General features: G+C 35.0%; 4 protein-coding genes and 1 long non-coding RNA gene across 5 annotated transcripts; 3 read left to right on the top strand and 2 right to left on the bottom strand.

Moving 5' to 3' along the window:
- The first annotated feature begins 23,287 nt into the window (after positions 1 to 23,287).
- LOC125664654 (uncharacterized) lies at positions 23,288 to 48,560 on the top strand. Its single transcript, XM_056152506.1, has 20 exons — positions 23,288 to 23,348; positions 27,434 to 27,685; positions 27,764 to 27,970; positions 32,921 to 33,121; positions 33,225 to 33,734; positions 33,820 to 33,990; positions 35,109 to 35,270; positions 35,345 to 35,540; positions 35,643 to 35,848; positions 35,943 to 36,113; positions 37,585 to 37,818; positions 38,069 to 38,242; positions 38,336 to 38,524; positions 38,699 to 38,863; positions 39,002 to 39,118; positions 41,175 to 41,360; positions 41,478 to 41,633; positions 44,933 to 44,980; positions 45,085 to 45,190; positions 48,401 to 48,560. Exons 1-20 carry the CDS (start codon positions 23,288 to 23,290, stop codon positions 48,522 to 48,524), a joined length of 3,636 nt encoding a protein of 1,211 aa, XP_056008481.1. The 3' UTR covers positions 48,525 to 48,560.
- On the top strand, positions 28,351 to 29,847 carry LOC125653337 (putative nuclease HARBI1). The gene is made up of 2 exons (XM_048882775.2): positions 28,351 to 29,222; positions 29,427 to 29,847. The coding sequence occupies exons 1-2, from the start codon at positions 28,498 to 28,500 to the stop codon at positions 29,722 to 29,724; spliced, it is 1,023 nt and encodes a 340-aa protein (XP_048738732.2). The 5' UTR covers positions 28,351 to 28,497; the 3' UTR covers positions 29,725 to 29,847.
- LOC125653349 (myb/SANT-like DNA-binding domain-containing protein 4) lies at positions 29,788 to 32,754 on the bottom strand. Its single transcript, XM_048882797.2, has 3 exons — positions 32,270 to 32,754; positions 31,125 to 31,269; positions 29,788 to 30,561 (listed from the first exon to the last, which is right to left on the bottom strand). The coding sequence occupies exons 1-3, from the start codon at positions 32,568 to 32,570 to the stop codon at positions 30,294 to 30,296; spliced, it is 714 nt and encodes a 237-aa protein (XP_048738754.2). The 5' UTR covers positions 32,571 to 32,754; the 3' UTR covers positions 29,788 to 30,293.
- Positions 48,561 to 54,349: 5,789 nt separating the features above from the next.
- On the bottom strand, positions 54,350 to 54,867 carry LOC130051141 (uncharacterized). The gene is made up of 2 exons (XR_008799513.1): positions 54,762 to 54,867; positions 54,350 to 54,672 (listed from the first exon to the last, which is right to left on the bottom strand). It is a non-coding gene; the product is annotated as an uncharacterized LOC130051141 (long non-coding RNA).
- Positions 54,868 to 56,369: 1,502 nt separating this feature from the next.
- Positions 56,370 to 58,748, top strand: LOC125664333 (uncharacterized). The gene is made up of 3 exons (XM_048897059.2): positions 56,370 to 56,918; positions 57,575 to 57,719; positions 57,985 to 58,748. The coding sequence occupies exons 1-3, from the start codon at positions 56,576 to 56,578 to the stop codon at positions 58,211 to 58,213; spliced, it is 717 nt and encodes a 238-aa protein (XP_048753016.2). The 5' UTR covers positions 56,370 to 56,575; the 3' UTR covers positions 58,214 to 58,748.
- The last annotated feature ends 13,341 nt before the right edge of the window (positions 58,749 to 72,089 follow it).

Genomic DNA, 72,089 nt, shown 5'->3' with positions numbered 1-72,089 from the left:
TTTGCCAGTTCTCTTCGATGTTTACAGTCCAACTATCATTACAGGAAACTCGTTCATCATAGCATGCTTTTAAGATACAATTATTTGATTGTTGTAATTTAAGCCAATACTTAGATAATAGGAGAAAACATTCGAAGTTTCATTTTGATTGCTAGAGAAACTCTACCAAGTTCGCAGTAAACTAAATTATTGCAAGTTTATCATTTACACCTAAAAAGCATTTAATAAAAGCCTATATGCACTTTTTCAACATCGAGCTTTGTGAAAACCCCATATTTCTGAACCGTATAATAAAACAGTATTGACATAGGTATCAAAAATGTAACATTGTGGTTCTGTATTACAAGAATGTTTTTTGTCTTCTTCAAATTATTGGAAATTGAAAATGATGCCTTTCTCCCTTGTTCTGCGGCATGTTTCTTTGTCTTGAGGAATTTACGATTATAATTAAACAGAATATCAAGGTAATTAAATTGATTGACAATATCTAAACATGAATTATCATAATACTATGTCTTATCTTCTCTAATGAAAGTATACTACTTTATTTACTGCACTTTTTCACTCCATTCTTGAAAACAACAATTTTAGTTTTTGTACATTAACATTTAGTTTCCACTCATTAGTATATTTATTCAGAGCGTCTAACAATTTTTGTAAACCCTACGGAGTTTCGGATATGATACCCATGTCATCTGCACACATTAAAAGGAACAGGTTTATCATTTTGAATATCGATACTTGGACAATGTTCCTTAATAAAGCTCATCTGAAAATCAATTACATATAAAGAAAATAAAATGGGTGACAAAGTTTCGGCTTGCATTAAACCTGTGTCATTACAAAAATAGTCACTCAAAAATCTGTCATATTTTACACAGTTTTTAACATTATTATACATTGACTTAATGATATTGAATAACTTCCCTTGTATACCTTCAATGGATATATTATACCATAATTGTGATCTATCAATTGAATCAAAAGCCTTCTGGAAGTCAACGAAACAAAAATACAACCTCTTTCTACTACCAAGGGTTTTGTTAAAAGTGACTGCAAAACAAACATTGCATCTACAGTAGAAAGTCCCGTTCCAAAACCAAACTGTGCATCGGTCAATATACTATATTTTTTCCCATTCTATAACTCTATTATTGATATACCCAATATATAAACAATTTTCCGAAGCAGCTCACCAGTGAAATACCTCTTTAATTATTAGTTCCATTGACATTGCTCTTTTCAATTGCTGAGTGAGCATGTGCCAGCAATCATTAGGACGGTAGTCAAGTCTTTCGATCAACGACACCTATCGACAAATTTATAAAGTATTCAGAACCAAAAAAAAAGTGTAAAGAAAAATAACTCTGGGTAGAGATTTAAAGTGTCGTTCTCATGCAATTGCGATTCTGTCCAATACCGACGCAGTATCTTTCTTTAAAGTACTTAGAATATTACTGTGCTGCAATAGCAAGCAAATGTTTTGCGACACGTTTTGATACGCGTAGCGTAGGATATAAAATCCGCATGGGTTGGTTTGGAAGTTTGTATACAATCATCAAGTGTTGCTAAAACGTGGAATGGAAAATGGAACGAAACGTAAAATAATATACATGTATCCATAGTTGGTAATATGGGGGTGATCAGCATTTTGTAAAATCAAAAGGCTTGCTGTATTATGAACAAGGGCAGCAGAAATTTCATTGAATTCGGGAAGTCATCCTTATGTTCCATCGTTTCATATAATTCACAAGATACACTTATGTACTTACATGGTGTATGATGTATACGTATTTTAAAATCGTAATAACTTACTATTTAAGCAAGTGCTTGTGTAACTACTCCTTTTCCAATGAAAAGAGAGGAAATTGCTGTATCCCACAGAGATGGTCCCAAAATGACTGATAAACCGAGACAAATAATTGCCAGGATTACAAATTATGAACTGGGCCATCGTATGCTCAAATCCATCAAAAATCTGAGAAAAATCACGGGGATGGAAAATGTACGGTAGCTGTGAACCAGGATTTTACGAAAACCCGGAACAAACTTTCATACGATGAACGGAAGTTAGTAAAATCAGGTAAAGCCAAATCTTCTTTTGTATGGGATGGGAAAATATTTGTGATCGATTACAGTGACAAAAAGCACAAAATTCATTGTCCAGCTGACATGATTGAACTCCTCACTCAACTGGGTGTCCAACCTGAATCTGTGGGTTATTCGTCCGTAATGGAAATGTGAAATGTGTTTTTCAAATAAAGACACTCTTAACACTGCTTAATGAGCTCCAAATCAACACTTTTTCTACATACATGAACACCTATGAATTACTCGTAAGTAACTGTCTTAAAATTCCAATATTGTTATAAGTCAACACGTGTAAAAACAATCTACGTCAATAATACGCTTGACTATGATGTGTAAATGTTTGATACCGATGTTTAATACCAGCTCTTCTTGTAAACGACCTATATTTCAAGAAGTCATTTTGTAAATTCATTAGATTTATTCATGAAATCTGAATGTTAGTTTATATATTTATTTAAGTCCCATACTCATAAACAATACATTTTCGAATATAAATTATTATAATTATTTTTCTTCAATTTCAGGCCCTCTCAAAATTATTTTTAGATATAATACCTAGTGAAATAGATCACACTCCTTTCACTATATAAAGATTGAATCATTTTTACAACGTATTTCATAATTATATGTTTTTCTCCCTAACAATCATGATTGCATTTGTTTTTCTGGGATACAACTCCCAATACAAAGCTGGAATTGAGCCCCTCCTAAGTGAGGAGATGTTTTACTTATTTGTTACAATTACTTGTGTCCTTGAACCTGATCCTTACTGTCTCTATTCTGCTTCTTATTTTCTTCCACAGACCTATTACATAATGCCAGCTAGTGGTACTATTCACAGGATCAGGACAGGTTTATACTATGATATGTCTCAAACCGTAAACCACAATTATACTCTTGATTTGTTGATAATATTGATGGTTAATTCGCTTGTGTCATATGGACCAAATGCTTTATCCATAGTGCATATATTCTTCTAAATCCCCCTTAATCTTGTGTAAAAAAAAAACTTATTGGTTGTCTGTTTAAGGATCTAATTAACGGTTTACAATAGTCTTGCAATCCAGCGTTGCCAGAGGTATTAGCGAGCAGCTACATACATAATGAGTTTTTTTTTTCACCCCATCCACCCTCCTTGAAAAAGAAAAGAACAAAAGTAAGAGAAAAAAAATCGATCGATCCATTAACGGGCTATTGGCATGTGTTAATACTAGTAATAAGGAGTGGTGCATGAACGTGAAATCCCATACATCTTACACAATTGAGCAATGGCATTTGCTTCAAAATTTCGCCCTTGATCAGAATGTAGACGATCCGGTACACCATACTTGTAAAACCACTCGTTGAGAAGTACGTTTGCAACGGTATCTGCTTTTTGGTCTTTAGTCGCAACGGCTTGGGTAAATTTCGTAAAGACATCCGTCATCACGAGAACGTTTTCCTTACCATGTGCTGGCTCCAGAACGGTAAAATCTATTGCCAGAATTTGTAACGGTCTGGAAGCGATGAGATGATTCATGGTAGTCCGAACAACTGGTTGAGGCATCTTAGAAATAACACAACGTTCACAATAATCCTTAACCGAATTAAATATTCCCGGCCAGTAATATCGTGATCGAATAGCGGATAATGTTCTCTCAATACCTTGGTGTCCTAGATTGCCATGACAACTGATCAACACTTTCTCGTGCAACGATCTGGGTAGAACAAGCTGTTTTAAATCCCTTAACGTAGGATCTGCTACCACTCTGTAAAGTACTCCCTTGACAAACATCAATTTATCCCACTGCTGAATCAAGGTAACCACAGCTCTCGGTAGTTTTCTCATTTCTTTTTTCGTTGGTTTCACTCCCTCATTGAATATATTAAGAAATGTTCCAATATTTGAGTCAACGGACTGTAGAGATAGGATTTCGTCCAATTTTAGAGACGGAAAAGTGTCATATTCTTCATTAATGAACTCACTAGGTGTATTTCTTTTCTGCAAGTCTGAGCATTCTGAAGGTACTTTTGTAGAATCAGATTACTTTTCCAGTAGAACCTCTAAATCATTCTGCCTCAATGCGTCATTTGGATCATTCATCCGTGAAAGGGCGTCTGCATTTACGTTATTGCGACCAGGTCTAAATTTCACATCAAAATTAAACATAGCCAATTTTGATAGCCAACGTTGTTCTGTTGCACTGAGTTTAGATGTTTGTAGGTGACACAGCGGATTGTTATCAGTAAACACAGTGAACTTTGATCCAATTAAGTAGTCCTTGAATTTTTCTGTACTTACCCACGTTAACGCTAAAAGTCCCAGCTTCCGTGAACTGTAGTTTTGCATGTTTCTTTCATTTGGTCTTAGCGATCTGCTGGCGTAGGCAATCTCATGTGGTTTTCCGTTGTTAAGTTGTGAGAGAACTGCTCCCAGACCACGCATACTGGCATCCGTTTCAAGAATGAAAGGGTTTTGAAAATTTGCGTACCCTAATATAGGAGAACACACCAGAAGTTCTTTCAGTTTACAAAATGCAGTGTCACACTTAGAATCCCATTTATTTCCAAATGGCTTCCTTGGATGAGGTGTAAATTGTTGGGATAACTTGTGCAATGGTGCTGTAATGTTACTAAATCCTTTAACAAAGCGTCTATAGTAAACCGTCAATCCAAGGAAAGATTTCAGTTTTTTCACTGTTGACGGTGTTCCAAAATTCTGTACAGCACTGATTTTTCCAGGGTCAGTTTTAATTCCTTTTGAAGATATAACATGTCCAAGATAGTGAACTTCACTCTGGAAACATTTACACTTAGACATTTTTAACTCTAATCCATGTTCACGTATTATTCTAAACACAGTTTCTAATCGTTTAACATGTTCTGGAATGTCCTCTGAATACACAATGATATTATCCAGAAATACTAATAACATGTTGAATATTTTATCCCGAAAGCAGTGCTGCATTAACCGCTGAAACGTAGCCGGCGCGTTGCATAAACCGAATGGCATACGAAGGTATTCATATAGGCCCATGGGTGTTATAAATCCAGTTTTCTCAATATTCTTCTCGTCTACAGCCACTTGATTATATCCACTGGTAAGATCCATAGTTGAAAAATATTTCGCACCACACAAAGCATCAAACGATTCCCCCAGTCTAGGTAATGGGTAAGCGTCGCGTTGAGGTTTGCTGTTAAGCTTACGGTAGTCCACACAAAACCGAAGCGAATTATCTTTCTTCCGTACCAAGACAATAGGTAATGCATATGGACTACTACTGTCCCTTATAATGCCATTGTTTAACAGTTTACGAATATGTGATTTCATCTCCTCGTACTGAGATGGCGCAATTCGTCTATAAGGTTGCGCTATTGGTTGATTGTCCATTGTTCGTATGATATGCTTGATTGTAGTCGTATAGCCAATGTTATCATCGTTCTGTGAAAATACATCACGATTTCTGTAGAACAGGGATCGAATCTCGTTCATCTGAGCTGAATTCAAATTCAGTTTATCAATCTCAGAGGGAATTTGAAAATCACTCTGCACTTTGTTAGTTAATTTAGTTTCACTGCACATCAGTTCTTCTTGAATGTAAATTTCTTCAGTGTTTCCATGCCTGGTAAATTCAATGTTAGAATAATTTTCAACTACCTCACCATGTACAAGAACTGCAACACTTGCTCTGGGTGCTAGCCACACGTCGTCACTGCCAATATTTGCTATGCGGAAACTCAAAAATGCCCGGTTCACTTTGGTTAAAGTACGAACGACAATAATATTTGACGACAAATGCTGATTAGATGCTAAAGGTTCCACCATTGCTTCATATAATCTTGGTAGCTTTGGTCCTGTACCATTGATAACAGTCACTGATTTTCCAGGAATGCGAACTGGAGATTTAGCACAGACTTTCACATATCCTATGACATCATGTTTTACATTTCTGTTACACGCTTTGAATTGTTCCTTTAACTTGTCGTTCACTGAAATCTCTTCTGCTTTTTCTGTGTAATCAGTGCCATGTTGTGTTTCCAGTAGCTTTCTACAAAGTGAAATAGTGTTCATTCCTAAAATAGCCGAAATTTTCTCTTTGTGTTGTCGAGTTTCATAGTCAACAGAGTCCTTCACTATTAATACTCCAACTTGCTCTAATAGCTGACCCATGACCTCTATGTCCACCTCTACGTATCCAATGAATGGAATAGAAAATCCATTTGTAGCTTTCAGTGAAACCACAATGTCAATATTCAGTTTGCTTGCTGCTTTTAAATGTTTTTGATAAAAAGATTCAGTCACTGTTGAAACTGATGAACCAGTATCTACTAAACAATTTACTTTAACACCGTTCATATTTACAAATGTAGTAGGACATTTACCGACTAATCGAGTGTTCATTCTCTAAGAGTCCGTTTGATTCCCTTCTATAACTGGACTCGGCATTACGAAGGGCTGTTGTTTTCCGGTGGAGCTTTTGTAGACTGACGTTTTGAATCTGCATTTGTAGACTCGGAGTTTGATGGACAGTCAGCTATTTTGTGGCCCTGCTTCTTGCATCCAAAACATACCAGTGGTCGTTCATAATGCCAGTCAGGTTCATACCTTTGCACTGAATTCACTGATTTTGTTAAACTGTCTATTTGTCGCGATTGTGTCTTCAACATTTCGGACAGTTCTTTGATTCTGCTTTCACTTCCGCTTTCCAATTGTTTTGTTGACATATCAAGTTTTGTTTCACTTGATTTCTCAATTTGTTTTTCACTTCAGTCTTTTACATCGGTGTTTTCGTCTTCCTTTGCCCAGAGTGTAACCTCCTCACGAAGTTCGAGAAATGTTATATCCGGCTGTGTCCGCAGAATACGCTTTAGATGTTTCCGTAGAAAGGTATCTCTGACGTTTCCTGAAAACTGGTCACGCATGGCTTTATCTTCATTCCTAAACACTGACAAATCCTTGCGCAATAACTTTTTCATGATATCCATAAGTGCGTATGAATATTGACGTAGAGTTTCACTTTCTCGCTGTTTTCTATCTAGAAATTTCTTTTGTAATTTCATAGCATTTTCTTTATCCCCAAATGCTTCTCTTAATATATTGATCATTTGCAACGGATTCTTTCTCACATTTCCATCCAGGAACTTGATTTATTCTCTCACATTTCCAGACAGGTGTTGGTAGATTAGATCCGCGCCCTCTTCTGTCGTTGTTCCGCGCGCTGCGTAATGGACATCCTCTATCCAGTCCTCGATGTCCATGTTGTAACCGTTAAATTTGGGAAGTGTTCGATCCCAGTGTACATACACTGTTTTCGTTTCAGTATTTTTCCAGCCCATTTCACTGATTTTATTCTACAATGCGGTAACCTCTTTTGCAATGACTTCACGGTCAGGTGAGCCGCCATTGTCGTTGTTGAGTAGGTGTGAAATCCAGCACGAAGTACTCACGGCGTCCACGATATTAATATGTAGAGAGATCTACCCATGAATTCCGCCCTCCGTTGTTACCACAAGCCATTGCCTTACATAGTTGATTCGGGGTAACCGGCGACGCCAAATATAACCAAGCGACGTAGGTTTTATTAAATTTATTATGAACTAAAGGCAATGGCAGATCTGAAATTAACAAATCACACACCACATTACACATGCAACAAAATATACAATTACATAAATTCATAGTCGTACTTCCCTTTAAAGAAGTCAAACTATTCCAATGAAATGTACATGATCGACTTTATTACTTTACTTCAAAAAGTAACAAAATTTATAGTCCTTGATCAAAAAACGGCCATTTTATGGTAAAGAAATATCTGATAAAAAATAGTTCAACGTACATAATTATCAATCAGTTAATAATAAACATTTTAAATCTATACCCTAAGGTCTGACACAACGGGCAGCTACATGTATAGGTCTACTCCCTCTAAAACAAATTTCCCGCACTGATGAAAATAGCCCGCGAAACTTATTTATAGAAGAAAAAGTGATTACACTGGTTTTAGCTAGAGTGAGTGAATTCCTACAAACAACCTGGCCAATAGAATGTTGTGAATAGATTTCACTCAATTAATATAGCACAGCTTAGTATTGAAAAATGTAGAAAATTCAATTAGATATAAAGATCACCCTGCCACACTAAGCAAACACATTTAGACCCTAACTTTTAATTTAGGAGATAACGTTATGTAATTTTCAAATTTGATACAATTATCCAACAAAACCAATATAAAATTTAGATTTCTTTTTTCTTTTTCTAGTAAATTGAGAAGAATGAAGTTTTATATGAAAATTAAAGAAAATCACAATATTGTTTTAGACTAATTTGAAAAGCATTCAAAATTATATAGATCTAAGCCTAATTTTCTTTCTTTTATTATCAAATACCCCATTTTAATCCTCGCCTAGAGTGCGGGGGGGGGGGGCTGGATTGGACATATCTATAGCACAGTAATTACAAAATCATATGCATGTGTCAATTATTATTAAAGAAAATAATAGTATATAGTACATTATTGTGTATAATCAGAAACAGGGAAAAGTATTGGCTGCGATGATATTGTTAAATTTAGAAATTTGATTTCAATGTTTTATATAACTAAAAATAAGAAATAAAGATAGCTCAAGGTATTTCAATTCTACACAAAAGAGTTCATCGTCTAACCTGCGCTACGCTAAGTAGAGACAAGACATTTCAAATAAGGAGTTTGTAGTTCATATAAAGGAGTTGTATGCCTCGTATGAGAAGAATCAGTATAAGCAGTGAAAAATAACCTAACACTGTAATGCAGTTTTGTCGAATATGTCATTTATTGAACGACATAAGGTAAATTGTTAAGTAAAATTTATAACAAACCACTAAGGGGGATCACCTGAATAAACAATACCTGCTGAAACATGTGCATAGGTGTCAGGTAAAGTGTGATCCTATGCTGGCATGCAGGTAGCTTAACCACAATAGTCCAGGAAATAAAAAAAACCACAATAGTCGATGTAGATGGAACGTTGATGGTAAGAACTGAAACATTAAAAAAATGTAAACAATGACAGAAATGATCAAATCAAGAAGGAAAGAAATGAAAACAGAGATACGAAATAAATATCATGATACACAAACATATTATCACATATATGAACTTACATGGTGGTGACACGAGAAATTGGCCATGTAAAATGATGAGTATCATGAGTATGAACGATGAAACGAAAACGTGAAAAAAATGGCTGATGACAAAATACATGTATAAACATAACCGGACAAAAACGGGACACATATTTCTGGAATGGGCACATCAGATCCCCCTTTGAGACTGACTAGAAAATTACATGTAGTGAAAGTACAAATACAAGTTATAGAGTACATGGAGCATGCATACAATATATACACAAATGAGTTAATTCTTGGAGGCATCCAAACAAAACGCGCCAAATGCCCTTACATAGTGAGGCATATAAAGGAGTTACTATTACATGATATTATATAACATATATAGATATTCATAATGTACATTGGATGCGAAAAGGGGCTTAATCCTCACTTAGGGTAACATGTCTTCGATACATTTATGTAATACAAGTTCTAGACATAATTAAGATATTGTTTAAGAAATGGACATTTACTTTCACATGTTTTAAAAAGTATGATACTAGCAGATTAAAAATTATCAACAGTTTTAAAAGATACAAGAAAATTTGTGTGGGATTAATTCAGTTTAACATTTCTTTAGAATGTGAGATATATTGAGATTATACACTTAGATTTGATTGAGATAATGATGTATACTTTTGAGATTTCATCAGGCGAATGAAAATACCTTCGGAATCATTTGATAACATTGGAATGCTATGAGGCAAATATGAGAGAATTTATCAAATGATTTAGAGTTGTTTTCGAATTATTTGAGAAAATTGTTGAGATTGTCGAGAAATACAATTAAATTGGATCGAGATGAAATGATGAGACATATTTCTCACATTTTATCAGAGGAATGACAATTCTTTTGGGTTAATGGTTTTTAATGTTTCTCTGAATGATATTGTGTGGTAGCAGCTTTGTGTTGAGGAAAAGCGAAATATTATTTTTCTGAGATGTAATTTAATAAACAGTTGCACTTTTCAAATATCAAATCGAGTTTTTAATTTATTCCAGCAAACGTTTTATTCATAATATGTATATCACTGCAAAATGCGGTCATTTCATTAATTTAACAGTCCCATTACGTAAAAAAAATCATTATTCCAATAAGAATCCAACTAAATGGAACAAAAATATGAATTACTATAAAATACTTTCATTTTTCCATTTCATGAAAAATATTTCATAAGGGAATCTCCATATCAAATACTATTATAGCATGCATTTATGATTGTGTAAAAAATGTTCCAAATTTCCAATATTTCATTCTTTCATTTACTTAAGAATTGCAGCAAATTATTGAACACTTTCTTTTGATATGTCAATAGTACTATCATAACTTGTATATCCATATAGCATCATGACAAGCCAAGCCTAGCGATTCTCAGTACTTTCAGTACTTTGATTAAATATCAGAACAATACAACCTTTAGTTCATGACCCATAGAAAAACCCCGATACAAATATATCATCAAACAGCCTATGCAACATCGCTACACTCGATAAAAATTTCATTCAAAATGTATTCCTTGCTACAACTTTTGTTTTATTTAAGATTACTCACAACCTTCTTAATTTCTGCTTTAGAAATCTCTCGATCTAATTTCTCATAGGCTGCAGTTGCATTTGATAATGCATTTTCAACTAATTCCTAGGTTTTTTTTTTAAACTAAACTTAAAATGCAGGTAAAAATCACAATTTATGGAAATGTTTTGGATTATTTTTTCGCAAGTAATTTAACATATTGCCTTGAAGCCTTAACTTTAATTCTGTTTTTTTTTTTTTTTTTTTTTTTTTTTTTGTATGGACTCTTTGCTTGACATAATTTCTGCTTATTTTCTACAGATTTACATTTATTAAAAGAAGATAATCTAACTTTATAATCATTAAATAATGTGTTACAACTTTCATTAAAGCATGGCTTATCATCTTTGAAAAATGATCTATTATATAGATTGTACTGAAGCCGATAGGTGCCAGGGTATAGAATTAATATTTATTTAACTGGCGGCCACCACTCAATGTAAATGATTTATATGGCCGTCGCAAGTTATTCAAATCCTCTCTCTCTCTCTCTCAAAATGCAATACCTGTAATTTTCTTCTTCAATGCTTACTAATATATATATTTGATATACAATTAAAAGCATTGAATTATTGTTTTTCGATTGTGCTGTTAATTTACAAAGTTATATAAATGTTTACGATATCAAATATCGACAAAGTGCACGAGCAAGTTTCCATGTGTACTTAATATACCGACGTATCGGGCACGTAGAACCAGGGGGCTGGCCCACCAATTTTTTGACAACGTTCAATTTCTGTTATTTTTATATGTAGACTACGTTATTCACATGTGCAATAAGATTAATTGGCGGATTGGCAACCACCCCACTCTTTTGGTGGTAGTAATAAATGGTAAAAATGTAATAATGAATGAACTGATGAATTGAAAACGAACGGAGCCCCTCCCTCCATTCTAAGAGTATAAGGTTTGGACCAAAGAGAAATTTTCATGTTCCTTTTCTGCTTGTCAACAATTGTAGAAGACAATTTTTCCTACGGCTGTCCCTTCACTTTGAAAGACGATGCTAGGTGTTTGCATACTATTCTAAATCTTTAAAAAATAATCACTCAGCAATATGAATTCAATTCTTTTTTCTAAGTTGGCAGCCGCCATACATGTATAAATTAAGTGGTGGCCGCTAGATAAAATAAGTGGTGGTCGCCAGTTAATTCATATGGCGGCCACCAGATAATAATTAAGTGGTGGCCGACAGTTAATTCATTTGGCGGTCGCCAGATAATATGTGGCGGCCGCCAGTTAAATTACGTGGCGACTGCCACATGAATTAATTGGCGGCCGCCAGTTAAATGAATATTAATCCTATACTCTGGCACCTATCGGCTTCCGTAAGTTTGTGATACGTATTCATTAATTTTACCGTGGGGTAAACACATTTTTTTTTATAACAGCACAAATATTATCAATGCAAGGTGAAGATAACGAACAGTGATCAATCTCATAACTCCTACAAGCAATACAAAATATATAGTTGGGCAAACACGGACCCCTGGACACACCAGATGTGGGATCAGGTGCCTAGGAGGAGTAAGCATCCCCTGTTGACCGGTCACACCCGCCGTGAGCCCCATATCCTGATCAGGTAAACGGAGCCATCCGCAGTCAAATCAGTGTGCCAAGAACGGCTTAACAATCGGTATGAAACACGTCAGACAGCATTTGACCCAATGCGAGGTTGTATTGACGAACTAGATCGTTATAACGACCATAGAATTTGCGAAATGCTGACTTCAATCGAGACTGTTGAAATCCCTGTACCATCAACTTGTTTGTCAGTAGCTTACCTCGATTTAAAAACTGACTATACCCAGAACAAGCTCTTGCATATCGAATCAGTTGAGATATATAAACACCATATGCAGGTGATAATGGAATATTGCTGCATAAATGTGGGAAGTTGACGATGGAGAAGCTGAAATCATCCCGTTTGTCATACAGTTGAGTTGTCAGTTTCCCGTTAATGTCTACTTTCAATAAAATATCTAAGTATGAAGCAGAAGTGGACGACTCTGTGGTGTCCTTTATTTCGAGCTCACGGGGATATATCAAATCGATATATGAATGAAAGCTATCATTGTTACCTATATTAACATCACAAAATAGCAAGGTAATCGCAAATTTGGTCAGTCTTATCCCTAATCTCATTGTGTGTTTTCTTCAATCCATTCAACTGACTTACAATGTGTTCTACATGTAGGGTTTCTATCTTCATGCACAGGCGACTCCCAGTAAACCTTTATTTTAAAAGATACCGGTGAATGATCAGAGAAAATAGAAGAGTTACCTGAAGAAAAATCACTAATAGTATAAAATCTCTTACATTCAGTTAGAAAATAATCTATCAAACTACAATCTTTTGAATTATAAAAAGTAACATTCCCCAAAGTACATGTATCGTCATTTATTCTACCATTCAATATCCTTAATCTAGTTGTTTTACAAGGTTCTAAGAGTTTTCTACCAAAATTATTTATTAATAGTTTTTCTAACATAAAATTCTCGTTCACTGTCATAATTCAATAAAGTGACATTTCTAGAAATAACCTGATTTATTTTATCACTCTGAATAAAGTCATCTTTGTCTCCAGTTCTAGCATTGAAATCCCCAGTTATATATATAGTACCATAATTTTTGTATTTACAAATAGTCTTCTAGTAGCTGAAAAAATATCAACATAAGTTTTATCATAGATTACGCTGGAGACAAGTAACAGAACGCTAGATATAACTCATTATCCGGATTACCCGTGACCATTTTCATCCAACAAATACTTTCTAAAATATTTTCAACAATACTAATCTTGTTATTTAATCATCATTTGGATTTATCCAGCATTCGCACAAAAATATTACATCACATTTACATATAAGAGAAACGAAGTCATTGTTACTAAGTTTGTCACTAAGTGACCTACAAATGTTCCATGAAATGATGGAAATGTCACTCTCCGTGTGGCCCTATACATCGGATGGTGGATGACGTCTATTGGTTGTTGCGTGACTGTGATCTGAACGAGACTCAAACCTGCTTGTCTTTATGCGACTTGTGTACTATCTCCCTGCATGGATCCACGAGTTCACTTATGCGCGTATTGCCACTAGTACTATGTGGTGTGGAACTTGTATCACTAAATGTTCTAATTGTTTGTACACTAGGTGTGTCGTCCACTGCCACATCGCTCCTCCCCCTGTAGAGCTGCCCATCAACATATAGCCGATTCCTAACCATCTTAGTCCTGCGTCCTGATTGTTTAAATTGCTTCTGAATGGGGTACAAATCGCGTCGTCTTTCTTCTATCTCAGAAGGATATTGTTCGTGCACTCCATACGGTTTTCCTTTCAGTTTGTAAGCACTTTTATTTACGTTTACCAAATCTCCCTGATATAGGAACCGTCCAAAACTGTGAACATTTCCAAACTCTATATTGTTCTTTATTCTTAATTCGTAATGAATAAAGTCCTGCAATTTTCTTTCTGTGTCCTCATTGGTTCAGTGAATACCAAGATATTTTTCATAGATCTGCATTTTAAATCCAACACTCACTCTTTTAAACTGTTAAAGGACACATCTCGTGTTTTCAAAGTATACAGAATTATATGCATTTTGTCTTCCTTATGCTTATAGAAATTAATTGTAATAGTTCGTTCGCTGAAGTATTGCGATAATTAGCCACAATACGGACTTAAATCTAAGCCCCGATTTCAAAAAGCCTAGTTAATTAGATAGGTAGTCACGTGGTACAGTGACGTCATATGCGACCTTCGTCGATCAACTTGTTGTAAAAGTAGTGTTAGATATTTTTTAAAAACTCGGGTTTTAGGGGCCTAATTTATTTACCACGGATAACATTTATTTCGATGTCGACAAATTCCCCGAGTCTTATATCTTTTAGCCACCAGTGTATACAAAGAACGACCCAAATGTAGCGAGAAAAGCGAGTATGAAATCTGCATAAAATTTGCGAGTAAATAATGTTTACCTGGGATCACTGTCTAAACACAATTTGGTAATGCCATTTCTGTAAACAACTGTAATTAGCGTTGTTGCTTTTCTTAAATAAACAGTGCAATTATTATTAAATTTATTTTTGGAGAAGTTAGATAGGCTATAAATTATGATACGATTATGACAACTAGGCCTACTGTCACGGGTGCATTTCGAAAATAATAATAATGATCAAACTTATTGTGAAAATCACAATACTTTTAAATTATTTTATCAAAACAATCTTATTAGGCCTAATCATTATTTTTTTGTTATCAACACGTTGTTACTTAGGAAGTGGGAGCACGGCGTGCTGTTGTTGTTTTACACGTATGCGTTCCTTAAAAAAATGAAAGCATTATAATTCAATTCAAAATCGGGAAATATTATATCTTATTATTTATAATTGAAAGTTCAAATATCTTTTATCTTAAAATTTCTTTTTTAAAACTACCAGTTGGTAGACACTGCTAGCAAAGTTCTGCCTATATGTTGTTACAAGGTGAAGGTCAGTTGGTGCGAGTGTGTATTGGATTCGAGAGCAGAACGGAAAGCATATGCCGTAGGCCTATATGTAACAGTGTGTAGCTTCGATAGAACCATTTTCTCGCAGTTTATCTACGTCTTTGTCCAAGTGCTTGTTTGAAAAAGTACAGGGACAAATTCTACTGGGGGGGTTTATGGCAAAGTCGTTGTGCCGACAAAAAATATTCACGTCTTGTCCCTCATACCTTCCTTCAAAAATTGGAAAAAACACAGTCCAAATCCTCTCTACTGACAGCAAGTACACCCTTAAACGGCACAAAACACCCTAATGCAGTGTTATTTACAAGCTGTTAATGTGATAATTGTTTGTTTGTCAATTAAATCTAATCTGTTTATGAAATGGCTATCAACTGTTTTCAAATCTTCTCGCTCGAGGTCGCATATGACGTCACAGATAATGGCGCGTAAAATATCGAAGAAAATATGCATATCGCAAGATTTGAATTTCATCGCTTTCAAACTCGAAAACTACGCAAACTGTTTCATCTAAAACACATGTAAAGTAGTTTTAGGCATGAAATGAATTAATTTTGCTGAAAAAATTAAAAAGTTTAAAAACATGCGATGTGTCCTTTAATGTCGCTGCTTATGTCACTATTCTCACTGATTTCTTTCAACATGCTATCACAATCTTGACGAACAGCTTGTATTTCACATTTCTGCTCCTGGCTAGGACGTACAGACATTTCACTGCATTTATGGTCAAATTCATCAAGTTTTTTTTAGATACAAACTCAACAGATTTCTCAAATTCAACTGTTTTTCCCTCAACTGTTTTGATTTTTCTCTCCATTTATGAAATTCTAACATCCAATCGATTTATAACTTCTACAATCTGGTCTAATTTGTCAAATTTCTTCAACATGTAATCAAGTTTTCTGTTTACTTCCGAATTGTTTGTTGTTTCAGTTTCACATATATTCACTTAAAGCAGTCGTAAGATATCATAAACTCAAAAAGTATACTGTTTTAGTCAGGATCTAAATCCAAAAATGGTAACGTATGCGATGAAGGCAGGTAACAAAAAAAACTGAAAACTTGTACGGAGCACTAGCCAAACTCATTCGACCACTTCAAGATTTACTCACTGGTTTATATCTGAAATCTGACAGCAATAACATATCAGCTAATCCACCTCTTTAATCTACCATAAATATAACACTGCAGTGTTGTTAATACGGACTAGCCAATAATTACATTAACTAAATATTTAAAGATTAGAAATAAATCAGTCACTTCCATTCATTCATTCATGCTTTATTTTCTCCTATGCAATATTGAAAGAACAGACAGTAAATAAATTAAATTTTAAAAACATTTTTAAAACATTACAGATGTAAATGCATATCATAGTTCGAAATGAGCAAAGAAAAACGAAAGAAAGAAGCGAGACAAAAATTACGGATGATGTTAACAAGGTTGCTGCCTAGAGTGTTGTACTGTTGATATGTAACCAATTAGAATAAAACACCACAAAGACGTAATTTACTATAGTCATAAAGGATGCAACTATATGTTGTACCATTCTACTAAATATCTTAGGAAGCGAACATTGAGAATATGCAAGATGGGTGCGCCATAACGAGAAATAGTATTTGTGAGCATTCTAGCATCCAATACAAAATGATAAAGGTCCTAGGGACAGAGATAGCATTAATCAGAATATCACGGTCAGTCACCAAACATCCAGATAGCAACTATTCCTAAGCAAGTGTTTGAAGTGTACGCAAAAATGTCCGCAATTTTCACCACATATGAGGCAAGATGTCGAATAGAGTTAGAAAAGTGAAACATTTTGTTCATGGACGTTAGAAGTAGTTTCCCAGTAAGTTTGTGGGGTCCTTCCTGCTTTAATTGTATTACATTGGAGGGAAGAAGGGTCAGATAGCATCTGTAGATTCGAGTGTATTTTGGTAGACCCATTGAATATTTGCAAATGAAGTGTCGATGTATACTAAGGGCTTGAAAATCAAATTGACGTAAATCGCACCAGAGTTTCTCATCACTGAAGCTGTTTATTTATGTAAACATAAAATCATTTAGGAATTCTTCAATCCAAACTTAATTATTCTGAGAACATTGCCAACACGTGCAGAAATTTAAAAGGTCGACAAGCTTGCTTTGCTTTCAAAATGCAAAAACGATCTTATACAAGGTACTGTAATGTGGTTAAACAACAGAATTGTTCTCCCTAAAACTCTATACAAATGTGAACTCTGCAATTTACGTCAATTTGATTTTCAATTTGAGTCCATAGACGACTAGAAACTCCCAGGCGGTCAAGCAAGATCATGTATCCACACCGTATGCCCGGATCGCCTCTGTAACCATGTGTTGTCCTCAAGAACAGGAATCCTGGTGGCCCAATAAACCAAATAGAAAAGCAATCAAAATCGACAATGTTGGCTAATATCCTTCTTGGTTCGCCTTTCATACTAATCATTGAATGAAAGGTGAAGATAAAGAATAGTGATCAATCTCATAACTCCTATAAACAATACAAAATAAATAGTTGGGCAAACACGTACCCCTGGACAAACCAGAGGTGGGATCAGGTGCCTAGGAGGAGTAAGCATCCCCTGTCGACCGGTCACACCTGCCAGGAGCCCTATATCCTGATCAGGTAAACGGAGTTGTCTGTAATCAAAATCGGTGTGCCAAGAACGGCTTAATAATCGGTATGAAACACGTCAGACAGCATTTGACCTAATGATATATTGTATTGACGAACTAGATCTTTATAACGACCATATAATGTGCGAAATGCTGAGTTCAATCGAAACTGTTTAAACCCATGTACCATCAACTTGCTTGAATGATGGCAACGTATAGCTGGAATTAGTAAAGGGGCTTTTTACTTACAATAAAGTGATTCCTAATATTTTACAAAATTAAATGATGTCAGAGTACAATATACATGAAACATTATTTTGCAATTTGAATTCAGAAACCCCTCCGCCGCCACCCAACAAGCCACCAAATTTTAATTTCTGCCCAGATAGTGGTGTTGAAATATTCGCAGATGAAGGAAAAGATACTGCGAGATATAGATGGGCACCACCAAGTGCTACAGATCCAGAAGATGGAAATTTAAGGTATTTGCTTTTACACTTGATGACGTAATTGGAGGGGTGATTGAAGGGGTGATTGGGGATATAGTATTAAATTTTAGAAACTAACATAGCTATTTGTTTTATTAACTTACGCTAGTTGAAAAATTAATCCGAACATAATCTACACAAACAAAAAACAATCCAAAATCGTAGTTCCCAATGTAAAAATTCCAGATAAATAGGAAAATATTTAACTAGAGCTTTCTTATCCTAAGAATTTCAGTGTATATATAAAGACAATGGATTTTCTAGTACAATCTTGAAAGACCATGGTGCAACCATTACGTAATCTTTCTACTAGCAATAGCATGTATCTAGAACAATTTCGGTCACGGGTATTAATGACAAGTAAACATAACTTTCCAGAACCATCCAAATCAATTGAGTGCAAATAGTACTATACATTTACCGGCTGAATCCTTTCATGATGCTATGTTGACTATATCTACTATGTTTGCGATGCTACCTTTGAGTAGTTAGTATATACTTCTATGTATAAATTTATTCAGAACAGACACGTATCAAAAACGATTCCGAAATTAACCAGACGTGTACAGGCAGCTAGCTGTCAAAACACCGTAACATCTTTAAACATTACTTTAGACATTTAATCCGCCTATTCATTTAAGGTAGCGCATGACACTAAATTGTTATCTAATGGCTCGTTAAAACACCTCTTATGAAGTATGATTTCACTATCGAAAAAGTGATACAAGCTCTCGAGTATTTTATACGATTTTTTAGTGATTTATCCCGGAATGATAAAAAGGTACGTTGTTTACAAATAAGATACTCTAGAGTCCAAATGTCTCTGTGATTTGATGCATAATACGACTATCTAAGAAAACGTGCCTAAACGACTCAGATAGACATTCTAATTTTTTGAATACAAATTATTTATGAAAATTGAAAACGCTATTTGTAATTTTATTTTAAATCTATCGATAAGATATTCCAAAAACATGTCTATATATCAGAGGAATATATTTTTTTTTAAAAATTTAATGGAGTGGTCAAAATTCGGAACAATTACGAATTTTCTAACTTGAACTAAGCACGATCGAATTATAAAAAAGTAGTCATAGAGAACATTGTAATCAGAAAACTACAATCTCTTGAAGTAAAATGGTTTACAAATCAAACGACTTTATAAAAGACACTAATTTCTTGATGAACAATGCATACAAGTAGTAACAATATAATTATCTAGTGATTTCTACCAATTTTGATCGGGATCGGTACTTTTTTCTCCAGTTTGAATCTAGTGATTTTATGTAGAATTTGGTAATTTCGTTTGAATTTCTTTATATATAATATTTCTTCGATATATTTCTTTTCTAAATGACATGCTTTTTGAAGATTGTATCTGTAGATTTTTAAAAAAAAAAATATTAACAAATAGCGTTTTCAATTTTCATCAAGATGGTTTTCTTAAACAATATAACATTCAAAATATATGAATCTTTTACGAATGCATTATTAGATATTTATATCATGCACAAAATCACAGCGAAATTTGGACTCAAGAATCTCTTATTTGGAACCAAACATCCTTTTTGTCATTCAGTGAAAAATCACAGAATTATTCATTTAAAATAACTGAGAGCCCGTATTACTCTTTCGATGGGGAAATCATATTTCATGAGAGGCTTTTTAACGCGCCACTAAATGATATCTTAATGTAATGGGTTATCTTAACGCGGGGAATAGTATGCAGTTACTGTAAAGTGCATTATGGCATTCTATTTAACTTAAAAGAACAACAAAACGCACAGGGTGTCAAAAAATATCGATATCAAACTAAGTTTGTTCCATGAAAGGTGAACATAACGAACAATGACCAATCTCACAACTCCTTTAAGGAATACAAAATAAACAGTTGAGCAAACACGGACCCCGGATACATCAAAGGTGGGGTCAGGTGCCCAGGAAGAGTAAACATCCCGTCGAATGGCCACTCTCACCGTGAGCTCTATGTCTTGATAATGTAAGCGGAGTACTCCGTAGCTAAAATCAATGTGCCAAGAACGCCCTACCAACCGGTATGAAACACTTCAGACAGCATCTGACCCAATGATAGGTTGTATTGGCAAACTAGGTCATTATAACAACCATAGAATTTGCGAAATGCTAACTTTAATCGAGACTGTTGAAAGCCCTGTAACATCAATTTATTTCTCAGTAGCCTGTCTCGAGTTAAAAACTGATCATACGCAGAACAAAGTCTATATATCGAATCAGTTGAGAGATATAAACATCATATGCAGGTAATGATGCGACATTGCTACATAAATATGGGAAGTTGACGATAGAAAAGATGAAATCATCTTGTTTATCATAAAATTGCGTTGTTAGTTTGGCGATAATAATCATTTTCAATAAAATATCGAAGTACGCACCATTTGTGAATGACTCAAGTTCATTGGGATAAATCAAATCGAGGCAAGCTACTGACAAAGAAGTTGGTGGTACAGGGGTCTCAACAGTTTCCATTAAAGTCAGCATTTTGTAAATTATCTGGTCGTTATCACGATCTAGTTTGTCAATACAACCTATCATTGGGTCAAATGCTGTCTGACGTTTTTCATACCGATTGTTAGACTGTTCTTGGCGCACTGGTTTTGGCTGCGGATAGCTCCATTTACCTGATCAGGATATAGGGCTCACGGCTGGGGTGTGATCGGTCGACGTGGGATGCTACTCCTCCTAGGCACCTGATCACTCCTCTAATGTGTTCAGAAGTCCATGTTTATCTATTTCACATTGATTTTAGGAGTTATGGGATTGATCACTGCTTGTTTTCTTTTTTTCATGAATGGAAATTATTACTGTTAATAGATCAAACGTCGTCGATATATCTAAATGTCGACTTGAGTCCGCAACAAGATATGTTTTCTTCTCATGTTGAAGCTTTTTAATACACTCGTTGCTTATAGAAGTTATGAGATTGATCACTGTTCGTTATGTTCACCTTGCACTCAAAACAGGTCAGCTAATAAAAGAACATGATCCGTGTCCATGGCAATTCCAACATATTTCTGGAAGACCTGATAATTAAAAACTATGAAGATGTTATCAATGAGTAACTGTAGTATATTTTCTAGATGACTGATTGTGAATTGAATGTTACTGTTATGCCTTTTATAGTACGGATGATTGATTAGTTTGAGGGTTTTATTTCAGATGAAATTGACTGAAAATAATCCATTTATATCCGAATAAAATTATTTCAAATGACGTCATTCATGCAACCTATAACAGAGGGCGCGTCCAAATTCACATGCCTCCCTGTCTTCTCAAATCCTAGGATCTTGGCAAAATCAGAAAATTGTTTATTTCTCTATATTTGCATTAATTCAACTTTCACTTTTCCAATACATCATATATATAGGTATTGTATAGTTACGAATCATATAAAGTTTTCCTGGGAATTAGATAACTTTATAAATGGTTTTCAGTAGTTATGGGTATTTTATCAAAATTTATCTCAGATCTGAAAAGTAGAGGTCCAATCTCGACAGAACATCTTTTGTTGCTGCCTTCTCTGTTTTAATATTAGTATTAATTTCTACTTTTCAGAGTGAGTCTTAGACAAGGTGATGCACCAGGATCATCGTTTTCACGGGGGGAACACACAATTATATATGAAGCAACTGATAAGAATGGCGCTTTAACATCCTGTTTTTTCAGCTTTACTGTAAAAGGTAGATACGTTTACAAATACCTTTGCTGATGCAAATGTATCATTAGAAAAGGGAAATGTTAACAAATCGCAGATAGCTGTATAGGCTATCAATAAAGTACAAAGTTGGATGTATGCTTAAGAAAAAATAAGATCAATTGTGATATTCTCTATTGAAGTTTTGACCTGCGATCCCCCTCAATGGCCTGTATTTGGTTTCATTCACTGTGACAAATCGGAAATAATACTCGGTACATCATGTACAGTTGGCTGTTTCCCTGGATTCCAAATGACACCTAATACGAGAAAAATAAAATGTTTATCAACCAACAACAAGGCACACATGGACTCTTCAATTCCGTCATGCCAAGGTACATATTGGTAATAAATATTCGGCTTTCTTTCTATTTTCGTTTAACTCGTATTAGTAGGTAGATCATGTAGTGGGGAAATGGTTATTAGGCATCGATGTTTACTGGACGGTTTTATCTCTAATCATGACAAAAGCTTTGGCGACAGAGAAACATATTTGCATTTCCAGTGTTTTACTAATATATCTCTACCAATTGAAACAATAGATATTTCATTATGAAAGTGATCAACATGCGCATGAATCTTGATAAATATAGTGCTGGGGATATTCCGACATAAATGAAAGTGCAAGATAAGTTTAAGACTTAATTCCATTTTTTTTTTTAAATACATATGAGTATGAACAGCAACGCTTCATACCAGTATACTTTTCGTGAAGTAAGCTGGCGTGAAGCGTCACAGTTCATGCTATCACGTACTTTCAAAAATGAAAATGCATTTCTTTAATAACAGTGCATATGTAAGATATAATACCTCATTGAATTAACCATAGGCATAATACACCGTTCTTTGCCTTTATTTTGCAATCGAAATAGATTTATTACCAACATAGATATTTAGCATTGGTGACCTAAAGTATTCGCATGTAAACTGTAAATTAGATTTTCATTTGGTTACTTTTCCTTGACATCTACTTTGATGCTTAAGTTTCTGAAATTCCTGTATTTTAGAAATAACCTGTCCTATGAATGTCACTGAGATGAAACCTGAGCATGGCAAGCCTCTCTGTACGCACAACAGTCATAAGTTTAACAGTGCTTGTACCACGCAGTGTGACCTAGGATACAATATTAACACGATGATGTTTTCAGTGTGTCAGGATGATAGAACGTGGTCCTCAAAACTGCTGGACTGTGAAGGCAAGTAATATTATATAAATATTATATATAGTTGAGATTAACATTGAAAATTTCACCCATTGTCAACCGGGACGTAGCCGATTCGATACGCAAGAGCTGATTCTGCCTATGGTCATCTTTAAAATCAAGACAACCTACTAACAAACAAGTTGATGTTACAGTGGTTTCAACAATATCGCTTAAAGTCAGTGTTTTGCAAATTATATGGTCGTTATAACGATCTAGTTTGCCAATACAACCTATCATTGGGTCAAATGCTGTCTGATGTGTTTCATACTGATAGTAAGACCGTTCTTGGCACACTGATTTTGACTACGGATAATTCCGTTTATCTGATCAGGATATAGGGCTAACGGCGGGTGTGACCGGTCGACAGCGTTTGCTTACTCCCCCTTGACACCTGAACCAACCTCTGGTATATCCAGGGGTTCGTATTTGTCCAACTCTCTACTTGGTCTTGCTTATAGGATTTATAAGATTGACCACTGTTTGTTATCTCCACCTTTCATTACGCCTTTCGAATTATTCGTTATATAATACCATTAATAGCAAACACTAATGTTAATGATCTCGGGGTGAATCCTAATGAATTTGGATGTTTTTAAATGGTAGATAACTAAGTCACAATTCCTCTATAGTCGCATATAGGTGCATGAAAATTGCCCATCGATGACGATATTAGGGAAATTACAATATCAACAGCATTAAATTGTAACAGAAATTGCAAAGTTTACATTTCATAGTTCTAAAACAAATAATAATGGCTACATATAATGCATACCTCTTTAGAGGTATAAAGATAATAAAATGATAAAGCTTCTTTGAATATTGTTTCATGTCTCATTGGATTTTTTGAATGAAGTGAAGATGTCAACATCGTACGATGAAGTGCCAGAGATTTTGACTTATGTCTGATGCTGACGACGCTAGCTCTGTGGGTTCTTTATCTTTCAAAAGATGATATTCTTCAAAACCACACTTCAGTTTCAAACGCATCTAATATTCCGGTCAATGGGATGAATAGATATGAATTGGATTCCTAAACTTCACAAATTCTTTTCAAACATAAATGCATTTATAGACCCGGTAAAGGTTTACTAAGCGCCTATAGTTGCTCCTCTCGAAAATATCAACAGCTATCAAAGGAGAAACGTCAAACGTTTTCCGCCACAAAATATGCTAGGGTGTAAATCAAGAGCGGGCTTAAGAATATTCTAAAGAACTTTTAGTAATTTTGAAAACTAGATTTTTGATACCCTTGACTTTTGCCTCATTATTGAAAAGTAAAAAAACCCGACACGGGTGAATATAATGATGATAATAACTACTGATCCTAATTGTTCACGAACAATTTGAAGTCCATCCACCCTCTACTTTTTTTCAAGAAAGGTAAGAATATTTTAGGCGATGTAAGAAACTATAAAGTACTAAATCATAGGTGAAGATAACAATCTCATAAGTCCTATAAGCTTTACAAAATAGAAATTTGGGTATATACGGATCCCTGGACAAACCAGAGGTGAGATCAGGTGCCTTGGAGGAGTAAGCATCCCCTGTTGACCGGTCACTCCCGCCGTGAGCCCTATATATTGATCTGGTAAGTGGAGTTATCCATAGTCAAAATCAGTGTGCCAAGAACGGCTTCCAATCGGTATGAATCACGCCAGACAGCATTTGATCCAATGATAGGTTGTATTGGCAAACTAGATCGTTATAATGACCATAAAATTGGGTTAGAACGCGACTAGAACTGTTCGTTATCTTCACCTTGCAAAGATAATACGTTGTCGATATATATATATATATATATATATATATATATATATATATATATATATAAATGTCGAATTGAACGCCACAGCAAGATATTTTTTCTTCTCACATAAACGTTTTTAAACAAATCTGCTTTATAGGAATATAAAAACAGGTAAGTTAACAAGAGAGCACAATTCTTGTCCATGGGGATTCCAACAGACTGTTGGAAGACCTGATGACCAAAGACCACGAGGATGTTGTCAATGAGAAACTCCGACATATTTTCTATTTCAACTTCAGAGTACTTGTGCGTGGAATCAGAATGGCGTTTAACAAAGTAATGTTTTGGATGACTGATCAATAGATAGGAATGTTTGCGTTTTCCATTTTTGTTGAAGAAGCAGCTGTCAATGATGTCAGAAATCTAAGTCTTTAACTTATCGTGAGAAATGGCCATGTAAAGTGTTGAAATGCCATACGTTTTGATGTTGTTCCTTTTAGAAAAGTTTCGCGACTTTAATTCTACTAAAAGTTTTTTAGAATTTTTTTAGAATCCACATTGGATTTGCACCACTTCTGGCATATGTAGTTGCACAGTGCGTTTGATGTTTCTCCTTCACAGCTGTTAATATTTTCGTGAGGAACAAAGATAGGAGCTTGGTAGAACCCATACACTGATATATAATCTGAATTGATAAATAATGATTAGATACTTGGCACACCGATTTTGACTACAGATAACACCGTTTACCTGATCAAGATGTAGGGCTCACGGCGGGTGTAACCGGTCGACAGGGGATGCTTACTCTTCCTAGGTACCTGATCCCACCTCTGGTATGTCTAGGGGTCCGTGTTTGCCCAACTCTTTATTTTAAAGAACATTTACTGGGTCGAGCAATGTATCTTTGTTTGTAAGGGTTTTTGTAGTATTTTGTAAAAGGAAGCGTAGATTTGTTAACCTCGCGATATCAGAATTTATATTTCAAAATATAACACTAACATCATAAACGATTGATGTCCTTGACCTAAAATTCAAGGTCAAGGATTTAAGAGCGAAAGTTGAAAACTTCGCTGCTTATGTTTAGTAGTATCAAAGATGATAAACTAAAAGATTAGAATGCTTTTTTATAGGGGGAGGGGGTAAATGTGTCGAAAACGATCGGAATAGCCATTTAAGGTCAAATAACATTTATTGTGTTTGAAAATATTTTAAACCATGAACGTGAATCAATTTTCATTTTTAAGATGACTTTGACGTTGGGGTTTAATGTAAGTAGTCTCATTTCTCTGTTTATATTACTGTAAGCTATAGGCTTAAATAATGATATCGGAGACTTTTAGGGGTAATGACTATCTTAAGGGTCCTCAGATCACTTCGTGTAACCTCTCATTGCATTCATCATTGAAGTTTTTGTGTCTTTACTGCTTTCGGTTTAGTAGGCGTAGCGTTAGGAAGCTTTTTGACATGTTACAGACAGGTCGAAGTTCAGAATTGTAATCAATTATATTGATTACACTGATTTTGACTGCTGATAACTCCGTTTACCTGATCAGGATATAGGGCTTACGGCGGGTGTGACCGGTCGACGGAGGATGTTTACTCCTAGGTACATGATCTCACCTCTGATGTGTCCAGGGGTCCGTGTTTGCCCAACTATATATTTTGTATTGCTTGTAGGAGTTACGAAATTGATCAATGTTCGTTATCTTCACCTTTCATTAATTTCAATTAAGATGGTAATATCCATGCATATGTTTCAAAGGTATCCCTAGTGGGAAAGATTGTATAAAAGTGCTATTTTCTCGTGATTTTGGATGACCTTGACCTTTGCTCTTCACCCATTTTTCAAGGTCAGAGATCACAGATCTTCTTCCAGTTGATCCCCTTCCCGGACGACCACTCATTCGCAAGTCTCAAGAAGGACAATAACTCTCATTAAGGGTCATTGAGTCCTTTTGTTTAATGCACCTATCAATTCTACTAAATGACCCCTATAGTTCAGTAGAGTTTTATGCAGGATCTGAGAACTCCGTACTGGGTCCAATTACAATCAAGTTGGGTGATATGTGATCGTTTCTCGAAAAGTACTATATGAAGAGCTGTAAAAAACATTTCGATAAATCTTAAGACGAAGAGTTTTTAAAGAAGAAACAGAAAAATAACAGTATGACTTTCCATAGAAAAGTGGAAAGCCCTCATGATAATTGTTGTAATGATAATAACTTGCAAATTCCAGTTACATTAACAGTTTTGCGTGTTTGAAACATCAAGGAGGGATATGATAAGCCAATTGTTACGCTTAAAATGTTATCATTATTTTTTTTTATAGACTCAGAACGGCCAGAAATCAACAACTGTCCAAACACTATATACGCCTATACCGATCGTAGCAAACAAACATCTACTGTAAATTGGACAATCCCAACAGCCACTGACAACTCAAACAAAGTCACAATAAAAAGGACAAGAGGGCCGGCACCAGGATCTTCTTTTAGAGTAGGACTAACAGAAATACGCTACAAAGCGACTGATTTAAGCAATAATGAATCTCCAGAGTGCATATTTTTCGTTGCAGTTGAAGGTATTTCATACTTAAGCATGTCCACATAATAGAATATAAGCACCCAAGACAAATATTAAACGTATGGTGTATTTTTAGAGGTGAGGTGTACCCCGCCTATAATAACAGATCGATACATGACATATCGGTGTCCTGATGGATTTACCTACGGGTCCAGCTGTCACCTTCAGTGCATGGGTAGATTTCCTCTTGTTGGAAATGAAGACATTGTATGCGAGAAGAATTCCACGACCGACCCTCCCCGTGGATATTGGGATTATGGAAGTGGTAAACCCTACTGCAAACGTAAGGTTATACTAATTATCAAAAATAAAGGATATTGTAAGCAGTGATATCAATGTCATGTATGAATAGATAATATTTGCGACACTATTCATTAAGTATATGAATTCAGCAGTGAGTTAATATTTAAACAAAAAAAGATAATTGAACATGATTACTGCTTAATTATTCTTCATACCGATTTTTAAGCCTTTCTTGGCATACTAATTTTGACTACGGATAACGCCGTTTAACTGATCAAGATATAGTGCTCACGGTGGATGTGACCGGTTGACAAGGGATGCTTATTCCTCCTAGGAACCTGGGCCGGGATTCATAAAAGTTTTTAGCAAATACTTAAGTGTTAAAAAATACTTAAATCTGAGAATTTACACTTAAATTCTCAAATTACCACTTAAGTGTATGTGAAATACTTAAGTGTAATTCATAAACATATTTAGCACATAAGTATTGACTTTAAGTTAAGTGTCCTAGGAAGGTGGCTTAAATAGATAAGAAATACTTAAGATTTTTTTTATCTGAAAGAGAAAATGGCGGTGAACAGGAGAAATTTTAAAGAGAGGAAAGATTGTTTAAGGGAATATTCAAATGCAGAATTGATCAAACGTTTCAGATTAGATATGAATGGAATCCAATTCGTTGAAAACATTATTGGTAATGAAATTCGAGCGGGATCTTTAAGAAATCATGCTTTAACATCAACCCAGAAATTATTATTGACACTTAGATACTTAGCAACGGGCAAAATGCAACTATGTAATGGGGATGACATGGGTGTTTCGCAGCCTACAGTTTCGAGGGCAATATCAGTGACACTGCAAAGCCTATCTTCGGACAGAATGGTGCAGCAATTTATCAAGTTTCCCGTGCAAGCTGACCAAATTCGTCGAAATCAAGAGCACTTTTTCCAAGTCGCAGGATTTCCTGGGATTGTTGGTGCTATTGATGGGACACATGTGCAGATTATTGCCCCAAGTGTTGATGAAAATGAATTTATAAACAGGCATCATTACCACAGCATAAATGTACAAGTTGTTTTTGATGCCAGTTACAAAATTCTTGATATTGTGGCAAAGTGGCCTGGTTCAACCCATGATTCGAGGATTTTGAGGGAGAGCGGACTTCATGTTTTGTTTGAAAACAACCACATCCCAGTGCACACCCATCTCCTTGGCGACAGTGGCTATCCATCTCGCAGATGGTTACTCACTCCCTTCTTGAGACCCCTACCGGGTGCCCAGACCAACTACAATAGGTACGACTACATACCATATAAGTTGATATGAAATATAAAACAAGCATGTAATTCAAACGTGTGAATTTTACTATTATAGGGGAGTCAGGTATTTGAATGAATAATTCAAGATCGGTAGCCAGTTGGGATTAACCCTGAACTACTATATATATATAAAGTAAAATTAAATTATATAAAGTAAAAACTCATTTAACTATTATACAGGGCACATAAAAGAACACGCAGCATTGTTGAAAGGGGCATTGGTCAGTTGAAACGCCGTTTCCATGTATTACATGGTGAAGTACGCCTCTCTCCACAAAAGACCTGTCAAGTAATCATAGCTTGTGCCGTGCTCCACAATATATGTAAAGATAGACAAATTCCAATTCCTGATGAAGATCCAGACGAAAACCCTAATGATGCTGAGGATGATGATACGAATCACCATGATGGGGGAGCAGTCCATGGCAACAACAATGGGACGTTGTACAGACAACTGTTTGCTGTGACTCACTTTTGAGACATAATTGTTGCACGGAAATTTTCATTCATTGATATCTTATTAAAATATAACAATAATATATTTGTGTTTAAGTACTTTTTTCCTTAAAACCAAAAACAACTTCTTAATTTGAACATGTACTAAAATACAGTATAAAAAACAGTGAATATTTACAGAATATTTCAAAGTCACCAGGATTCACAGGCAAACAGTCATTACTATAGGACATTTGCCTATTGGCAGAGTCCCAAACTTTGAAACAAAAATATGAACAAAAATATCAAATGCAGTTTTAAACAAGATCTGCAATTATGTGAATTATATACATATTATGCATTTAATGCATATAATGAGATTTATGTATTTCATGTGTAATTCATATTCAGACAAGATTGAATTAAAGATAAACAAGTAAAAATCAAGAATTGTGATCCACCGCTTTTGGATGTTTGTCATTAAAAAGTAGGTCAAACTCCAATGTCAATGTCAGAAGATCAAATCTTTTGTACAAGTAAACAGTTATTGTCACAAGAAATACCGATTTGTTATTTATCATTAATCGAAAATTTAATACAGATCTTCATCACCTATTCCTCCTTCAATTTTTTCAATTTCATCTCATAATATTCAATTTCGAGATGAAGTTTCCGAATTGTCATTTCCTCTATTTCACTTTGTCTGTTGCGGTTGTCTGTCTGGGCTTTGGCGCATCTTGTACATGTATTTCCTGCTGGCACAGAGGAAGAGGCTGAAGGAACATGTAGAGGAGCTGGCAATGGCAATCTTGGTGAGAGGGGTATGATAGGAGGCAATGTCATGCTGAACTCAGGTTCACTCTGAATAATCTGAACATTACTACAATAAAATAAAAGAAATAATGAGTCAATAAAGCATAACAAACTTGGCATTATTTTTTGATAATTTGGAAGTGATATATTTATAACTCATTACATGAATAATTCTGTGGGATCACAAGTACTGTATATACACATGAACAGACTGTTGCATAGAGTCAAGTTTTGCTGTTTTTTGGGGGTTTTTTTTAATTTAAAAAAAAAATTTTAACACCATAAAACAAGATGTGTTTGTGAAATGATTATGTATTTGTAAAAGGAAAATAGGTCTATATGTAGGTCTTGCAAATTTTATGTTTTTTAAGAGAGTAAAAATGTACAATATATACTCAGATGGATAAAACCCCGATGTACAGGTATGAAACGCTCATTTGAACCTGTTAGTGGATTTAATTTAAAAATAATACATATGAAATAGAAATGTGATACCAGTATTGGCATTGATTAATATAATACACTCAATATTAATAAATTTCATGTGATTTAGCAACTTGATACATTTAAAGTAGGTTATATTTACAGTCTTGTTATTCCATTATGACTGTAAATTAATACTGAAATTACCAAATGTTCCCATCATTGGTCAGCAATTGAAGCAAGGAAGAGTCAATCCCTCCCTGTACTCCATCAATGATGGCATTTTCTTCCCCAATCACCATCTGCACTGTCTCGGCTATGGCACTCAGGGGTTTGGGTGGAGGTCCTCCGCCTGTTTAATTAATTTTATAGAAAAATAATATCTTTACTGTAGTAGCTGGTCATAATTTTATTATAAAGTAATTTCACTGTGTATATGCGGTATTTTTTTTTTATATATATATTCCAAAACAGCTATTGTGAGCCCACTTTCACCCCAATATCAATGTTATATATTTAAAATTATTTCTGTATACTTACTAAATAATACACATATAATTTTCATCTTTTTCAAAAGACAAGATTAATGACATGCGGATTTTATAAAATGGTTTATTATTGAATTTATTTGCACTATATATTCAAACTAAAGTTGATTAAAACTTGATATAAAATAAAAATCTTAATATACAGTGACTATTTTCTTTATTTTTCTTTGATTCAAAATTGAGCATAAAAATTGGTAATCAAAAATAACACAACCAAACATTAAATGAAGTCAAATCTCAGTAAAACCTATCTTCGCCTGTAAGAAATTAAAGATCCACCTCTTTATTTATGGGTGCTTTCTCGGACGTCATCGTTTGCCAATGCTAAATATAGATTTTTTAAAAATCAATACACTGTTTCAAGTAAGGGGAAGTACGTGGTCATGCGATCACGGAGGCAGAGTGACAATTCCATTTTGCCCTAAACACAATTTTAAAAAAAACAACATACGTTGTCTTCCTAGATACAGTACGTTTGGAAAACTCTGAAGTGAAATTAATAGCTATACCGGCATGTTGATCCGCCCAACAGACGACATATGATTGGGCCCCTAATATTCATGGAAAGGATTTTCGGGCTAAGATACGATAAAAAATTTAGGATCAGGGGATAAAAATAGTGTCGGTTGGGAAACCGTACGCAGACACATTTCTTTTTTTGGGGTGGGGGGGTACAACAAATATATAGTAACATCACCCTTAATCTGTTAATTTCTCACCCGTTCTGTAGAAATTCTTCATTCAACCTAAAGATATATGAGCAAAATTGCAAAAAAGGGATTGTTTGAGTTCGACAAATGTTACCTGTTCCATTTGTTGTTTTCCTATAGCTGGAAATCTCTGCTTTGGAGGTGGACAAAAGATTATGCCACTTCTTTTCCACTTCCTCCACTGTCCTCTGTGTATTAACGGCGGAGGCATTCAGTCGCTCTGACAACTCTTCCCAAGCTTCCTTCTTCATTCTTGAAGTTAAGCTGGGACCTAACTTTGACCTCAGGATGTTCTTCTTCTCATTTACCATAGTCACCAGCATCAGACATTCGTCCTGCGTCCAGTTTGCCTTTCTCTTCTTTCCTCTCTTTTCGTCTGTTATTTGATCCGCCATTTTGCTTCTATCGTCTGTACCGAAATCTATTTTTAAACACGGTTTCCCCCCCTTTCAGCACTTAAGATATATTTAAGTGTCGCGTGTCTTACTTAGTTAAGTATAGCACTTAGTATGTTTATAAATTATACTTAAGTAGTTTTACTTAACTAAGTACTCACTTAGTACTTAAGTAGACTTTTAAGTGTAAAACTTAAATATTTTTATGAATCCCGGCCCTGATCACTTCTCTGGTATAACCAGGAGTCCGTATTTGCCCAATTTTCTATTTTGTATTGCTGATAGGAATTAGGAGATTGATCACTGTTCGTTATCTTCACCTTTCATTTAATAAAAATTATTTTGATCAGGAATACCATGCCGTGACTTGCCAGCTCCCATCAATGGTGCAATGTCATGTGACACGTGGATGTTCGGCAGGCAATGTCAAATGCAATGTTCTGACAAATTTGACATACCTGCTCTAGGTCCTACAGCTTTCAATGGTGTTTTCACGTGTTCTGAAAAAGAGGGTACCTTTAAACCAGTTAGCACGGTTCCTAATTGCACTGGTAAGCCATTATTTCAAAGATACAGGTACATATATGCTTTTATGAATCACCATGTAACTTTAATTTCTCTTTTACCAAATGTTTTCACATATATCATTTTTAGAAATTAGACTTCCAGGATATATTGAAACGTTGGGTGAGTTTTTTTATTACACTGGGACCTGTGGGGATGGAACGGCCTCCGAGCAGATTAAAAGCAATTTCATAAAACAAATGGAATATTTAGAGAAGAACGGATTTGCTGGAGTTTGTTCTGACTCGAATCAATGTAATGTTGGAAATGTATCTGTAACTTGCGGACCCAGTTCCTCACGAGGACGGAGATCTTTAGACTCTGGGATAAATACTGTTCGTTTGAAAAGGGCTAGCAGTGAAATACGCGTGGAAATAAGACTGTCTTCTGTGTGGCAGATTTCGAATTCATCCAAATCAGACTCCTTTGAATTTGCTAAGAAAATTCAAAAGCAAATGTTTGGTCAAGTGCAAGATTTAAGTAGGACTGGAAAACTAACGGTGAATGGACTGACCCCAGACTCGGAAAGTTTCCTCCTTGGTTACTCTGCGCCACTATGTCCAGAGGGTTTATCTCTCCGTATGACTACCCTTACATGTGGTGAGTTACAGTTACTTAATTACATATGTTTCCACTGCTTTAAAAATGGTCCAAATCTTAACTTATTTTAATTAAACTTTTTCAGTGCCTTGCACAAGTGGTTCATATATGACTTTCAACCACAGAAGAAAACCCATTTGCACACCTTGCCCCAAGGGTTTCTATAAGGAAAACGAATTGGACGTACACTGTACACAATGCCCAGACGCCACAAGTACTGAGGAGACTGGCAGCACGCATGCTTCAGACTGTATAGGTAAATTAATTATTTGTGGCCGGTCAACAGGAGCAGGTTACTCCGCCTAGGTACCCTACGCGGCTGAGTTAAGGCTTTCCTCATAAATACCAGTGCTGTAAAACATGTACTTTATCGCACCGGCACATTACATGACGTCACAATGACAAATACGTCATGATGAAGGTCATGACGTACATATCTACATTCCTTTTGCGGTTGGAAATGTCAAAATATTTTTTTCGTTATTTACCACCGCTGTCAAACAATAAACCGCAATCGTGTAAAAGTTTCTGTCAAATGGGTTATATTAATTCTCTTTGATATTGAAATATTTTCAATTTCTTCTTTATATAACATACATTCTAAAGTAATATCCATATTATATTGTGATCTTGATATCGCCCCTAATCTACATGCATATTGTGACTTTCACAATGAACTCATTTGCATAAACAGGGTTTCCGTACATACAAATTTCATCATTGGCACGACACCCCGAGGTTTTTGAGTGAAAGATGTTTGATTTATGCGACATGTGAACTTCAGTGCAAAAGGAAAGTTAGGGGAGCAAGTTGTGGCTTCAACAGAAAACATGTTTTTCGGGCTAGATTCAACTTCGTATATGCAAAAATCGCCGCATCTTGCATGTTCAATGCAAAAATTAGACGTGTTACAAGTCACGATAAACTTGCTCTCAGCACTTTTCAAATTAAGAAATTAATATGTTTTGAAGTAATATTAACTTCAACCTGCATTGATATCTGGATATCGTTCCAATGGAACGATTTATACATACACGGTACGATTTTATCTTGATATTTGATCACGTGATATACAGCTGATGTAGAGACTGTCGGTCTGGTGAAAAATGTATGGGAGGTCAATATGCACTTAATTATATATACATATTTTTTTTTGTATGAAAAGGTTGTGTGTACAGAATTTGTCAAAAATTTATCTTCTTTATAATGCTTTTTTTCCTCTAAAATATTTCTATGGCCCTACTTAACACAACTGCGTATCCCATCTCCGTGTTTTCCCTCTTTTTTTAATTTTTCCTTATATGATTTATGAGATTAATCACTGTTTGTTATCTTCACTTGTTCATTACATGGATATTTGAATTTTGTTTTCAGATATCTGTCATCCAGGGGAATACTCCAAATCTGGACTATCTCCGTGCACACCTTGTGACAAATCGACTTATCAAAATACTTCAATGTCAACAAAATGCATTCAATGTCCAAAAGACATGGCGACAGCATTTACAAGGAGCACAGATGCTAGTAATTGCTCCGGTATGTAGTATTAAATCATCCATGTTTTGTGTAAAGCAAAAAGACAATTTGTAATGCCTATATATTTTTTTCAGAGTTTGATGTAGTGTTTAAACAACATGGGCGCAGGATTGAACTGAAGAAGTCATCAATAGTTGGTGTTTCCCTTGGTCTAACCATAATGGCCTGGGTGAAATCATCTGACCTCACAATGGATATGACATTATATCACTCCCAAAGTTTTAGTGTTAGAATTCAAGACAAAATTCTAATCGAAAAAGCATCATTGAGGTACATTCAATTCTTTCAATAGAATATTATCCTACCGTTTTTTTTTTAATTCTGATAATTATTTAGAACATCTAATAAAACATATTTCTTGCTATTATCAAGAGAGTGGATACCAACAGGTGTATCTATACAGAGTGGAACATGGACACACGTTGCAGTGGTAATACAGAAGAGCGATCCTCTCGTGTCCGTGTATATTAATGGAAAACAAAAATTCATTTCCCGAAATAGTATTCTCGTTTCTGACGCAGAATTAGCAGTGGGATTAAATGATGTTAACATGATGCTTAATTCTGAGACAATTTCAGGTAGCTGTTTGTTTGTATATTATCAACTTTATACAATTTCATTGAATATACGAGTTTGAATACATCGAACAAAATTATGAATTTTTTTACTTAGGTGTGTTTTTAAGTGGATATCAAGTTATGCCTCAGCCATTTTCTAGAGATCAAATTGTCGAGATAGCGAAGACGTGTAGCAGCAAGTCAGTGCATTCTTTTATAAGCATGGAAGATCTGAAAAATGGAAATTCAAGTGGAATAGAAATGATTGTACCCAGTAAATGTGATAGTAAGAATGCAATTCATTATGCTAAAATTATCTTTTCAAATAATGCATGTACCACAGAAGGTAATGATTTGATTACAATTTACGGTAACCGTCATGTATTGATAAATCAGTAATCTAAATATCACTATTTTTAACGGGTATTTAAAAAAGGTAACTGTAACCCCAATTATGCAATGAATACGACATTGTTTGAAGATAAATTCGCAAATTATATGGTCGTTATAACGATCTAGTTCGTCAATACAACCTATCATTTGCGTGTCGGAATAAACAGTATATGCGTCAAATGCTGTCTGATGTATTTCATACCAATTGTTGGGCAGTTCTTGGCACGCTGATTTTGACTACGGATAACTCCGTTTACCTGATCAGAATATGGGGCTCACGGCGGATGTGGCCGGTCGACAGGTGATGCTTACTCCTCCTAGGCACCTGATCCCACCTTTGAGGTGCCCAGGGGTCCGTGTTTGTCCAACTATCTATTTTGTATTGCTTATAGGAGTTATGAGATTGATCACTGTTCGTTATCTTCACCTTACATGTAATACAGAATATATTGAATGTAGTATGATAACTTGGAAAATGTTATAATACACACTAACAGAAAGTGATAGTCTAATGGTTATTTTGCTCATTAAGCAACCGCAAGATCTTAGGTTCTATCAACTGCGGCCATGGACATATAAACCATGTTGTTTGTTCCATCGCCAAGCACCAGACACAAGAAGCGAAGCTCCCTGGTCTTTCGGATATAACACTTTATGAACGAAATCTTGTGTCATAGTAAACTTGGTCATTTTACTTGAGCGTCAAGAATAGGTCACAGTATGTGACACTTCACCTGCAACCGGTGACCATGTATAGATCAAAGAAAGTATCTCCAAGAAATGTAAAACCCGAACCAACCAACATCCGTGATTTCAATTTATAGTGTCTCCGTTATCACTAATGTTTTTGCACAATGTATGCATATTATGTGTGTACTGAACGGCAATGGAAATGTGAAGATAACGAATAGAGATCAATTTCATAAAATCCTACATAGAATACAAAATCAAGAGTAGGGCTCACGGTGTGATTGATCAATATAGTTTGCTTACTCCTCCTGGGCAGCAAATCCACCCCTAGTATGTGCGGTGGTGCGCGTTCGACCTTTCCGTAATTTTATAGGATTTATGTGATTGAACAATGCTCGCTATATCTACTTGGTTATGTGGATTGCATAATTTCATTTTGTTACACCGTCACCTTTAAGGAAACACAAGAGGAGTTGATTTTTCATAGGAATACATGAAATGTTTTAGAAAATAGTCTTATGGAGAGATTAAATGACATTAAGGACATTTGGTACTTCTAAGGTGGATTGAATTGATTTTTTTAAAATCATAACCAATGTGCAATAATTTTGATTTAATGTTTAACATGGCAAACTGCAATTACTAAGGGGATTGATGTGTTATTAAAATTACAGATGTAAATGAATGCAACAGCAACCCCTGCCATGGACACACTTGCATTGATAGAATAAAAGGATATACCTGTCAATGTGGGAACGGCTACTCGGGAATTCATTGCGAAGAAAAACCCGACTTCTGTAAACACCAGCCATGTCAGAATGGTGGGACGTGTACTAATACAGATGATGGTAACTATAACTGTTCATGCGCGGAAGGTTTCAAAGGCACGAGGTGTGAAAAGAAAATAGGTAAGTAAATGAGGGGAAATAAAAACTTGAATGTCAAGATTCCGATCGATCAAAACACAAATGTTTTAGGAATGAAAGTAATTTTGACTGCAAAGCATTCATAAAAATGTCATCTGGGAAAGTGTATTTTACGTCATTTCAAGCGGGTCACATGACACAACATTACATCATTGATAAAATGAAAGGAACTCATATTACGTTTTACAAATGCATTTCTACAGATATTTGACATTGCTTTCCATAATCGTAGCGAACGGTGGCTGGAGCTCTTGGAGCCAGTTTTCTGATTGCTCTGTATCCTGTAATGGTGGAACAAAAGTCCGAACAAGAGTTTGCAATAGTCCACATCCTGATCCAGAGGGCATTCCTTGTAACGCTTCTGAAGCCACAGAACATGCGTCCTGCAATTCAGAAAAATGTCCCTGTAGGTATTTGTTTAAAGATAGCTATTGAAAAGAATTTTTATTTCCATTTGGAATATTATTTTCATTTGTCTTTTCAATTTTTTTGCTTTTAGCTTGTTCACATTTACGAAGGCGGTTTGGAAATATATTACATTGTCAACGCTCAATTGATGATCATGAAGTATGTACAGTAACTTGTAGACCAGGATATTCCTTTGTGCCTGGGCATATTCCATTACCGGAATACAAGTGTGGCAGAAACACTTCATATGAATGGACGGGGATACAACCTGCTTGTGGCGGTGAGATTGAAATGATTACGAATATTTGATCGATCAACGAAAGATAATTGTTTTTCAAACATGTGAAAAGGAAGAGATTTTTCAGATATTGAAGATGGTGATTCATACATAGTTTGTAAATAATGGATCTTTGAAACATATGTGATTTGATTTTGTAATCGCTTTTTATTACAGAGGTAGACATCCCGGAGCAAATATCAACGATAACCGTGGTATCTTATAAAGATCCAATACCATGTGATAAAGCATCACAAGCATCTCAGAATCTCCAACAAAAACTGGAATCCTCCTTGCAATGTGCAAAAAATAACACATGCACATTAGCTGTCGAGGCAAAGGGTACAAAATGCAATGTAGTTTTGTTTTCTATTTAAACCAAATACATGCACAGTGCAATTACTAATGTTATCTTCAAGGGAAATATTTCCATAACTGTGATATCTATGTAAATATATCGCATGCGGTCTTTCGTTGCAGAATGCTTGTCAGATCATAGGAGGAAAAGGTCAGTGTCCACGCAGTCTCATCATGTTACTTTAACATCGGCAGTCAGTGAGAAGATTGACGTGAAGAACATTGCGAAAACGCAAAAACGTAATTGATTTATGAAATGCTAATACAACCTACCATTGGGCCAAAGGCTGTCTGACATGTTTCATACCCATTGTTAGGCCGTTCTTGGCACACTGATTTTGACTACGGATTACTCTGCTCACCTGAACAAGACTTAGGACTCACAACAGAAGTGACCGGTCGACAGGGGATGCTTACTCCTACTAGGCAACTGATCCTACCTCTGGTGTGTCCAGGGGCCAGTGTTTGTCCAACTCTCTGTTTTGTATAGTTGTAAGAGTTTTTAAGATTGGTCACTGTTCGTTGTTGTCACCTTTCATATTTTAGATTATTAGTTGTTCAACTTATGCTTTGAAGAGAATGGTATTATCTAAAGGATGTGTGCATATAATTTTCCTTATATCTATGTATCTTACAGGGGTTGCAACAGTGTTGTTTGAATCGGTAGGACGGTCGTTATAATGATGTAATTGCAAATACAACCAGTCACTACGTCAAATGTTGTCCGGCATGATTAAATCAATTGTTGGACTGTTCCTTGCACATGAACGCGAAATAAAAGACACCACAATTTCATCTACTTTTGGAATTAATTGAGAGATAATTCAATTGTTAAAACAATTATGTGATGTCATCTTTTGTTCTATATAGTCTCACATATTTCAGTTTATGTTAGGTGTGTCCAATAAGTTACCTAAACTCCAAGAATTATCACAAACTCACATGTGAATGACTAGATATAATTAATAGAAAAGGTTTGTTGTTTTTATTACAACTCAGAACATGAATTTAATGAATCACATTAATCTAACAAAGGTCTCCGGTTTAATGACTATGCAATGATCAAAACTCAGCTAGGCGACGGGCGACGAAATATTTAAGAATCCTGGGAATTGAATTGCACATTAACGGCAGCACATCTATCGATATCAAATTTGACAGACACTGCAGAACAACATTCTTTTGTAGAATTTTCTTACTTTTCCAAGAATTGCGCTCGATAATTTTGACAAATAGCACAATGTTATGAATCAGTTGAGAGATATACATCCTAAGCAGGTGATAATGGGATATTGCTGCACAAATATGGGAAATTGACGTTTTAGTTTACCGTTATGTAAATGTTTATGTTCAATAAGATATCCAAATATAAGGCAGATATGAGATACTCTGCATGTGGTTTTTTATTTCAAGATTATAGTGACATATGAATTAAAGTGAGCATTGTTAATATATGAACCTTCTTCGATGTATCTAAAGACCGAGTTATTTATGCATTCCAATAATCTTATTTTAGTCGTTTCCTATAAGCTTTAAGTCGTATATATTTCCCAATCTATTAACGGCAAGGCAAATGTTCGGCATATATCTTAACAGTTCTTCTGTAAACAAATGGACGTATAGGTGATCAGGGTTGCTGTACGTGTTAGAATATCTTTAATACATTTAGTTAACGTTTAATGATTTCCGTATGGCGTATTCTAGATTTAGTATTTGAATTTTGACATACAACATTGATAAATTGCTACCTGCTTCTCCTTCCCTCTTGGCTCGGGTGGAAAACTGGCGGCTCAATGATGAAGTTCTTGTGTTTGACCTGCAGCTTTCATTTTGTTGACCTCGCCGATTCTCCTCCGTCATGAGCCTTTACACCGCCACCATATCTTCTTCAGATCTCAACTTTTTTTGCGGTAACCCTGCGACTCTTCTTGGGCGGCATAGTGTGGATGCTAATGGACTTTATGACAAAGCCTATGTACTGCTGAGAAAATGTGCTAAATATGACGATACAATGCTGCATGCGATTACTGTCCAAGCAGGATTGATTGAATAGTACAAACTATGATTACTGCATATGGTCGACAAAACGATTGGATTCTAACAAGGCCACGGAAGTTGTCACACTTGCCGGGGAATTAAAAGATTGTTTTCTTCTAAATAATGATATATGGCATTTCCAGAGAAACATATGGACCATGAAGCTTACAATATAAGGCAACATTAACTAATGGTATTTACATTACATAAAAAATTTGGTTCATTATGTATTCATTCTTATTCGGTCATTTTGTTTTAGCAACTGATGCGGCGAAAAAATTCATGCTGGGAGTGTCGGAACTAGAGTTCTCCGTCCAACAGCTAAATTCATCAAGCGACATGTTAAATCTAAACGTGAATGGGACAATCTTCATCTCTACCGGTCAAATAACCAAATCAGTGATTCATTGTCCAAGTGGTCAAGGAAGGGTTTTATTTTTCTGTGGTATGTATTTTCTATCCTTTTGAATACGCAATAAACTAGTAATCGATATATATATATACATTTAATTACGCTGAATCTGTCTTATGACGATTGTACACAGTTACATTATCGTTTAAGCAAACTGTCCTCCCGGTACCCATTCGTCTTCTGGAGAATGCGTTCTGTGTAATATTGGAACTTATCAAGATGAAGCTGGACAGACGGAGTGTAAAGGTTGTCCACATGGAATGACCACTAAATACGTTGGGAGCCAAGACCAGATAGACTGTGCTGGTAAATATATATACCATACATGCACTGCAACAAAGTATGTTTCATCCATCAACATTGTTGAACTCCATGAATATTCAGTAAATAAGACGTTTGATCAGTATCTGGAACATAATGCTTCAATACACGAATAACTCGCGCAAACAACATGTATATCACTAAATATGATCGCTATATATCATCATATATTCTAATTCATTTGTTTCAAACAACACTAAAACACTGTAATATTCCCACATAAGGATATACATATACATGGGGAAAATTGTTGTTTCATTTCTGTCTTTGTTCATTCTTGTGTACAAGATTTAATGAGAATCGTTGAAAATGTAGGGCCCAATGAATCTTAAGTTTAAATACATTGTAGACAGAGGTGGAAGGTGTTACCATCATAACCTACTACTAACACCCTTTAATGATAAATGCTATAGATATCTCACACAACGTGCATACATATATTTGTTTCATCTCGAGAAAAAGATGCCAATATCGTGTCATTTTAGAAATCATGACTTTTTATCACGTTCGTCATCTTTGCCTTTCATGTACACATATATATATATATATATATATATATATATATATATATATATGCAAGGTGAAGATAACGAACAGTGATCAATCTCATAACTCCTACAAGCAATACAAAATAGATAGTTGGGCAAACACGGATCCCTGGACACACCAGAGGTGGGATCAGGTGCCTAGGAGGAGTAAGCATCCCCTGTTGACCGGTCACACCCGCCGTGAGCCCCATATCCTGATCAGGTAAACGGAGTTATCCGCAGTATATATATATATATATATATATATATATATATATATATATATATATATTGATGATTAAAATCATTTTCATATGATATAGTAGCACCACTACTTTGTGGGTTTATACCATGGTTTATTATGAAATAGTTCACCGAAAAGGCAACTGTTTTCTTCCTGTGAATTGTTTATCTATTTTTTATATTCATGATGTATTCACGTTGGAAGTAATATTTCCCGAGAGTATCAGGAATGATTTTTGGAGTAACTTTGTTTTGGTTACCATCACCCATTCCCTTCCCGCTTTGTCAATCTCTTCATCAAATTAAAGACTGGACTTTTTGACATATAGACAGTTGCTTATTCAACAAAAATGGAAAAACGAAATATTCATATCTAGTGATCAGTCATCCAAACATTTACTTTGTTAAACGCCATTATGATTCCACGCACAATTACTCTGAAGTTGAAATAAAAAATATGCTAGAGTTCCTCATTGACAATATCTTCGTGGTCTGTGGTGATCAGGTCTTCCGACAGTCTGTTGGAATTCCCATGGGCACGAATTGTGCTCCTTTGTTAGCTGATCTGTTTTTATCGTCATATGAAGTAAAATTTATTCAAAAACGTATACGCGAGAAGAAGAAATCCCTTGCTGTGGCCTTCAATTCGAACTTAAGATATATCGACGACGTTTTGCCTATTAACTATGATAACTTTCATTCATATGTCGATTCGATATATCCCCGTGAGCTCCAACTAAAAGACACAGGACCGTCCAATTGTGCTTCATACTTAGTTATCCTACTGAAAGTAGACATTAACGGCAAACTGACAACTCAACTGAATGACAAACGTGATGATTTCAGCTTCTCCATCGTCAACTTTCTATATTTATGTAGCAATATTCCATTATCACCTGCCTTTAATGTCTACTTTCAATAAAATATCTAAGTATCAAGCAGAAGTAAACGACTCTGTGGTGTCCCTTATTTCGAGCTCACATGGATGCATCAAATCGACATATGAATGAAAGTTATCATTGTTGATAGACAAAACGTAATCGATACATCGAAATGTCGAATTAAAGGCCACAGCGAGAGATCTTTTCTTCCCACGTAGAAGTTTTTGAATAAATTCTGCTTCATATGAATATAGAAACAGATCAGCTAACAAAGGAGCACAATTCGTGCCCATGGGAATTCCAACAGATATACAATAAATCATATAAATCATACGAAGAACACAAAATTAAGAGACGTAAAACATGGATACCTGGAAATACCAAATTTATTAGAGTAGGGTAAACACGAATCCCCAGAAACACCAGAGGTGGAATAAGCACTCTATCACCAACTCATTGTAATATATCACATGCAATGGTGTTTCCGTCGTGCAACTGGTTCAATGCATGTGGATTATGCTAATGACGAATTTCTAAGCCCATGCAAGTTTCAGACAAATGACAAATAAATTCAGCAGATCGCAAATGTTATGGTCGTTAAATTGATCTTATCTGCAATGACAACCTGTCGTTAGGTCAAATGTTTAATATCAATAACAAGATCGTTCAATTCTTATTTTGACTACGGATCACCCAAATTATCTGATAAAGAAAGAGAGCGTAAGGAGAATGTAACTTGTCAACAAGATATGATTACAACCTCTAGATACCTGATCCCACCTCTGGTGTTTCTAGGGGTCAGTGTTTGCATATTATTAAAAAGGATTTATGACATTGGTCGACCGTTCGTTATATTTACTTGTTCATTGATCACTGTTGCGATGTAGTTATGCTTATATTGTCCATGTAATCTACATTATTAAAATCCTGAAAGTTTTCTAGACATGCGGGATTGGTATAAAGACTTTGGTTTTTAAGCCAGATATGAAAAATCAAGGACACTGGACAACAAAATTCTAACAAAATTAAGAGTGGGGCAAACACGTACAGCCAAATTGCCTTGTCAACTACTTGTTCTGGTGTGGCTTGTATTCGAGCCTTGTCAACTACTTGTCCTGATGTGGCTTGTATTCGAGCTTTATCAACTACTTTTTCTGGTGTGGCTTGTATTCAAACCTTGTCTACTACTTGTTCTAGTGTGGCTTGTATTCAATTTCAAATATAGCACCAGAGATGGTATCCCTACATAAATACCTTGCACATTCTATTATTATTAAATACAATAGACTAAAACAATACATGGACTGAAATGCCAACTTCCCGGAATGGAATTCCTAGATTCTTTATGTTTTATAAGCACTCTCAGGGTGCTGTCTATCACTATGATATTCTGCAAATGGATGTTCCCTTTTCGAAACGATTTGGAAGCAGGAATAGCAGGAATTACATCGAAGGCTTTTGATAGATTATTATCATTTTATTTTATCAAATTCATTTAGTTTAAATTTCTCTCTAAATGTATAACTAAAGGTAGTGTAGAGTTTCGTAATACCGCCATTAAACGTTCCTTCGTGGAACTTCAATTAGATAATTTTATTATCACTCTCAATCAATCCATTTATATTATTTCAAGTTAAGGGAGAAGACTCATCCGAAAGAAGGAATTTGTCTCGGGAAAGCGGTAAGTTGTTGTCATATTGGATTTTGTTCAGGTGCATATGGATATATTGTTTTTAATTCTGAAGAAAAAGCAAATCCCACTAATTCTTTATTTATATATTTCAGCTGATGAAAACAAGACCCTTATAATAATTATTACGACCATCAGTGTGTTAATTTGTCTCGGATTAGTCATAGGATTCACCATATTTGGATACAAAAAATATCTCAGGTAAATCAGTTGGTATTACATACAGTGTATATTGTAGATTTGGTACACAAGTTTAATGATGAAATCAAAATTTCAAGTACAAACTTATATCTTTTTAGATTGTCTGAGCAGATTGTCTTACAATCCGTCTGTGTGCTCTATATTCTTATAATCCGTGCTTTATATTCTTACGATTAAGCAATCCTGCCCAGTACACAATGTGTTGGTTTCAATCGAATTTGATAAAAATTAACCTTTTATTACAAAGTTGATATTTCTCAATTTCTCAGTTTATTATCGCTTAAACAGAAGTACAGAAATAAAAACAAAGTGGTCATTCGAAGTCTTTGGAACCTTTCACCCAGAATGAAGAAACCAATATATTTTGGCTTAGTCTTCTCCTACAATTGAAGTTCTGTACTTTATTTATTATTTTTCTTGCAAGAGCAAAGTAACTCATGTGAACGATGAAATCCATGTTCTCTTATTCAAATCTATTTTATTGTGATAACTTTCTGTTTATCTAATTCATTTCAAAATTAAGAATTATCTTTCTCATGCATAGCTCTTCTTCTTAGAATAATTTGACTCCACATTTTGGCACTCTGTTATCCCCTAAAATAGCTATTACAAGTTTATTGGTTTTTTTTCGGATTTCAAACATTTCGTTTGAGCATCATTATTTTTCGAAATGCGCATCTGGTGCATCAAAATTGGTACTGTATAAGTTTTACATTCACCATATTTGAATACAAAAAATATCTCAGGTACTTCAGTTGAGATATTCCCAATGAAAAGAACTACATTGAAAACAATTATATGTCCTCTGGTTATCACTTTACCTAGCATATATACCTAGGTATGCATCACTAACAATATTAATAATCATAAAAGGATAGTTGCGATAAAACCAGATTCAGTTATTTCTTGCACCTCTACCTTTTCGTTTCGTTTGGTACCAATATCCATCAATCCCTTACAACTCAGTAGCATTGAGATGATACAGTAACTCTTGGATGAGTATTGGTGAGTTTGCAAAAAAGTAACTGAGTCTATGAATGCAGACCTTGAAATAAAATATATTATAGATTGAATGGATCAATTTGTGCTCTTATTGGATGGGTATTTTCATAGGTTATGGGTGACAATAGCCTAAATTCTCAGCAAAAAATCATTACCACTTATTTGCAATAAGACATATCAATGATAAATATTAACTTACGGCAATATAAGTCCAGTCTCCAATAATGTAATACCCAATGTAAATCCACAGAGTGTTTTTAACCATAAAATCTAGTCTTTTTGCTAAAACACATCTATAGAATTCTAGCAAGTTCCGTTCTGGAAAATGTAGAAGAGATTACTATTGAATGCTTCGAAACATTTCTGGACATCAATTTTTCTTTTAAAAAAAAGTCACTTGTTTTCAATTGATGAATACTCAAGTAAGCCAAATGTCTCAATTCCATCAACGATGAGTTTACAATCTGAAAAAAGCAATGAACAAGCGAATTATATAAAAGTGTAAACTAACCCAAATCAGGTTATACTCGTATAATTTGCACCGGAATTAAAGTCATTCCTTATAATTTAATGCAAGAGACAAAGATACTAACCTTCGATTTAAAAATGTACATAAACTCGGAAAAATACAAGTCAAATGAGCCGCGCAATGATTCACTTAGCAACAACGACGAAGTATCTAGCTGTGAAGGTCGCCATCTTTAATCTTAGTTCTACGAAACTTAGACTATTTATCAAAATATTGTATCGAAGGTCATAGTTGTCATGATAGAAAATATGTGTAGACTATGCATGCAATCCGCATTTCGCTGCACTTTAAAGAAAGAGATCGACTTTGAAATCGCCCATCTCAGACATATTAAGAAAATACGGGAAATCGCATCGTTTAACCCTACCCAAAATAAATTTTCAAATATCAGAAAATGCAATAATTTGTGGCTTTTAACTCTGTGAAAACTTCTACTACAGGAAAACTCACCCTTGCATGCAACATTGTCGTTAATAGTAAATCCAACACAAGAAAATATGTATAAGCAAGTGACAAAGTGCGATCCACACGTCAATGTGAGTGACATCATGTGATAAAATGTGACGTATGGATTTGTATTTCCTTTGTTGAAAGGTAGATCAAGCAATGAAACAACCCATCCCCCTTTCCCCAGGGAGAAATGTATTTCAAAAAGAAAAGGACAATGCTTACTTGGTAAATCATCAATTGGAATATAATATTTATTATTCGACCATCATACAGAGAAAGATGCTTTACAACAGTGATTGGCAACGAGAAAACAATATGTGTATCAAACCGAAGTATATTATTGTACACGTTGACTCTTTTTTCCATAAAAGGCTGAAAATAGTGCTGCGATGTAAATTTAGAGAGAGAGGAAAAAAATAGTTTTGGTATCGGGTTGTCAAGGGGATGTGTCCCCATATCAAACCAGGTTATACAAAAATAGCCTGCGTTCCTCGATTGGAATTTGACCATTTAGAGACAAGGATACAATAATATATATATATATATATATATATATATATATATATATATATATATTTCTATTGCAAATCACATTTTGCTCTATGAACCAACCAATTTCGGCGTGCGACACAATCCGTTCACATTGACTATGAACGGATTATGAACTTGCTTAAAGTACGCGACTGAAAGAGTGTAATGGTTTGAAAAAAATAAAACATCTCTTACAAAGATCTCGCAAGTCACACCTTTGGATTAAGATTGTAAACTTACGTGGATTATCATCCCAATCTTGCGGTCTCCTACCTCCAAAATACAGTGCACCTTGCAATGTTGATAAAAGGCAGGGTGAGATGAAATGTGACGTCATGTCTATGTGTTGACGTACGTAACAATAACTATTGTGACAGAGGCTAGGAGTTCGTTTTATGCAACAAAATAGAAACAATGTAAACAAACGGTGTTTTAGTAAATGAATATAAATATAAGAAATGAACATCACTTTTGAGCTGTTCATGGTCAATATGAACGGATTTGGATTTGAGGCAAATTTTCTGTGAATCGCGAAATCATACTGACCATGAACAGCTCAAAAGTGATGTTCATTTCTTAAATATATATATATATATATATATATATATATATATATATATATATATATATATATATATACTTAGTAGACTAATCAAGAAATTACACAGTATGTGTACTATGGTGATTTTCTGTTTCAGACTCAGACGTAGACGCATTTCAAAAGTATATGGGAGCCTGGCGTCTCTAAGCATGGTGTCTCCAAGCGAGTATACCTCACATGACTGTGTACCAATGGAATCCAAACCCAAGTTTTCTATGTAATATTACATGTCAAACTTTTGTATGACAATAATTGTTTCCATGCATATTATTGACTATTTCGTATATATCTTACTTTGAATTATTTAAATATAATTAATTGAGTATGAGTTAATTATCAGACATGAATTAATTGAGTAATTAACACAATGGAAAGTTAATAGAGTTTGTATATTGTTTTCTGTGTGTTTTAATACTAATGTTTGTCATTCAATACTTTAGAATCATTTAAATTGGTGTGGGCTAGTTTTCGTGTATTGTTGAATTTTTACGGGATCGTGGGGACGTAATTTCGTGGATTTATGTATTTGTAAGAAAGATAACTCTGGAATGTTTACCTTTGTCTTTATTCGTTGAGTGAGGGGTACCCACGAATTCCACGAAAATTGAGCATGCGATAAGCTATGTTTTCAGATCATAAACCAGAGGGAAAAAATCAAAATGGTTTATTGTTCTTTCCGTTATCTATCTTTTGTTCGGGATCATTGTATCCAATAGGAAATGAAAATATAGCATGAAAGGTGAAAATAACGAACAGTGATCAATCTCATAACTCCTATAACCAATACAAAATAAAGAGTTGGGCAAACAGGGTCCTATGGATATATCAGAGGTGGGATCAGGTGCTTAGGAGGAGTAAGTATGCCCTGTCGACCGGCCACATCCGCCGTGAGCCCTATTTCTTGATCAGGTAAACGGAGTTATCCGTAGTCAAAATCAGTGTGCCAAGAAGGACCTAGCAATCGGAATAAAACACGTCAGACAGCATTTTACCCAATAATAGGTTGTATTGACGAGCTAGATCGTTATAACGACCATAGAATTTGCGAAATGCTGACTTCAATCGAGACTGTTGAAACCCCCTGTACCTTCGACTTGTTTGTCAGTAGGTTGCTTAAATTTAAAAACTGACCATACTCAGAAGATCTTGCGTATCGAATCATTTGAGGGATATAAACACCATATGCAGGTACTTACTTACTTAATCCTCTTCGTGCTAGAAAGCACATAAGGCCTTCACTGAGGATCGCCATCTCTGTCTGTCTGCTGCCATGTTCTGAATCCGGCCCCAAGTCTATCTACACTCCTTCATCTCTTTCTCTACTGATCATCGCCATGTTTCCTTTGGTCTCCCTCTATTTCTCTTTCCTGCTGGTGTCCATCTCATGGCGATATTTGAGATTGATGTTGCTCCCATCCTGTGGACATGTCCGATCCATTTCCATCGTCTCATCTTGATCATCTCAGATATTGGTGATGTTGACGTTCTCTGATATAGATCTTTGTTGCTTATGGTGTTGGGCCAGAAGACCTTCAGAATCCGTCGTAGGCATTTGGTCTGGAAGACATCCAGTCTGTGGACAATACCTTTGGTCACCTTCCACGACTCGGCACCATATAGGAGGACTCCATTGATGTTACTCTTGAATATCTTGATCTTGGTCTTGATGCTGATGGCTGCTGACTTCCAGATGTTCCTCGGGCTTGCGAAGGCTGCTCTTGCTTTGGCTATTCTGTTCTCTACATCAGATGTTGAATCCCCATCGGCCGTGATCTTACTGCCGAGGTAAACAAACTCTGAGACTTCCTCTACTACGTTGTTCCCAATAGTCACTTTTCTTTCTGTTTTGTTGTTAACTTTCATGATCTTCGTCTTTCCGGCGTTGATGTTGAGACCTATCTGGCTGCCGTAGTTTGCCAAATCGGTTGTCTTCCCTTGGATGTGTTGGAAACGATGAGCCAGGAGTGTGATGTCATCTGCGAAGTCTAGATCTTCTAGATACTTTTCAAATGTCCAAAGCTATCCCCTGTTGTTCTGACTGGTTGTCTTCTTCATCACCCAGTCAATACATATCACAAAAAGTAGGGGAGATAGTAAACATCCCTGTCTCACTCCAGTCTGTAGTGTGAAGCTGTAAGTGAGGTTTGTGCCACACATCACTCTGGCCTGGAAATCCTGATAGAGCATCTTGATGATGGATATTATCTTGTCTGGTATTCCGTAGTGTGCCATATGCAAGTGATAAAGGAATATTGCTAAATAGATATAGGAATTTGACGATGGAGAAGTTAATATCTAATTTTCAATAAAATATATAAATACGAAGCAGAAGTGGAGAGTTCTGTGGTGTCTTTTATTTTGATTTCACTGGGGTATATTGAATCGATATATGAATGAAAATTATTATTGTTTATAGATAATACATCGTCGGTAGATTTGAATGTCGAATTGCAGGTCACAGCAAGATATTTTTTCTTCTAAGGTAGAAGTTTTTTTAATACATTCTGCTTCATAGGAATATAAAAACAGATCAGTTAACAAAGGAGCACAATTCGTGTCCATGGGGATTCCAAAAGACTGTTGGAAGGCCTGATTAGCAAAGACCAAAGATATTGTCAATGAGGGAGTCCAGCATATTTCTTATTTCAACTTCAAAGTAGTTGTGCGTGGAATCAGAGTGGTGTTTAGCAAAGGTGAATATAAGGAACAGTGATCAATCTCATAGCTACTATATGCAATACAAAATAGATAGTTGGGCAAGCACGGACCCCTGGTCACACCAGAGGTGGCATCAGGTGCTCAGGAGGAGTAAGCATCCCCTTTCGACCTGCCACACCCGCCGTGAACCCTATTTCCTGATCAGGTAAAAGGAGTTATCCGTAGTCAAAATTATTGTACTAAGAACGTCCTAACAATCGGTATAAAACACGTCAGACAGCATTTGAGCCAACGATAGGTTTTATTGACGAGCTAGATCTTCATAACGACCATAGAATCTGCGAAAAGCTTCCTTCAATTGAGACTGTTGAAACCCCATTACCATTAACGTGTTCGCTATCTTCACTTTTCATTAAGAACCTTTACTTCTACAATGTTAATCTCCAAACTTTCGGCAATATGTGTTTTTAACTCAGGAGAATTGTAATTTGAAATGATGGGTGGTGGTGTCTGAAATGCTTGTTGTTTTTGGGGGGAGGCTAGAATTGTCTGGCGATTGATGTATAAGTTGTGATAATCTGTATCATTTCTTAGAGGTCGGTTGTTTTAATGAGTCGAGAAAATCCCATTAAGTAAATATCCACATGCATGAGGAAATAAACTTTTTTGTCGTCTATTGTTTGTTGTTTCCTACGTATTTATGTTCATGAAATGTCTAATTTTTCTTCATGCCGTTTTCTAGTGTTCTGCTGTTTATGAAATGCAATTTCCTCTCGTTTTCGGAACTTAAATTTTTATGCTCTAACTATGTCCATTACAACTACTGTAACATACAAATATATTAAGAAATTAAACAAAAAACTGGTCAAAACTCAACACCGGTTCTCTAATTGTTTCACTTATATAAAAAATGACACTGTGTCCACAGGATTCAAAATCAAGCTCACTCCTAACATCGGTAATATTTCCAAGCGATTTTTAAATCGTTGGAACAGCATTTTGCACCCATGTTATAAACAACTGATGGATCTTTGTCTCTCTTGGGACTTACACCAGGTTGGACACATGACGGGGGCCATCACCGCCAATGATCTGAAGTTGCAGAATGCTGTGTCCCAAGGAGAATATTGAAAAGTTGCTTCAAAATCCTACACCAACTTATGACAATCTGACCCGCGATGAAAGGCGCAGTATTCTAGTACTAAAAAACCGGGAAGATGTTGTCATTAAGAAGGCAGATGAAGGGTCCTCTGTAGTCGTTATGGACAAACAAGGTTATATAGCAGAAGCAAACAGACAATTGTCAAATCAATTATTTTATAGAAAAATTGATTTTGACCCTACGAAAAACAATGCTGACGCTATCATCGATCCTCTAGAAAAAATGAGATGCGATGAAGAAATAATTCTAGAACCTTTCACTTGTCTCGTTCCCTCTAACGACAACACACCTGGACAATTCTACCTTCTACCAAAAATACACAAAGAAGGAATTCTAGGCCGTCCAATTGTCAGCGCTATTGGTCATCCAACTGAGAAAATTTCACAGTGTTTGGACATGCACCTACGACCTCACGTAGACACCATACCGTCCTACCTCAAAGACACGACTAACTACATGAACAAAACCCCAACTTCGAATTTGCCAGATAACACCCTTCTCGTGACTATGGACGTTGCATCATGATACACGAACATATCTCACGATGAAGGCATTGAAACATGTAAGGAAGTTTGGAACAGTAGAAAACACCAAAAACCGTCCACAGACTCCTTGGTTGAACTTTTTAGAACATGTACTTAAACGAAATAACTTCATGTTCAATGGGGAACATTACCTCCAGGTAAGTGACACGGCCATGGGAACTAAAATGGCACCCTTTTATGCAAACACATTTATGAGTAGATTTGAAAAACAACTTTTGCTACAGGTACCCACCAAACCCCTAAGCTGGCTTAGTTTTATCGATGACATAGAAATCAAATGGATCGAAGGAAGGGAAAATCTGGACAATTTTGTGTCCTTTGTCAGTTCATTTCACCATAGTATTAAGTTCACAGTGAATATTTCAGATACCACCAATACATTTCTTGATACAAAATCCACTCTTAGAAATGGTGAAATTGAATTTGATCTCCATACCAAACCGACTGACACCCATTTATATATAATACCATCCAGCTGTCACCCGCATCACATTTTCAAGGGTGTACCGAAAGGCCTAGAAATTCGTGCCAGACGAACTGGGGGGGGGGGGGACCGGAAGTCCTGTCCACAAGCACTTGTGAGAAATTCAACAGAAACCTCTTTCGTGGCGAAGCCATAGCTAAACTGAAAAAGTGTCCGATGATGTAAAAACAAGACTACAGTTCATATTCAGTAATTATTTTGTTTATTCAATTGTTAGTACCTTCTGCTCGGGTGTACGCCGGAGATCGATAATGACCAATTTCCCGCGCCACTGGTCATGGCGGTTTATCGAGATAATTAACACTTTGTTAATGTACTGTATAACGACAAAAACGAGCCAACATCTCTATACCGTTTTATCTTAATTTCAAGATTTGGTTGATAACCAGACCCAGAAATTACAAGAATATGTGGAACGGAACGTCATTTATTGTTTCTAATTCCTACAACTCTGTATTTGTTTTCTTGGATTTTGTTTTCGTAAATTCTAGCAATTGGTTTAGTTGGGTTATTTTGGGGGACAGGATGTTTTCTTGTTTCATTTTTTGTTCTTTTTTTGTTATTTCGTTGTTTTTTTTATTCTTATATATATTACATGTTATATATATATAATTCCAATGTTATTTATTACAATTGTTTTGATTGGACGAAAATAAAGCTGAACAAAAGTTTACACATCAATAAATCCGAAAACGCGATGTATTCATACACACCTGAAAACAAATAACATAGTGCGGGGAAACTATTCAAATTTTTGAAATTGTTAGTAAAGTGAATGAATTGGAATTATAAGAATCAAACGTTCTTTTTGAAGAATTTATCGATGTGTAAACTCCGGACATTTTACTCACAAACTTAACATAAAAGTGCTTCACACTTTTATTCAATTTGTGAGCAAAATGTCCGGAGTTTACACATCGATAAATTATTCAAAAAGAACGTTTAATCCTATAATATATATATATATATATATATACACATTTGCAACTGTTTTCTCCTACATAACACTATTACGAGCAAACGTATTTATCCCTGCATAAATCCATTACGGGGTCAACAGAGGTCACGGCTGTGCGTATGAACATTTGTTAAAAGTAGGTAACAGGTACTACTTTTACTAAGGCAATACACATGATCTAGCAATCGCTCTCACTTACTACATAAATCTATCAATAGATGAAATCAACATCACAAAATGTATTTACGGTTTTATTTATATTCCAAGCAGTGGACTTTCATCCATAATTGATAAAAGCATTTCTGTAAACAATATTTTACTATTGTATGTCGAAAATTTCGTCTGCTACAACTTCACCCTGGTCATCGGTGATGCGGAATTGTACCCACTGCTAGACATTAGGCTTTAGCAAAAAGGTCATTCACAGGATGTATGGCCGATAAGTCTTCAAAGTGCATTAAGACCTACACACCACACTGCTTCCGTGCCACAGCAGCCATAGGTGATTGATGTCGGTTTCCAAGTTTATGTCGGGACATCGAAGCGAGGCGTCGTTAAAAACCTATTACAGAAATGTATGCAGTCAAAAGAAGCGTTCAGTGAGCTCATGTTTGTCAACAATTACATATCTAAATCCAAACCGTCCCTTACCTTCGTGCAGTTCCACATTCTCTGCGATGTTCAGTTCTTTCCGGAGATTCATCTGAGCTGCGTCCTCTGTCCTATCTATAAATGATTTGCCTACACCTGACGACTGCCCCCCCCCCCCCCCCCCCCCCCCCCCCCCCGTTCTTTATGTTCCTCCATCTTAGCCTTCCGTTAACTCCGTAATATCCACAGAATATCTTTCAAAGTCGGTCTTCAACGTCTTGAAATCACTTTTCAAAAGTGAAAGCTCATCACAACTGTAAGTGTAGCCTGGTGCCCCTGGCCTTCCCTTAATGCTCAGCAAATTTACGTTTGCGGAGCATTATGGGAAGGCCAGGGCACCAGGCTACTGTAAGTGTAACATTACGCCCCCCCCCCCCACCCCGTTTAAATTATAATTCCCCTACCCCCTAAAACTAGACATATGCAAGGTGAAGATAACGAACAGTGATCAATCTCATAACTCCCCTACAAGCAATACAAAATAGATAGCATATGAAAGAATTTCCCATTATATACTCCCGAGTTAATGTATAGGTATATGTTGATATACTTGCTTTCTAGCGTCTTAATAATTAAGACAGTTCTTCATTTTATGGAACTTTGTTTTGTGTTGTCGTCATTTTGAACATCTATGACGCTTCGTTGTGGACGTCAACAATTTGAAATGTATGGAAACGTGTTGTTAACACAATTCAGCAATGGTACCGACCCAAAAATGTAAATATAAGTAATACTGTATCATTTTAAAATATTTATCGGGATATAAATACGGGTTGGTACATGATCAAATTTTCCATAAAGCCCGAAGGGCTTTATGGAATTTGATCACGTGACCAACCCGTATTTATATCCCGATAAATATTTTAAAATGATACCTTATTTCTAAAATATATATAAGTCAAAAAATAAAATCCAATACTCAAACTTTTATCTATAGCGCTTTCGCCCTGCGGGCTCGTCAGTAAATTTTTAAACAATGTAAACAAGTTCCATTATGACGTCATCCTCGTGACGTTATGTGGGCAACGTTAAACATAATACAGTCATGATTGTGACGTCAGAACATTATACAATGTTAATGTTAGGCACTTTTAAAAATACAGACATATTTAAAATAGTTCAGTCTATAAGTTTTAAGCGCCTCTGAATTCCTGTACATTAAAGGAGACATTCTATGTAAAATGTACATGTTAAATAACATGAAGTAAAAATATTAACAGTTTAGTTTCGGCTTAAACAGTTTTATGAAATAGTTTTCCTTGGCTCTGCGTAATTGTTCATTTTCCTCTTTTGTTTTGTAAAATGGAAAAATATAAAAACTGCTTTCCCCACACGAATCAAAATGTCCGCTACATGGTGTGTTTCTTATTGTAGGATCTCTGATCTGTTGTTTATGTACACGAGCACGATCAGCCAATTTGGTTCCTGTTTGACCTATATAGTTTTCTCCACATGTAGGGCACGTCATACAATAAAGTAGATTTTTAGATTTACACGTCATAGTTGAATTTACATTGAAGTTCATTCCGTTTTTGAAAGTTATGGAGTGGCCGGTTTGTATAAATTGGCAAGTACCACATCATGGTTCCTCGCAAATCCAGGGCCGGGATTCATAAAGATTCTAAGATTTTTCTTAGATTTCCTACTTAAGTACTAAAAAAAATTTTAGCTAAGAAAAATACTTAAGTATCAATTCATAAAAAAGTTAAGCACTGTTCTTAGCTAAGTACAGTTCTTAGTAATTTAGAAAACTTAAGTTGAGTCACCCTAGCAACGCATAGTATTTCCCAAACTAAAGGTGGAACTCTTGTGCGATGGAGGTCGTATTTTTAACATGTTTTACGTCACATCTGTCAAATTTCGCAGACGTAAACATGGAAAGCCACAAACTCAAACGAAAGCCAAACTGGAGTAGTGAGGAGTCCTTGGCACTCACTACTCTTGTTGAAGAATACAAGGATGTTGTGAGAGGGAAACTAAGTCCCCAGTTAACCTCTCAAATGAAGTCGAAAGCGTGGGGGGAGATTGCGGTAAAACTTCGTGCTATGAGTGTTGGGCCAACTCGAACGGCAGCAGAAGTTGAGAAAAAGTGGCACAACATTTTCTCAAAGACAAAAACGGAGATTTCCAACCACAGACGTATAATTACTGGTACAGGTGAGTTGATGATAAAATTGTAAATTATGGTGAATACAAGTTTTATGACCAATAGATAGGTGCATAGGCCTACATATACTGACGAGTACGCGAGTGTTAGGAGAACTTGTGTATCACATTAAATATACAAGTATACTTATGCATCCCATTAACACAGTGAGATTAAAATGCGTATTTTATCCAGGCAAATCTTTCATTTCATTTTCATTGCAAGGAATTATACCGATGAAAAGATAATGTGGGGTATTTACCTTTGTTCGTTTTGGCCACTCATTTCGCTCACAAGTCGTTTCGGTCCCTAGTTGTTTCGACCCTTTTATCTTTTAAATTGTCTTAATCATTTAAGGAACTTGAAAATCATAACAGCATTCCTTATGACATTGTTATTCAACAATCATACATGATTTCAGAAATTAATGTAACATTTCATGTGATAAAAAAAGACCCCCCCCCCCCCCCCCCGCCAATTAAATATTTGATATGTCATATGCTTTTAAATTCATGTTATTTAAAAGACGTACATTTCTTTTATAATTCTATACAGTGCATTACAGTAATGTTATATTTTAACACTTTATAAATCCTGTAGGATAAAAAGAAATCCACACAGTATGTAGCAATTCAATACATTTTTACAGAAGACATTTTTTTTGCAGGTGGTGGTCCTCCTCCGAAGTCATTGAGTGCTGTAGTGGAAGCTGTTACTAGTGTAATTGGGGCAAATAACACTTGCCTGATGGGAATAGAGGGAGGCATTGATACGTCCCTGCTAAACCTAGATATACTTGGTGATGAATCTGTGTAAGTAACTTAATGAGTAACATCATTTACTATTTAAAATTGTATCATAATAGGTGTCAAATTCTTTGATTGATTGGAATCTACCATGACAGAGTTAATGTTTGTAATTTGATTTGTGTAAATAAATGAATGATATATCATATAAACATCAAAATAGAAATAGAACAACAATTATTAAACTAATCATCCAAATCATCATTTAATCATTCTCAAATGGATTAATACAAGATTCATAAAGAATAATGTATTCCTCTTCCCATCATAGGGGAATCCATGTAATTGAAGGACCTCCAGATACAGATCCCCACATTCTTGGATCAACTCCCGTAGAAGTAACATCTGTCCTGGAGTCTTCATTGCCATCGGTAACCTCAGGCAATAGCAGCAGGGTCATTAACCTGAAAAGAAAAATGGAAGAACTAACTTGCAGGAAGCTGGAACTAGAAGTCCAGTATTTGGAAATGAAAATAAGAAAGCTTAAAAAAGAGGAATGAACCATCCTTAGATTAAGAGACTGATCAATATTTTTGCTGTTGTTTGTCAGCATCTTCAGGTAGTTCAGATTCAAGTATTCAAATTCATGGTCACTGTGGTTAGGGTGAGACCAGAGTAGGGGAAACATTTTATATGTGACTATCAGAATATGATATATTTTAAAAACTATTTTCTCAATAGAATCAAAGTTGCAAGCATTGTCGAATGTTCATATTAGTTCATTTTGTGAACCCTGAGTGTAGGATAGGGCCACAATAAGGGATCAGAGTTGTACATGGGATTATATATTTAAGTTTAATTTTAAGTCTTTAAAAATCTTCTTATCATGCACTGCTAGCTATGATTATAGTCATGATGATAAGCAAGCATCCTCTGCTATTGTATATTCAGTTTATTCAAATCATGGCTCTAGAGGGTACAGTGGGGCCACAATAATGGATCAGATTTTTACATGTCAATATATTGGAAACATTTTTTTAGAAATCTTTTAAAGAACTGCAGGGCCATGGTTATCATATCAATGTAGTATAGGAAGAGGAGAACAATTATAAGAACAACTTAACAGATAACAACCCAAAAACAAACTGTAACTTTTTTCTTACTGTGTGTTACGATTTTTTAATAAATGTAAATCTTATATGACTTTTTAAGGAAATTTTGCATATTCATATAAACTGTTAATTTTTTCAGTTTCCATAAAGCTTGATAGTTTGTGACATTGTTTATCAAAGAATTATTTCATTCTCATTACTATATATAAGTCAGATTGAATCCCTAAAATTGATTGTTTTTCATTGCAATGAGTTGTCATTACATGAATGACTATATATATGTGACTTAATTGTCCAAAATTTATTGTTTTACATTAATTATGAGTATCATATTACAGATATAACTATATCGACAAATTTCTGTTACAACATATTTTTAAAATAATTTACAAGACATACAATTAGTACTTGCATATGGTAACTGTCAAAACTCTGCTCGCTCTTATGAAATTTGTAAATGTGAAGTGTGTGTATGTGTGATACCAGAATTTTTGCATTCTGAAGAAAACATGAATGAAAAGGGTTTTTTTTTAAATTTAGTTGCACATTGTATACCAGTAAAATATATGAAATATAATATCTGCCTTTGACTGTTATTCATGAAAATTATTTATCAATGTATTTGACTCAACTTTGTATAATTCTTAAACTAAATAAATTGATGATCATGATAAAACACATGTCTGTAGTAGATTTGTTTTCATTCTGGCCAAAATTGAAATATGTTTGTTTGCCCATTTCTGATTGGAGGATTATAGACAATAGTTAAGAGGGTAGGAAATGTTTTACATGTACTTTTTTCTTTCTTTTTTTTAAATTTTGATACAATAATCAATTGGTATTAGTATAAAGTAATGTTGAATGTCTGATTTAAAGAAAAAGAAATTTAATGTATACTAAAATGATTTAAAAGGAAAACAGGGGTTGAAAATTATCATCAGTAGGTCAGATATAAGGGCAAACAAACAATTTCTGAAATAAAGCCACATTTAATAATGCATGAATTCAGTTTTTAAAATATGTGAAATATAATTTGTATGCCCCCCTTTGAAAAAGAGGGGGCATATTGTTTTGCACCTGTCGGTCGGTCGGTCGGTCGGTCTGTCGGTCGGTCGGCCGGTCTGTTGACCATGTGTTGTCCGCTCAATATCTTGAGAACCATTCACTTGATGATAATGATATTTCATATGTGGGTTAGTTATGAGTAGAAAAGGATCCCTATTGTTTTTCAGGTCAAAAGGTCAAAGGTCAAGGGTCAATCTACTCTGGACATAGGAATATAATATCCGCTCAATATCTTGAGAACCCTTTGCTTGAAAGACATCAAACTTGGCACACTGGTACACCCTAAGGAGTAGATGACCCCTATTGATTTTGAGGTCATATGGTCAAGGGTCAAACTGGGCATAGGAATATACTGACCATTCAATGTCTAGAGAACCCTTTGCTTGACAGACATCAAACTTGGTATGCTAGTACATCTTCAGAAGAAGATGACCCCCATTGATTTTGAGGTCACATGATCAAAAGTCAAGGGTCAAACTGGACATAGGAATATACTGTCCGTTAAATATCTCGAGAACCCTTTGCTTGACAGACAAACTTGATACACTGGTACATCTTCAAGAGAAGATGACCCCTAATGATTTTGAGGTCACATGGTCAAAGGGCAAGGGTCAAACTTGACATGGGAATATACTGTCTGCTCAGTATCTTGAGAACCCTTTTCTTGACAGACATCAAACTTGGTACACTGATACGACTTCAGGAGAAGACGACCACTATTGATTTTGAGATCACATGGTCAAAGGTCAAGGGTCACAGTAGACAGGAATATACTGTCCGTTCAATATTTTGAGAACCCTTCGCTTGACAGACATCAACCTTGGTACACTGGTACATCTTCAGGAGAAAATTACCCCTATTTATTTTGAGGTCACATGTTTAAAGGTCAAGGGTCAAACTGGACATAGGAATATACTGTCCGTTCAATATCTTGAGAACCCTTTGCTTGACAGACATCAAACGTGGTACACTGGTACGTCTTCAGGAGAAGACGACCCCTATTGATTTTCAGATCACATGGTCAAAGGTCAAGGGTCAAACTGGATATTGGAATATACTGTCTGCTCCATATCTTGAGAACCCTTTGCTTGACAGACATTAAACTTGGTACACTGGTACATCTTCAGGAGAAGATGACTACTAATTATTTTAAGGTCACATGGTCAAAAGTCAAGGGTCAAATTGGACATAGGAATATACTGTCCGTTCAATATCTTGAGAACCCTTTGCTTGACAGACATCAAACTTGGTACACTGGTACATCTTCAGAAGGAGATGACCCCTATTGATTTTTAGGTCACATGGTCAATCCACTCTCGACATAGGAAGATATTGTCTGCTCAATATTTTGAATTGATGATACTACTCTCAATTAAATGATGTGTGTGTGTATAACCCTTTTCAATTTTGCACCATGGGGGGCATATGTGTTTTACAAACATCTCTTGTTAATCTCTATCTTAAATGTCCCAGCCTCCATAATGCTTACCAATCAAAAGCGATTTTCTGCAAATAGTTGTCTGTACCTTAGTCCTTCTGTTTGACCGTTCTGATGATTACCAGTAGCATGCCCATCATCTTGTTGGTTGTTAACATTTTCATCATCATTCCCACTATCATCAGCTAATGCAAGGTATCTGTCTAGATTTGCATATGTTGTGCAAAACGCAGCAAGCAATGATGACTTGGCACACCTTTTCTGGAGAAAGGCGGATTTCTCCATGCAGAACATGGAATCTTCTCTTAAGTTGGCCTATCCCTCTCTCTACAACACTTCTTGTTTTCTTGTGAGCCCTATGATTGAATCAAATCTATATAATATATTAGGAAAACTATAATAATAACAAAACAAAAAAATAATAATAATAATGGTATGTAAAATTTATGAAAATGGGATGGGGGTAATTTGAAAATCTGAAGAAAAACCATTGTCAGGGTGTCAAGCCACTTTTGGTTTAAATAATATAGGATTATAGGATTTTTTTTTTTTGCAGTTTATCGGGCAAATATTGGGATTTTACTACAGATTTAACCGCAAGTTTGTTATATTGAGCTGACAGAAGGACTGACATTGATCAGCATATAGACAGTTTCAAAATGTTAGAAGTGGATAAATTGAACATTTAAAATAAAATAGAAAGGTTTGAAATTGCTTATTTGAAACTAATATAATGAAATGGAGAAAAATATGATCTAGATGACATGGTATAATTTAGTTCATATTTGCCCAGTCCATTGATTTTAATAGCAAGCCATGCTTATAGTGACAATCTTCAAATGGATTGCTGATTCAGTAAATGTTAAAATAATAAGAATATATGCTAAAATGTAAATTAAAGAAGTTTCGAGATAAGGATTTCAGTTTCTTAAAAAGCCATTCTCTTAAATTAGTGTTGTTTTTTCAAAAATACATGTAACAAAAATACATATCTGAATGTATCATAGGTATGATTGTATCAATAAGCATATGGCTTAAATTTTGCTGCCAATTGGCTACACCTACATAGGGCTTTATAGGGGGACTTAGAGGGAAAATATAGGAACCTTCAAGTTTATAGGGAAATATAGGAATAAATAGGGACTTTGTACTGTGCTGGGAATGACAAAAATTTTAATAAAAGCATTATGTTTCATATGAATTATTGTAGTAAAAAAAAATTCCCACCCACCCCAATAATCAATGCTCATCTATTTTCTTTAAAAAAAAAAATCCCCACATTTCTTTACACCAAATGTTTTTATTGAAATAATTTTTAAGTTTGAATTTTTTGATTTAAAAAAATAATGGACATAAATATCTATTCTGGTAAATATTACCCGAGTTTGTGACACAGGTGCAGGTGACATGGCTATATAAATGTACCACTCTTTTATTTACAAAATAATATTAGTAATGTACCCTTTACATGTCAGTTAAATATAACAATCAAAGTAGATTTACATTGTTAAAAAAAATCCTGTAAACATAATGTTATTTAATGATTGCTGATAGATAAGAATACATTTTTAAATGTCAGTTTGGATCCGCCACTAGGGCGCTTTTGAGCAAAGAGAAAGTAGGACTTTCAGTACAGCCATGAACGCGGATCGAAAAACAATGATTCTCACCTGTTATAATTTGTCTGACAACCTTGATTGGGATGCAAAAATGGAGTCAAGAGCCATCTCTTCGAAGGATACCCACTATCTCCTAGCAAGTGTGTATGGACAGGTAACCTTCCTTGGTCAAACAGTACTTTGAGACCGCTTTCGTTCAGAATCCTAGCGTCATGCGTGGAACCCGGCCATTTTGTTACGACATCAAGGATTTTGTAGAATGGATCAAAGACCACCTGTGTGTTGATGCTATTTGAATGTGAGTGCCGTCAATGGTCCCAACAACTCCCGGAAACCCAGCGATAGAGAAAAATTCCTCTTGGTTTTTACGAATGTCAGAAGTATTCTGTGGGAATTTAATGAATTGTGTAACAATTCTTTGGGAGGACAGACTTTGGAGGGTTGCAGTTATAGCCCTAGACACGGTGGACTGGGAAACACCCATGTCGTCTCCGTTACACAGCTGCATCTTTCCAGTGGCAAGAAATCGTAGAGTCAGCAAGATTTTCTGAAGTGGCGATACTGCATGATTTCTCTGTGAACTACTGATAATTTCATGTGCAATCAAACTTTCAATGAAATAAATACCGACTGAATCCAATCTAAACCTTTCCACAAGTTGTGCATCACTGTACTGAGCTAAATAGTCCTTTCTTTCTCGAAAACATCGCCTGTATGCTCTATTGGCGGCCATTATGATTCTTGACTTAAGTCTTTCTTAACAATTTAAGACTGCTAAAGACTACACTTAAAGTTAAGAACTGTTTAAGAATTTTCTTACACTTAAGTTGTTTTATGAATAAAACTAAGTAGAAAAACTCAAAATCTTAGAATTACTTAAGTTTTTTATTGGTTTAAGAATTTTCTTATACTTAAGTACATTCTAAGACTGTTTATGAATCCCGGCCCAGGTATATTATACGTATATGTATATGCAAATATACATACAATTCAGGTATGTTATCATACGTATATATTTTGTAAACTTCTTTTTTATGACAAACATTTAGATGCAATGTCGCAGTTTGTATGTATGCAGGCCTGCTGCATATTATTATACTTAATATATGTAAGCTTGTTGGATGTATGCGATTTGTGATTTTGCATCTATTCTATTTTTTTCATTATTTAATTAAATCTATATGTTATGTAAATAAGTATACCACTTCTTATGGTTGATATTTTATCTGTCATACAATTTTAACATAAGTACTAACTCACCACTTATTACATTATACATCTTCAGTTTTATACACATAATACATACTATCGAATAAGAATTATTGAGCCATGTCGTGCTACGAGCTGGATCCAGTTACAGAAACATGGTACATGGTCTGAGGTGTAGCACCTGACGACGACCTCAAAATTCTTGCCTGATGACGATCTCAAAATTGTTGTCTGGCATAATTTTATAATTTATGATTAACAAAGTAATAACTAGTGGCACTCTATTATCAAAATTTTCTTTGGCGACCCTACCCTAATTCTTTTCTGTATATATTTTAGTTATTTCACATGTATATACATACCTACATCCCTATTACTATTACCTGTTACTAATATTACTAATTATGTAATAGTTATGGTATATTTATTTCGGTGTATCTTGATTTGGACGAAGGACGGAGACTCATGCGATTACTAATTATTACCTTCTATTAGAATCCAAATAAATAACAAATATTTCAAATATTTAATCTTATATTTACTTATTATATTGTTTTAATTTTAATATACTTAAAGGTCATATGAAACGATATTCTGAAGAAATTGAGTTATGTATGGAAATTCATAAATCAAGGTTTATTAAACAATAATTCGTTTTTTATTTTTTTCATTCAATGCATTATAACACCACAACAGCTGATCAAATGTACTCGATCACAAAAATGATTTTTGATGATCGCGGCTTATCTCCCTTGCTTGTGACGTCAAAAAGACCCACTGTGATGTAAACAACTAGGCTTATAACATGGTATAGCCTAACTAAGTATTAACTGCATAGCTTTGAGATATGCCACAGTGTGCTGCATTTAATTGTAGTACATGTGTTAGAGGGTAGAAGAGGGTGCATATGTACCTCTTCCCAAGGGATACTAGATTTAGAAAGAAAAAAACTATATGGGTACAAAATCTCCGACGCGATCACGCGATGGATTTGTTGCCATGAGCACTGCACTTCAGTACATCCTAGCCCAACAATGTGGACACAGATAGATCAATTTAAAATCAGACGCTGTGCCGATCATTTTTTATTATCCAAAGACTGAGGCAAATCAAAATATAAATTAAAGTCAACCGCTTAGTTAAAGCGAAGACACTGGACGTATGTAGGCCCTATTACTAAAGTACACAACGGTTGGTTATCATTGTAATCACAATAACACATTCCATCAATGAACATGAACTTTGAATAAATCTACTCATAATTATATTCTATTTTCATATCTTATCTAGCCTACATTACAAACTCTTAGTCTATCAGTCAACGATATTCGTATAGTTTCATGTTATATAGCTACTACTAGTATCCCAGAAGTGTGTAATTATTATTTTCTTATTATTTTAAAATTGTAAAATTCAGTTGAATTAAGATTATTAATAAGACTTTCATTCTCAAATTCAAAAAGAAAATCGTGAAATATCATTCAGAAATTATAATTTATATCCCATATACTATAAATATCAGTACAGATAACTAAACATGCTTATCAAAATAATAATATTAAAAAAAAAATCATTAAAGTATTTGAACAGCGGGGATGTAAAGTAAGAAAGTTAGTAAATACCTGATATAGAATTAATGCAAGCAATATTGATGTATCACTTACAATTGAAAAATATAGAAACACCCCCTTCTCCATTAAAAAAAAAGATTTGTGAATTTTATACTTAAATTGGGACACACGCGGAAACACTAGCTGATTATGAAGAACCGTGCGCCAGTACATCAGATGACATCCATGATACATTTGCCACATTTAGGGTACTCTACACGTACAAGAACATTTTAGCGCTATTTCAATATTGTGGTTATTCGTATCCCGTGGGGATCCGGGTTAGAATAGGTACTCAGTACCCCTTGCGTGTCGAAAGAGGTGGTCCTTCGGATGTGATCGCAAAAACCGAGGTCCCGTGTCACAGCAGGTGTGGCACGATAAAGATTCCTCCCTGCTTAATGGCCATAAGCGCCGAGCATAGGCCTTTTGCAGTCCTTCAGAGATACTGTATAAAAAGAAAGTTCAATGCTAAAATTCTGAGTTTCTAATGTTGGAAGCTGATTCAAAATTACTTTTTTAATTTTTTCATAGATATTCATTTTTTCAGTCATAACTTAGTTTTTTTCTTCATTCTTTTATGGAAATGGGGAGGGGGTGGGTTTACATAGAATGAAAACGAAGGGATGTGACTGAATTCCTTAGAAATCAGAGGGAAAATGGTCAAAAAGAAAGGAAAACACCCCACACTGTTACACCCCAAATCGTCGCCCGTCCGAAATCGTCGCCAGTGACAATTTGGGGTTTCCTATGTAACACCCCAAATTGTCGTCCGCCCCAATTCGTCGCCGGTGTAAAGGCAAATTTTGACTCCCATAGAATAATGACCGGGGGTCATTTTTCGACGTCGAAAAATGACCCCCGGCCATTACTCGTCGTAGAATAATGACCCCTTTTGCCCGTAGAAAAATGTCTTTTTCAAAAAATCAGTCCATTTCACGTTTAGAAAAATGACCCCCGTAGAATAATGACCCCCTTGTAAATTTTATTAAGGATTATTTCTCTGGTAATGCCTAAGGGAGGCAGTCCAACATTGTCATATTATAAGTAAATCTATCATTCATATGAAACGTAACCAGATTAAAACATATTAGGAATTGTAATTTTGTTTCAAAAATAAGAATTTACTTGTTTTAACAAAAGAGTGACTCGTAATTTTTCTGTCGATAAGCCCAACCTCTGCAGACCTGGATGGACATGCCGGGGGTTACTATGTCTTGGAAATCCTCTAATTCTGATCAGCGACGGGAATTGTGTACTCATACGGATATCCAAGGAATTTCGAAGGGGGGGGGGTCGGGACCCCCCCCCCCCCCCATCAGCCATTTTTATAGGGTGCTAAACCTGGAATTTTTTTTTTTATTTTTTTTCCCCAAGTTTCAAGATTTTTATTTATGAAACAAGACAAAAACACATACAAATATACAAAACAAATGAAATACATGTATAAGATACAATGTGTATAAGATATGGTTATTATTTTACCATGGAATCAAAATAGATACAGTATATGTCAAACAATTGTAGTTATTAATTTACATCAACATAATTTCAAGTGACGGAATAATACTGCGTAAGAAACATATTTGGCAGTGTGTGTATAATAAAGATAAGTTTTTGGTTGTTGTTTTTCAAAAACGCCCCACTGCCACAATGAGTCCACACATATCACGACAGTTCATATCCGACTCATTGGGCAGCTCTATTAGAGGACTGACCCTCTGAATAGTGGCTTCAGATATAACACAAGTATATATAATACACAGATATACACATGTATACATACATGTGCGTGCATAGATATAATAGCAGTAGTAAAAATGTTTAAATTTTATGTTAAAAATTTTGATATAAAGAATATCTATAGATTGGATACAAAATTTTGAAAAAACTTCTGTTCTTTTGTTTTATATAAAAACCTGAGAACTTGACAGTGCGATCTCAAGTATTCCTTGATGGAACGAATAACAAAATCACTCGTCTCATCAACCTGCACAACTCTACAATACATCTTACATTTATAAATTCTAAATGCAATAAAAGAAAGAAAATAGTTATATATCTTTATCAACTCAGCATTATCCAAATAAAACCCAACAGCAATATGTTTCCAAGTAATTGTGAAATTAATACAGGTACTTGCGACCTTCCATATATGTCGTACATTAATACAATCAAAAATAAGGTGTTTTGTGTTTTCGATTTCATTTCTACACAGTTTACACTTATTTGTTACAGTGTTGTTCCATTTGCTAATAAGGAGATTATTACTCAATAAGTTGTGTATTAGTTTATAATTAAACTCTGCTAAAGATTTGTCTTCAATGTATTTAACTTTCAATAAAAATATTGATTCCCATTCCTTTTTATCTGTTATTTGGAACTCTCTACTTAACCTTGTAAACGAGGGTTTTTGGAATTTATGCTTTATCAAAGTAGAATAGAAAATTTTAGTTTTATGTTGTAAACATAAATTTTTATCAATATTTTTGGTTTTAATGTAGGGAATTTTAGAAAAATCATATCCGAGTTCAATTTTTTTGAAAATATGTCTTATCATCTTATACTCGCATAGCCAGTTCGTTTTCTTAGTAAGACAATCATAAATTTGTTTACCTGATTTTAATAGCCCATCCTCATTAAAAATGTCTTTAACATATAAAATTCCACTTTTTATCCAATCATCAAAACATATTGATTTACCTTTGAAGAGAAAATTTGCATTTGACCATATTGGCTGAAGAAGGAATTTTTCAGTGGAGTTAAGAGTTTGGTTTGTGCTGTCTTGACAAAGGTTGAAGCAAGAAAACACCTGTTTATAAAACACTGGAAAATTTTTAAGAATGCCATAATTGTTAGTTGATGTTTCAGAAGTCTTAGCTAAATAATCAATGTCAAGATTTAAAGTTTTGCTGAAACTTTCTGCATATTTTTTAATGATATGATTACTTGTAATAAGGCGTGGAATCCACATGGCCTTTAGGGCTTTAAGTTTAGACTCTATATCGACTACACCTATCCCTCCATCTTTAATATCCCCTATCAATGTGTTCCTTTTGATTCTATCTTTTTTATTCCATAAAAAATTAAATATCAACCTATTGATATCTTTTATAAACTTAGGATCGGGTAATTCTAAAATGCTTGCAACATAAGTCAATTTTGATAAAGCCAATGAGTTAATGATTGTACATTTTCCAAATAATGATAGTTTTCTTCTCTTCCATGATTCAAATAACATTTCAATTTCGTGATATATTTTCATCCAGTTTTTATTGTAACATTCAATCTTATCTTGACCTATATGAATACCTAAACATTTTACGGCTTTCTTAGTTACCTTTATTCCCTCTACTGTTTCAAGCTGGTTTCTCAGGTTTCCGAGTAAAATACATTCTGTTTTTGTGAAATTTATTTTTGACCCTGCTAATTCACAGAAACTTTTAATGGTGTTTATTGCATGTTTTAGAGAATCGGTATCACTTAAAGCCAGTGTCATGTCGTCTGCATGTTGAATGTTTTTAATTTCATTTTCTAAGTTTTTATTTTTAAAACCGTGAATCGAATTATTTGATTTGATTTTATCTGATAGAATTTCTGCAACAAATAGATATAAAATCGCAGAAATTGGACAGCCTTGCCTAATTCCCCTGTGCATCTGGCATGTTCTAGAGATCCAGCCATTATTTTTTAAACGGAAGATAGGATTTTTATAGAGTATTTTAATCCATTTAATAAAATTAATTCCAAAATTAAATGTTTCTAGAGTTTTGAACAGAAAATTCCACTCAACTGAATCGAATGCTTTCTCAAAGTCGAGAAATAATAATAAGCCCTCTTGATTATTGTTTTCCCAGTAATCAAAAATATCTAATATTAATCGTGCGTTGCTTCCTATAAATCTTCCTTTTATATATGCTGTCTGTTCGTTACTTATGTAATCATCGACAACTTTTTGTAAACGACGAGCAAATATGAATGCAATTATCTTGTAGTCTGTATTTGTAAGGCTAATAGGTCTGTATTTTTTTAATAGGGATTTCTATCCTTTTTTGTGAATTAATGATATGACAGCAAGTCGTTGGGAAAAAGACATTTCATTTGATAAAAAAAATTCTTTAAGCATTCCAAAAAAAAGTTCCGATAACTGATCCCAAAAGCATTGATAAAATTCAGTTGGTAAACCGTCTAGACCTGGCGATTTATTGTGTTTCATACTCATAACAGCTTCTCGACATTCATCTAAAGTTGGAAATTGGTCACAATTATTTCTCGCACTCTCAGATAAACATTTAATATTGCTATTATTTAAATAATTCTGAATGTCAGAAGAATTTATATTTTTAGTATCATACAGATTTTCATAAAAATTACACATTTCACTCAAAATATCTTCATCAGTAGTTAAAGTTTCTTTTCGTTCGTTCTGTAGTTCATTAATAACATTCTGTGATTGATGCTTTTTTTCTAGACTTAAAAAATACTTGGTGTTTTTTTCTCCTTTGTCGATCCACTTAGCGCGTGACCTAATTTGAGCTCCTTTTGCTTTTTTATCATACAAGTCATTTAATTGCGACTCCAAGTCTCTCTTTTTATTCATATCAATTTGGAGATGTGGGAGAGATTCTATTTCATTTATTTCTTTTTCAATGTTTGAAATTGTATTCTTAAGATTTTTCTGCGATTTGATTGAAAAATGTATAGAAAGTAACTTAATTTTATGTTTTAAAATTTCCCATTTTTGCGTGTTTGTTCCTTGTGAGTTTTTTATATTTTGTATAATATTTACAAATTGGTTTTTATATTCGCTACTTTTTAAGTAGGAAGTATTTAATTGCCAGTAACCTGTTCCTCTCTTGTTATCGTGTATATTAAGATTAAATCTAATTGCTTTGTGGTCAGACATTCTGGTTCTATTAGAATGAGTTCCTGGAATTTTCTGTAGCATGGGAGATTTGCATTTATTTAGAAAAGTTTTACTAATGAATACAAAATCGATTCTACTTTTGGGTATGTCAGAAGCATCACACCACGTGAAACCACCTGTTTTATCATGTTTACTTGTCCATAAATCGACAAGATTTAACGGAATTATTATGTCATTTAGCACTTTAGAGCTTTTATCTGAACAATTATCTATTTTACAGTTGAAGTCCCCACATATAATAATATTGGATGAAATGTTCGAGTAATTATTAATGAAAGTTCTTAATCTTTTGAAAAATTGGATTCTACATGATTCATTATTTGGTGCATATATATTAACTAAAGTCAATTCTATGTCGTGTAATTTCACGTTGATTAATAATTTTCGTCCGTCTTTTGATCTGTGAGTATTAAGAATATTAATGTCTAATCCATTTTTAGTCAGTATTGAAACACCTCTGGTAAATGTTGAATCAGAAAAGCAGTGTATAGCTTTTCCATACCATGAAAAATTATACAACGATTCGTTTTCTTCAATGAAATGCGTTTCCTGTAAAAAGGCAATATCTATTTTTGAATGTTTTAACCAATTATAATATTTTAAACGCTTTTCTTTGGTATTTAAACCTCTTGCATTAACAGACACAAATTTAAGGTTGTCCATGCTTCAAACAAAAAATTCATACTAAAGAAAAACATTTCTATTTACCTTAAACAGAAACAAAGACATTGTCCTTTTGAAGTCCGAGTTAAGGGTTTGGATATTATGCGAGCACAAAATGTAAGGTGAAATTAGCCCTTTCCGCCGCGATTTTTAGAGTCAAATGCATTTCCTTTAGGAGATGCCGTTTTGGTTCCCGAGACGACACTCTTCATCTGTGTGAGAGTCGCTTGTTGAGATCTGGTTCTCTCTCTTGGGGTAGTCTGTGTCTGTGTGAGAGTCGCTTGTTTAGATCTGGTTCTATCTTTAGGGGTATTCTGTTCGAGATTTATTTGTTGAGATCTGGTTTTCTCTATTGGGGTAGTTTGGAGAGACTGAGGACGATTTGGAGGTTGGCGGAGACGCGAGGCAATTTCTGAGAGAATGCAGCCAAGTTTGTTGGTGCCTGGCCAAGCTTCAGCACACGTGTGAATGGTAGCATCCTTGTCCAGCCCAGAAGCCCAGAAATCATCATATGTGGACTCAACAAACACATGATTCCTTTTTTGGGTTTTGAGAGAATCGGCGAAAACCGGAACTTGTTCAGCTTTGGCCTCTATAATTTCTGTCATAATCTGGATTTGGTTTAACGAAAAACTGGGTGACGGCAAGACGTGTTTCCCAATTTTTTTCGCATCTAGGGCAGATTTACACAGCGGGGTTAAGGTGTCCCGGGTAAAATAACAAGCAATAACAGCATATTCATATAAAAGTAAAATTCTTTCAAGCGTCGCATATTTTTAGTAAAAATCGTTTT

Source organism: Ostrea edulis, unplaced genomic scaffold (assembly GCF_947568905.1).
Source record: "Ostrea edulis unplaced genomic scaffold, xbOstEdul1.1 scaffold_63, whole genome shotgun sequence".
NCBI classification, from domain to species: Eukaryota; Metazoa; Mollusca; class Bivalvia; order Ostreida; family Ostreidae; genus Ostrea; species Ostrea edulis.
This window is presented reverse-complemented; position numbering and strand designations above follow the sequence as displayed.

Excerpts from the sequence above, each read along its gene's own strand:
- LOC125664333 (XM_048897059.2), top strand. The coding sequence starts at position 56,576 with ATGGAGGTCGTATTTTTAACATGTTTTACGTCACATCTGTCAAATTTC. Across the intron at positions 56,919-57,574 it reads ACGTATAATTACTGGTACAG|GTGGTGGTCCTCCTCCGAAG; the intron begins GTGAGTTGATGA and ends TTTTTTTTGCAG. Across the intron at positions 57,720-57,984 it reads ATACTTGGTGATGAATCTGT|GGGAATCCATGTAATTGAAG; the intron begins GTAAGTAACTTA and ends TTCCCATCATAG.
- LOC125653337 (XM_048882775.2), top strand. The coding sequence starts at position 28,498 with ATGGCGGTGAACAGGAGAAATTTTAAAGAGAGGAAAGATTGTTTAAGG. Across the intron at positions 29,223-29,426 it reads GCCCAGACCAACTACAATAG|GGCACATAAAAGAACACGCA; the intron begins GTACGACTACAT and ends ACTATTATACAG.
- LOC125664654 (XM_056152506.1), top strand. The coding sequence starts at position 23,288 with ATGATGTTTTCAGTGTGTCAGGATGATAGAACGTGGTCCTCAAAACTG. Across the intron at positions 37,819-38,068 it reads GAGGTGTGAAAAGAAAATAG|CGAACGGTGGCTGGAGCTCT; the intron begins GTAAGTAAATGA and ends CCATAATCGTAG. Across the intron at positions 38,525-38,698 it reads GATACAACCTGCTTGTGGCG|AGGTAGACATCCCGGAGCAA; the intron begins GTGAGATTGAAA and ends TTTTTATTACAG.
- LOC125653349 (XM_048882797.2), bottom strand. The coding sequence starts at position 32,570 with ATGGCGGATCAAATAACAGACGAAAAGAGAGGAAAGAAGAGAAAGGCA. Across the intron at positions 31,270-32,269 it reads GAAAACAACAAATGGAACAG|GCGGAGGACCTCCACCCAAA; the intron begins GTAACATTTGTC and ends TTAATTAAACAG. Across the intron at positions 30,562-31,124 it reads ACCAATGATGGGAACATTTG|TAATGTTCAGATTATTCAGA; the intron begins GTAATTTCAGTA and ends ATTTTATTGTAG.